Consider the following 72,089-nt stretch of genomic DNA (forward strand, 5'->3'; position numbering starts at 1 on the left):
TCTCTCTATCCTCCCAGGAAAGAAGAGTACGGGACACTGCTATGGACATCAAATCCTATAGCCTATTCCTATTTTATTAAAACTAAACTAACAAACAACTACAAATAACCACATTAACTACTACAAGACCACAAGCTTTGGTGAGACCCCAGACATCACGCCCACCGCAAGCATCGTCATCTCGAGCTCTGGTGGAACGAGCACCCAGCGTACATACGGACCACAACAGCTCGGCCGTATAACCATCGGCCGTGGCATCGCCCAACACTCTCGAAAGCCTTGCCCCGGATTACGTCCGATCTAAAGGCCCAAACCTCACTCGGGTCAACAAAAGCAACACCAACATCAACATCAGAAACAAGACAACTACAAAACACTGAAATGGACAACAACAAAGAAACGAAACAAAAAAAAAAACAGAACAAAAAATACGAAACGGATGAACAGTACACAATAGTCGGCATTGTTTCATGCAGAAACTGTTCACGCTGGGAGGAAAGCAGACGGTCAAACTTGGAAGACCCGGAGTCAGAGGTTCCACAGCAACCAAGTGTGGTGTCGGGAGAGGGCTCCTAGGTGGCACGTGAAGGCCACATGCCAACGCTGTCCGAAATTTCGTCCCGCGCGTGCGGACTACGCGCCACTTCAATGGACGCCAGATTTGGAGGTCTTGAAGATCGGTGGCTGGGCGTCATACTGGTGGGGCGCATGTAGAGATGTGGTGGCCGGAAAGACTCGAACGACGATCCTCCTTTATTCGGCCTAAAAACACAAAATAAAACAAAAACACTATACAGAAGTTAAATAGACAGAGAAAAGAAAGAGGGCATGGGGGAGGTGGCGAGGAGCCGAAGCTCCTACCCCCTTTCAATAGATCTGGGGGTTTGGACGAGCTAGGGGGTTTTTTGTCGGAAGGGAGAGGTTTTGCGTCTCACTACTTTCAACCTGTACATATCGATGTTCTAGTATAATAAGTTAATAACACATACTAATTTACTAAAGTATAATAACATGTAATTAGATACTAGAAAGTCTAGTATATAATTAAGTTAGAAATAAGTTAGACATTAGTATAATAACTTGTAATACTAATGTATAATAACATGTAATTAGACACTATACTATAAGTTTTGTATAGAAATAAATTAAACATTAGTATAGAAATAACTAATAAGTCTAGTATAATAAGTTAATAACACATAATACCAATTTACTAAAGTATAATAATATGTAGTTAGACACTAGAAATAAGTTATAAATAAGTTAGACACTAGTATAATATAATAACATGTAACACTATAGTATAAGTCTAATATAAAAATAAGTTAAATATTAGTATATAAGTAAATTAGCAGTGAACATTTTAATTTTAATTTTTTCAAAAATTTGAAATTTGAAAGCTCACAAAAAATACGAAACTAAATAAAAAAGAAGCCCAAAGCTGAAAGCCCAAATCTGACTCCGCTCCAACAAGTCAGAGTCAAATTTAAGGGAATCCGACTCCGACTAAGTCAGTGCTCACCCCTATTTCAAAGACGGTAAGGATCACAACCTGAACATTTACCATTAAAAATTGATTGAAAAAATGAATAATTGTGACCTTCCCCAGTCAGTTGATTGTTTATGCTGATGAACCCTAATTTAATTGAAATCAAAACTGAAATTTATTGTTGTCAAATAAATCTAGTAGGAAGGATGATTCTGGCTTTTTTAATCCTTGATTCATTCGAAGGCCCAGATTTCATGAATCTGACTGAATTGCTAAAAATTCTAGCAAACTTGGACCAAAAAACTATGTTTTCATGAAATTTATTTTGATATATTATTCATAATCCATGAAAATTTACATATCAAGTTTCTCCTCCTTCCGCATCAAATTCTCAGCCCAACTTCGTATGGCATTATACACTGAAATGGCAAAATTTATGACAAATTTCTTATTCAAAAGTTTGAATTGGGTCCAACATCTAAAACAATAAAACCAAACCTCTACAATTTTTCTCAAGAGAAGCTAAGGGCATAGTGCCAAAGGAGCTGGCTAGTAAGTAGGAGGTGGATTCTTAAAAGAAGAGCATGCCTGCTGATTATTTATGTTTGATCAACAAAATATGAAACCTGAGAATGCCACCCCAATGTACATAATGTCTCTTCCCCCATGTCTTGTTTCTTGGGCTCCCCATAAATGATCACTTTTCCAATTCAACATCACATGATGAGATTTTAGAAACAAACACAAAACTGCAAATGATATTTTTAACTGTTATTAATACAACCACTTTCCTCATTGTCCGAGTAACTCATGTTTATGTTGCATAAACATTTAGGAAGTGTCGACAGGTGTATTAGGATGTGCTCCCCACTCAGTCCAAGATCCATCATAGACTGCAACATCAGGCTTCCCGAGTCGGTGGAGACCCTGAAAAACATAAAGCATAAGAAGTTTTCCATCCTCAAGGTTTTTTTGTTGCCAATATAATGAATTCCCAACAGAAAACTAGGCCTGTAGGCATCCAATCATCTTAATCTATATATCCTCTTGGTTTGTTTCAACTAACTGAATGGAAACAAGACGAAATTATAACCTATATACCCAAATGCCCCAAAGGAAGGGACATCTTTTCCTCTCCTCCACAAGTCTAACAAAAACAAATTGCCAAAGTCCCCTCCAACTACACAAGAAGCAAATATAAGACATTATAAGTGAGTGAGAGAGAGAGAGAGAGAGAGAGAGAGACCAAGGCAAGGATGCATGCAGTTACTCCAGTGCCACATGAAGTTACCACAGGGCTTTCCAAAGAGATGCCTGCATTAGAATTTAGTTTATTAGTATTGTCATATAACAATCCAGCTGAACAAAAGTATGGCCAATTGACCTCTACTCTACCATGGAAACACAAACATAGCATTATTATAACTAATCATAAGCAAACTATAGAAAAAAGCTAGGTGGATATTCAAAGAAAAACATGGCCTTAAGTTATTCTTGGAATCACAAACCATATTAAACTCCATCATTCGATTCACCACTCTTAATATTGGATTTCAATGAAATTACCGATCAAAAAAAAAAAAATTATTGGATTTCAATGAAACACAACAAACATTTACTAAAATGTAGAATTTCTAATCTTCTAAATAAAGATTTTCCTAGTCACATATCTTTTTGTTATAGATATTGAATTACAATCTGAAGGCCTGATATGAAATGGAAGAGGTCAAGTACATTGTTGAAACAACTCAAGTGTTCTCTCTATTGGTTTGTGTATATACTTGTAGTCATCAGGCAATGACTCTCATGGCTAAAAAAGAACCGTGACTAAGGAATTATCATTGGAGCCTAGATAATTCACCACTTCCAATTCTAAATAAAGATTTTCCTAGTCACATATCTTTTTGTTATAGATATTGAATTACAATCTGAAGGCCTGATATGAAATGGAAGAGGTCAAGTACATTGTTGAAACAACTCAAGTGTTCTCTCTATTGGTTTGTGTATATACTTGTAGTCATCAGGCAATGACTCTCATGGCTAAAAAAGAACCGTGACTAAGGAATTATCATTGGAGCCTAGATAATTCACCACTTCCAAGACATTTCCAAGAAATTAAGAATACAAAGTGAGTGCCTTAGTATTCAGACCTATAATTTCTAAACTACCTTGGGTAGCAATCATATGGTGGAAAAGGAATGTAAAAATCTTCGGAAGAAGAATTACAACTTAAGGAATACTTCAAGAGACGTGAATGATGGGAAGTGCAGACTTGTTGGCCACAAAAATAAAAGCCTTCATAATCATAAACTAGCAAACACAAAAGAAAGATAACATAAGGGATAAACACATACTAAAATGATGAATTATATTGCGTATCATTTCGGGTAAGTGTAAAAGAGAGGACATTTTTACCGGACAAATGCATTACTCTTTCTTGGTTAAAAAATAGGGGTCTGCTAGCCAGCTTGACTATATGTCCCCATTAGAGTTGGAGAGGGAATGCACTGGGGGTGCTACCCGCCCTATACAGGTGGGGAGCACCCCTCCCCCAGCCCCGCCCTAAGTTCCAGACTGTCAGCCCCCACCTCACAGGTGGGCAGATTTTGCCATCCCACTGTCTGGCCTCAGCCATTCATAACTCCAAACCCCAAATCAAAAACCCATTCATAACTCTAAACCTACAAATCCAAAACCCAAGTCCATATAACCCAAAATATATACACAAATCCAACCAAAAAAATGTGAAGATCTAAAGAAAAATGCAAGAAAAAAAAAATTCATCTGACCCACAACTGGGTCTTTATACAGAGACCCACGGCCACACCCTGGGTATGGGTGTGACGTGAAGAAGAGGTGGAGAAAAAGAAGAGGAGATGAAGGAGGAGGAGCAGGAGGAGGAGAAGAGAAGAGAGAGAAGGAGAAGGGGGGTCGGCTGCTTAAACTTTATGAGGGATATGAGAATTATAGGGTTTTTTCAATATATACCCATGTGGGTAGTCCACCTGCTGCCCAACCACTAGGGCTTTAATCTTTACTATTTGCCCGCACTCGTATCCGGGGCAGACGGGTTGCCTGCCTGTCCCCTAGCAGGAGAGGTTGATGTGGCGGGCAGAGCGGGTCCAGTTGACCTGCTGCCCACCCCTAGAACACACCATTCCAGCATTGTAATGCCCTCCAGGAAAGGAATGGAACAGTGCTTTCAATAGCATTCCTCCAAAGCCACCATCTAGATTTTTCCCACTTTTGGGTGGAACCCTAGAAAATGGAATTACCTTTCTATCAACAAAATAAAACTCTTTGAACTTTTTAAATAAGGTATAATAGTAATCATCAATCTAATCAGATTCCTTTCCACTCCTTGAATACCTCAAAAGAAAACAAAGCAATGTAATAATCTTTTCCCTTCCTGTCCATTAACTATTCATTTTAAATTCCATATGTTTGCTTTCAATTATGAATTCCTAAAAACAACAATGTACGTAGCTGAAATACCCACAATGCTTTGCATGTGGCACTCTACAAGCACAGTCTCAAAGGCATATTCAGATACATTCATGTATGCTTGTGTCTGTTTTCAAGTGTGTGTGTTTGTGCGTGTGTAATATTTATGTATACAGGCATTCATACTGTGGTGAGTTTTACATGTGTCTCATGGCTAATCCCACAGTTTTTGTATTTATTCTGCATTTAGTTTACTCATACAGAGTATTAATATTTAAATCGAATTAGCTTTATTTTCTTTTAAGATAAGTAATTTAAACTTTATTAATCACCAAAAAGGGTGCTACCCAAATACACAGGGAATATGCAGAATTAGTTTTCAAGTCAAGTTCAGTCAGGTATTTAACACTTACAATGAGACATAAAACTGTCACGAGAATAGAAATGACCTAAAAATTTCTTTAAAAAAATATATCCTTACCTTCTTGATCAAATCGTCTCTTCAGCTCATCTGCAGGTAAGAGTGACTGTGAAGCGTCCAACAACTACAAAGAAACACCATGCACGTCCATCAAAATCAAATATCATGGAATAGATGTCAATTTCTTTTGGATCAAGTGAACCAAGCCATACAGGAAAAGGCATAACAACTTCTTCATAAAACCCTTATTTTTATGGGTCCAACATGTATCATTCCACACAGTCGATGTTACCCAGTCAGGCTTTATCAAGTAATTTTCTGGAACTCATGAAAAAACATTATGCCAGTTTCCATTAGCCACTGCTAATGTTTTAACAAAATCTGTATTGCCAATCCAGATCCCAATATCTACAATGTTGGAATTTGAGGGAAGGGAGAAATCCTTATATATTCTCTCGTGTAATGGTCTTGTTAGGTTTTTAAAAAATTTCTCAATTACTGCTCTCTGTGGCATGAACTGTTATGTGGAACTTTTGGAACTACATAACAGATTTTTTTCATATCTTGGATCAACGATTAGATATATATATATATAAATATATATATATTTGATAAGTTGTTATACACGCGCGCGCGCACACACACACATTAGATTCTCGCTTTGTCACTGATTGCATCTCATATTTTAAGCAGAGAGATAAAAATTATAAGTCACACAATCCCTAAAAGTTCATTTTTCAGTTTATTCTTTACATTTATATTCATACAGCATAGCCTTTTCAAATTCCTGAATCACCAAGATCGTCTTATTTCCCAAGAACTACAATAAATTCGAGTGAAATAACATGTAACATAGCTATTGAAATACTTTTAAAAACTGAGATGATAAAACTAAAAGAAATCTAAAATATCTACTTGATGTCAATAAACATAATGCAGTGAGACCTTTACAACTTATGCCTTTTTTCATCCAAAACAGTGATCACAAAAAGTTACATGTAAACCAGAAGTGGAACCACTTGACAGTTTGCAGACTACGTACTTAAACCTACCTAAATCCAACCCATTGTTTCTATTATAAGTCATGAAATTTATTTAGACTTAAAAAGGCAGGAAAATATTGAGAAAGAACCTAAACCATGACAATCATAATTTGTACAACATTTGAAATAAAGCTAAATGCAAATGCAATCTGGAAAAAAAAACAATCGGATTCAATGTAACAGTTGGGAAGGCTATGCGTGTTTCTTCACATCATCACAATACGATAGAAATCATCCAACAACTTGATCTTTCACCTGGGCAAAAGGAATGCACTTGCTGCCAGGTACATGACCACTTCTTATCCCCTTTCGAGGTTCCACTGCAGCTCCATCAAATCTGCAAGATTAAATCTCCATCAAATCCAATGATGTTGCACTAGAAATCATAGAAATTAAATTTCTACCTAAAAATGACTTAACCACTTAACACAGTGTTCAAGTCTAAAACTGTGACCAACAGCTCCTTTTTCTCTCGATTGGTCACGAGTCTTGCCATTGCGTTTTAAATTTCGAATCTGTGTTTTAAATTTAGCAGATGATTTCTAAATCGAGCCGAGTATTTTAAAATCTTCAAAATATTTTAAATGTCCAAAATTATTTTAAATGGGGTATTTTTAGTATTATTGAACCAAACCTATTTTTAAAGTAAGCTCTATATATATTTTGGAGCCCCAGAAATAATATAATTTTAGCAAATCATTTTATTTAAATGATTTTATTTCTTTAGGAATATTATTTAATATTCATTATTTTACTTTATGTTAAAAACTCTATTTATTTAGATGCTTTTATTTCTCTTACAAATATTTATTAAATTCATCATTTTATTTTATGAACAAGAATATTATTTTCAGATCAAGAATAAACAGTTTGGTTTTAATACTCAATATATTTACCTTCCATTTATTTTCTATCCTCTTTTATTCCTCTTAGTTTAATCCCCACTGTTAGATCTAGGTTAGGGACCCCTAGATGTAGGGCTAGGATTAAAACCCTAAATCCCTAATTTCCTCTCTTCTCTCTCTCACCCCCCTACACCGTCACACACCCCCCCCTCCTACCCACCTGCTCGACTCTTTCTTCTCCTCGCTACCACAAATAAGCTCATTGGCTTTTTACACACCATTATTAAGTCAGTCTTCACTCAGAAGGCGCTCAGAGTGCCACACCGGCTGAGTTTATCTCAATCCACTCCTTCCTTTTCTCTTCTCTGTGGATCTCTTCTCCCTTCTTTTGTTCTCTTCTTTGCCACCCTCTAGATTAGGGCTCCGCCGCCACCATCCACGGCGCGACACCGTGTGTCTCAAGTAATCCCTCTTTCTCTCTCATTTTTCATGCCGAGCAACCCACATCTAGCCCCAATGCCTCTGGCAGGCCCTCTACCTCTCTTCCTCTCTCTGTAGCTGCCCACCGCCACCATAGCTCTACCTAGATCTCAGCCCAGCTAGGGATGAGCCTCCACCATACCTGAATCACGAAGCCCTTCCACGCAACCTCCACCTTCCTTCCCCTCCACTCCCATAAGCCAACCTCTCTAGCTCTCTCCCACCACCGTCCATGGCCAAGCGGCCATCCCACAAACCTTCCCTCTGTAGTCCAATAGCCACTACAACCCACCCATAGCCGCCAAATCCTTGCTCCAGCCACCCAAACTGCCCTTGTTTTAAGGTCATGGCAGTGACCACCAAGCCTCAACCCAGCCCCTCCTAGCACGTATGTAGCCGCCACCACGAGATCCTGCCGGATAGCAAGCAATGCAACAATTTCAGCCCTTTGCCATGGTATAATATCTATCTCTTTCCCTCGATAATTTATTATATTTGTGAAGCTTATTTGATGTTGTGGAATGTACTGTGTGGTGCATTGTGAATTTTGAAATATGTTTTGTGAACTATGGACTATGAATGTGAAGTGATGGGATTAATATGAAGTGAAGGGATTAAATATGAAGTTTGTGGTGTGGTTGTGATTGTGAAGTGGTGGGATCACTGTGAACGGTGCTCTGTGGACTAGTTTGTGATGTGGCTGTGTAGTTTGAAGTGATGGGCATTATTGTGCAGTTGTGATGTAGTTGGTGAGATGGCAGCATGTTATGAAGTGTTGGGACTGAATGCGAAGCTGTGATGTGAAGTTGTGATGTGGTTGTGCTTTGTGAAGTGTTGGGGCGTTTGTGTAGTTGTGGTGTGTTCCGTGGTTGTGGATTGAAAATGTGAAGTTGGTGTTGTGGTTATGCGTCGTATGAAGTGACGAGATTAGATATGGATCACTATGCAATTTAGAAGGTGGTTGTGAACTATGTGACGTGATGGGATTGTGTAGTGGGCGATGTGGTTGTATGTTGTGTATGTCATGTGAAATGTCAGGATAAGCTATGTAGTTGGACGGGTTGTATGAAGTGTTATGTTGGTTGGGTTTGAGTTGGATGTTAGTATCGGTGTGTATGAAGCTTGTTTACACAAGCGGGCATTTTAGTGGACTATATGTTGATCTTAGGTGATAAAGAGGGTAAGGTATATGTGTAAATTTGTTAGACACATGTACCGGACAAATTTACCATATATAATGGATAGTTGTCCTAAGTATGAGTACATGATGTTTAAGCCTTAGAATTGGCTTAAAATTGTGTATTATGCTTGGTTTGGGTTATGATGAACTGCTAATTAGATTATGCATGAATGGAGGAAGAGATGTATGTGTTGACTAGGATTGAGATGTATAACTAGGTTGGTTCAAGTTATGCATCGGAATGGATGGCTTAGTAGGAAGAGTGCGATGAAAGTGATAGTGTGTCTTAACCTTAAAGGATACAAACTTTAAGTAGAATGCTACATGTTGGAAAGGTGACCTCACGTGGGTCCCAAGCTATGGGTTTTAGAATTTAGAAAAGTGATAAAGGAAAGCATAGAGGATGAACTTGTATAATAAAGTATGTCTAAGTGAAGGAAGTATAAGTAAATGGTAGTATTATGTAAGTTCTAAGTTTAAGTTACATATGCACTTGAAAAGGAAATGATGTTAGGTTATGTATGCATGTAGGTTGCCATCTGATTCACACATGAATGGACTGTATGAAATGAAAATAGCGTGGAATCCAAGTAAGTATTATGTTTATACTCTTATAGAGTTTTCTAAATGATATGAAATGAAATGAAAATGAGAAGTTTTTATGAAAAATATTCTTTTATGAAATGAAAGAGAATGAAAGGATGTTTTATGAAAGTATGCTAAGTATTAATGTTTAAATGTATATTAAAGGCCTTCTTTGGCAACCCCTATTTATGCACCCAAAGTAATAGTTTTATGCATATGAATGAATGCTATATGTAGTAGTTATTGTCTTTATTTTCCATGAAATGAAATGTTGAGATTTATGTTCGATGCTAAGATATAATGTTCAAACAAGGCTATGAAATGAAGTTTAAATGATGCTATGAAATTATGTTTAAAAGATGATATGAAATGATGTTTATGTTTATGCTAATGCTTTTAAATGATGTTTATGAAATGAAACGAACTGATGAATGAAAATAAATGAAAAGGAAAGGGCTGAAAGGAATAAATAAAAGGAAAGGAAAGGAAATGAATGAATGTTTTAATGTATGAAAATACGTAACGGCCATGACTGAATGAATGAAAAAATTATGGTACCAATGGACTAGGCAGATTGCAATGCCGGGTAAGTAGTACTGGTAGTGCTACTCTTGACTGAAAAGGATTCCCAACCTGTAGCCACGGGTGGAATCCGGGTCCAAAAGACTGCTAACCCCAACACACGGGGCGTAACAGTGTGTACCGGCCAGAGGAAAAGCGAAAAGAGTTAATTGAAAGTTATAAATGATTTAGTTTCTTTATGAATGAATGAACAAGGTGTAGGAAATGTTTTATGAGAAATGAAATTTTTTTCAAAGAAAAACCCCACCTTGTAATGTTTTCCAAGAAAGTGAATGTTTTATATAAAGTATATAGATGAATGTCAAATGCATGAATGAAAACCTATGTAAGTATATTTTTACAGTATTAAGTAATGCTTACTGAGTATTTGGCTCATTTTGTTTTTATGTATGTCCCTCCCTCACTTATGAACAAAATGAGTAAGAAGCGTCAGAACCGACATGGCCCAAGGGAAGAGTGATAGAAGCCTAGGCTTGTTTTTACGTAATGTATGAAAGTAAATTTTTGTAAAAGGACTTTTTAATTTAATTTAATGATTTCTGCTATGAACTCTCTTTTAATATACAAAGCATGTTTTAATTTTAAACAGAATCTTTTATATACTGAAAAGGAAAGAGAAAAAGTTTTGAAAGGTTCAGTAATTCCCGTCTCATTTTCTAAAACCATTTATCAAAGTCCAACCACAAGAACGGGCGTAACAAAACCATCCTTGGCCAATTGAACATTCAATCATATCTGGGTGCAGCTCCGTGAAGCAACTAGAATCAACTGAACTCCAGTCTCAACAGGGAGTTGTGCTTTACTATCAGCCACAAGCTTCATATTGGGCAAAGTGCTTGTACTGGAAATTATATTGAGACTTGCTCTATTTACCACTATATACTTCGGGAATCCCTCTTGAAACATTTTTCAAAGATAACAAGAGTCAATTTCTTTTGATAAGTAACAAGAGACTGGTTTCTTCCCACAAATCAGTCAAATAGGCAACATGTTTTTTAACATTTTTTTTTTTTTTTGGTTTAGAAGAGGGGTTGATAAATGTCATATCATCGTAAATGTGAAATACCTAAGTTCTATAGAAAAATAAAAAAGGAAAACAAACAGATAGATCCAAGCTTCAATCGTATTTTGTTTGTATAGTTTATGACCTATAATAATGCAATACTTTGCCGAGCTACCAAAACTGGCCCACCAAACATCTTCATGAAGCATTGCAAAGATATGAACACCATCCAAGGCGCGCACGGGAACCCTTAATGTGAAACAACTTATTTTCACATACATTGACTTAGTCAACATTTATAATCGCATTTGGCTTACAGATCTTGGGCATGCTTGAACTCACCTGGAAATTTAATTGTACTATTTTGTTTGTAATATAACTTGGTATGTTTGGCATAGCCAAGAGGTTCTTATCAACTTCTTACCAACCCTACTGTCATTTTATTGTTTAAGTTATGAGAACTTACTCCAAAGAAAGTAAGATGATAATGATAAGAAATTCATAAGAAAAAGGAAAGGAATAAATAAACTAATTGAACTGAGAACATTTGAGAAAAGGAAAAAAAACTAGTGTATAAGCTGATTACACATCCATCAGCCTATAATGTTTTCAAATATAGACATAATTTATTTATGTATTTATTTATTTTGAGAATTTATTGACGAATGCAGATTTTGTATTTGTCTTGTAACAACTTAAGCAAAGTCCAAACTGTAGAATTTCAATTGGATCCCCTTGGAATTATTACAAACTGTAAGAATTGTTTTCTTCCTAGGCAATGTTCGATCTCATTCACCACCTTCTCATACTCAATCCGGAGTATTACACTCTCCCCCTAAAACCCTTAACATCCTCACTAAGCCATTCTATTGAAGGTAACACGGCTTGAGTCTCACATTCCTGATAAATATTGGCTTTGATATAATTTGTAACGAACAAAGCTGGCTTATACTCCAAAACCACCAGTCAAAGTTACAATTGGAGTACTTTAATATCATTATAAACTGATAAGAATCTCAACCTCTCAACTAGTGTGGGATCCCATTTACCACCCTTTCATACTAAATTCAGGGTGTTACAAGCCTCTTCTACTGACTTCATCTTTGGAGGCATATAAATTGCTTGAAAGAAATCCAACTAGATCTAGAACTAGTTTTTGGAACACATTTAAGGTTGCTACTTATAGGCTGACCTTTTTCATAATGCAGAGCTTTTTTCAGTTGCTTATTAGTTGATGCTGTAAACAACGACAAAATGTTTACACAAATTATTGCACATGATAAAGAAGAAATACAGGATTAGTATTAGCTACCTGGCCTTTGATCGGGCATCTATGTGTTGGTGAGTTCTTTCCTCACTGTTCTTTCTAACCTGAAAAATACAAAAAAAGAAGAGTTAGGGGATGTTTGGAAACAATTTCCATCTAATCCCATCTCATCTCATCTAATCTCATTTCCTTCCCAAGCATCATTTAAACACAAACTCTTTCAAACTCATCATTACAAAGTTTTCAAATTAATCATTGCAACTTTCACAAATTTCTAAACAATAAACGACAAACAATTCAACTTTTTTAAATCCCAAAACAAAAATTATATTCTAACAATATTTTAACTTTATAATATTTTTATTCAACTTTTTATTTCTCTCTTTTCCCAAAACCCAATAAATACTTAACTCAAACTATCTCACTACTATTCACAAACCATCTTACTACAAAATTCTCATCTCATCTCATTCCCCAAGCATCTCCTAGAATCTGTATATATTAGAACCTATACATTTGTTTTATTCCCTGTCTTGATGACAGGTAGATTTGTGAAGTAACTATTTTCCGGCACTTCTCACCGATAATAATTCTTTCCTTTCATTTCTTTTATCCTGGATTTCAGGCGCATCTTGCCGGAATTCTCTTTCTATGCCATTATTTATTTTCTTTCTGTCATATTTCTGATGCTTCTTGTCAGAAATACTCTTTGTTCTTTCAGTTAGTTTTCTCTATTTATTTTTTTGATAAGTATGAAAAGATTTTATTAATCCACGTAATTAGGCAAGGCCCGAGTACACAGAGAGTATACAAAAAAAGCCTAATTACAAGCTAAGTGCTGCGAAAAACAACAAAAAGTCATTAAAAGATGCTCCATTCAATATAATATATGAAGCCCAAAGTAACAAGGTATGATAAAAAAAAGTCCCTAAACCCTTCCTGTGTAAGCTCCTTGTCCTCGAAACGACTATTCCTCTCATTCCATATGCACCACATTAGGCATAGAGGCACCATCTTCCAAATAGCCGCAATCTGCCTGTTGCCTTGGATTCCTCTCCACATTCACAATGAAGAAGAAGGTGATCCGCTGATTCATTGTCATGTTCGCACATGAAGCACCAATTTGTTAAGTAAAGGCCGTCGTCTTCTCAGCTTGTCAATAGTCAATATTTTCCCTTAAGATCCTAGCCAACCAAAGAAAGCCACTTTGAGGGGAGCATTACTCCTCCATATGCACTTCCAAGGGAATGCAATGGGGCAGTGGGTCGATAATACCTTATAGTAGGATCGGACTAAGAAGTTATTGTTCCCTGTAGATGTCCAAAGCAATCGATCCTCTCCATCTGCAAGGACGTTCAGCGCGTAGAACACGCTGTAAAAATCAGCAATATCTCCCATTTCCCAGTCCTGTGCCAAAATCTGACTTGTGTGCCCCTACCCATAGCAAACCTGCAATTAGCAAGTCTTCCTAACCATTACGAATAAATTTCCACACCCATGCCGTAGGCCCCTTTTACTTCATTAGAGCACCAACCTCCCCAAATGCTCCCATATTTAACATCAATAATTTTCCTCCAAAGGGCATCTCTTTCCCTATGATACCGCCATAACCATTTTTCTAGGAGAGCCTTATTGAAAGTTCTCAATTTAAAAACCCCCAATCCGCCATTGGACAAAGGTGTGCGTACTTTATCCCACTTGATCAAATGGAATTTTTTCACGTCCTCAAAACTGCCTCATAGGAAATCATGAAAAATCTTCTCCAGTCTATACGCCACACTTGCAGGCAGAGGAAATAAAGATAGAAAGTATGTGGGAAGATTGGATAGTGTGCTCTTAATTAATGTGATTCTACTGCCTTTGGATAAGTAAAGTCTCTTCCAGCCCGCTAGTTTACGCTCGACCTTCTCAACAATCCCATCCCACATTGTCTTGGATTTATGAGGGGGGCCCCAGAGGGAGTCCAAGATACTTCATTGGCAAGGATGACACCTTGCAGCCCAAAATGGCAGCCAAGTCGCTTAAGTTATTAACCAATTCAACTAGAACTATTTTAGATTTGGATAGATTCACCTTGAGACCGGAGACAACTTCAAAGTAGAGCAAAAGGGCTCTCAGGGAGCAAATCTGATTGGGATCCGGCTCACAAAAAATCAGTGTGTCGTCAACAAAAAGTAGATGAGAGGGATAGACTACCACGTGAGGAGCTACCTACAGAGAACCCCGAGATGAAACCCCTACCCGCCATCCGTTTTGCATTCTACTCAGAACATTCATTACTAAAATGAACATTCACTACATGATCAAAAACTTTCTCCATATCCAATTTGCATAAGATATCTGGAATGCCAGCTATGACTCTACTCTCCAAGCATTCATTAGCAATGAGGACCGAGTCTAGTATTTGTCTTCATTTTGCAAAACCGTTTCGAGACTTACAGATGAATCTTCCCCATGATTGCGCTCAACCGCTGGGCTAGCACTTTGAAGATGATTTTTTAAACCCCGCTCACCAAACTTATGAGACGAAAATCTTGCACCTCCACCGACCTTGCCCTTTTCGGAATAAGGGCGATAAATGAAGCATTGAGGCTTTTCTCAAATTTCATTAATGAGTGAAATTCGAGAAAGACCTTCAAGATGTCCTCCTTGACAATGTCCCAACTAGCCTGGAAGAAGGCCATTGTGAAACCATCTGGACCCAAGGCCTTATCTTTTTCCATCCCTTTTAACACTTTAAGCACCTCCTCCTCTTCAAACGCTCTCTCCAATTAAGCTGCACTTGGTGGTCATAATAGTGGACAATGTGATCCTTTATAGCTACTTTGTCTGAAAGAACCCTCCCTTCCGAATGAAGAACCTCGATGGCATTGGTTCTTCGATGGTAATTAGGTACTCGATGAAAAAACTTTGTGCTCTTATCCCCTTCCTTCAACCAAAGGACCCAAGATTTTTACCTCCAGGATATCTCCTCCATGAGTGGGATTTTTTCCAGCTCAGCTACTACAACCATTTTCCTTGCTTCTCATCATTCGAGAGGGTCCCAGTCACCTCTTTTTCCTCGAAACACTGCAGTTCCTGAAATATATTATTCCTTTGGTCATTTATGTTCACAAAAACTTCTGTATTCCATTTTCTTCGGTCATTTTTCAAGGCTTTAAATTTCCCGGCTAAAACAAAACTGGGAGTACCCGAGATCTGATGAGGACCACCACGATCTAATCTTATCTGTAAACCCATCTACCTTCAACCACATATTCTCGAATTTAAAGTATCTCTGCCCCTCATGGAGACCTCCGCAATCCAATAAGAGAGGGGAAGTGGTCCGAGCAGAACCTGGTGAGGAGTTTTTGGCATAGGTTGGGGAAGTGTGCCTCCCAGGAAGGAGAGACAATGAATCTGTCCAGCCTAGACCATGCCCTCCCATTAGACCAAGTGTAGTCGCCCCCAACTAGAGGTAGGTCAAACAAATCCAGCTTGAAAACTAAAGCTGAAAAGTCAGCCATAGCTGACCCTGAGCTAGAAGCCCCCGACCTTTTAGTTGAAAAACTGAGTGATGTTGAAATCACCTCCGATGCACCACGGGCCATCCCACCAGCTACACAAACCAACGATCTCATCCCAAAGAAGCTTTCTATTGTTGTCATCGTTAGGCCAATAAACTCCTATAAATCCCCACCCAAAACCATCATCCAAACTTGTGAAAGAACAAGCTATTGCAAACTCTCCAATGAACTCCACCAAATCAACTACTCTCTTGTCCCACATCACTATGATGCCCCCTGAAGCGCCCTTTGAAGCAAGGCTAGTCCATCCCGCATAAGGAAAATTCCATAAACTATTTATTACCTTCCTATCAACATACTTAGTCTCCTGCAAACAAATAATACCTGCCTTCCAATCTCGTATTAAGTTCTTCACTCTAAGGCATTTGTTCGAGTTATTCAAACCCCGAACATTCCATGAAAGGATCTTGGGCTTCATGGGACTCCTAGGTTCTCCCTATCATTATGCCTCCCCCTACTAGCGCTTCCCTTGCATCATAATTTATGGAACAAGATAGCCTCTTAAGCTCCCTTTCTTTTTTTGAGGCAGATCTAGCTATGAGGGGTTGTCCAGCTTCAATAGCTGTAAGTAGTGCTTTAAATTGGTCCTCAAATCCTTCGCAAGAGATCCCTATGCGGTGCTGGATTTCATCATCCTTCTTCAAACCCAATCTGACTGTGGATCAATCCACAAAAGCACTAGAAGCAAAGAACAAATAGGACTGGGATCATCCTCGAGGTCACCTAGATCAGAAAAGGGAACAATATCTCCGAACGCTTTACAAGCCAAGTATAAATCTGACCCAATTGATGCCTCGTCATCCGAGAGTGCCTCATCTTCAGAAATAGTCTCCTCTTCTACTTCCACCGTACATTGAACCCTAGAAGGGGTCTCGGTTGCTGCCATTGTGCTTGGCCCCTTGGATGAGGGTCCTAGGCCCTCGGTTGCTGCCACTGTTGGATGAGGGTCCTGGGTCCAAAGGGAGCCTCTAGAGGTTGTGAGAGTTGGGGTCCAACGGGGGCTTCAACATGAGACAGCCCAGGTGAGGCCTCCACCTCATCGCGGTTGTTTAACTCCCTCCAAGGCCGAGAGGTGGTCCAAGTTACGTACTGTGGGGTCGCCTGAGGATGACGGCCCACTCTGTGTCGACGAAAAGCTTCCGGTGGCCTGAGAACAGGCATCAGCTTCATTTTGGGCCAACCCTATGAGCGTCGTTGCCACCGTGTCCTTTAGGTGCGCTTCGTTAGGGCCGGTAGGGTTGTCGGGGGTTGGCGGAGTTTTCTGTGATGCCGGCAGGGCAGACGATGTGGTGGACAATGGGTTTGGGGCTCTCGAGCCGGAGGTGGATGAGACTCGGGCCTGAGATGAATCCTTAGCCTGCCACACCATGTTGGTGGGCCTAAGAGACTCTCCAATCTTATCGGTCCCAACCTGTGTGGCCCTTCCACATTCATTAATAGGCCCCTTTCTGCTCAAGCCCAATCCAGCGGGCTCTCCATAGCCCCTATCTAAAGTCCCCACAGCCCTTACCAAATTCACCGTGGGCTCTCCCTTCTTCACGGGTTCTTCATTCTGCACAGGCCCACTGCCCATGCCTATAACCGCTCGTAAGCCCAAGTCCAATTTCCTCATCAATGCAATGATCTCCTCAGATATACCTGACAAATGGCCTCTGACAGCCCACAACGCCCCTTCTAAATCCCCCATCGTTGTACCAGCGACAAAGGCTCCCCTACCACCCATGTCAAAGGTAGGCTTGCTGTTGTGATTTCCTTCACTGCCAAGCCGTGTACCCTTTACTTGAGCACTATCGGCCACCACAGCGGAGTCATTCCCTACCAGCAACCTCAGAACCAAGGCGTTGGTGGCGCCTTTGGAGGGTAGAAACCTCTCTGCCTCCATGTCCCTAGCTGTCTCCCTTCCCTTTCGGAAGCCGGCAACTTTTCCGAGGTGGTAAGAAAATTCTTCCAGCCACTGTTCTTCGAACCTTCAGGGACAATCACCTCTCCTCTCCTCTTGACATTCCCGACCTCTGCCAAGTGTAAGAAACAACCCCTGGAGTTAACGTGTCGTTGAATGGTGAGGACTCCATTCCCGATCCTCGTTCTCTATTTATTATTAGAGAGTTGAGAAAGATGAGCAGCATTACGGGTGCAAAGCATAAAATGTACATTAGATGCAGGATAAAAAGTGCATTCACCTCTTTAATTAAAATTTTAACAATGTCAACTCATAAAAACTGATATTCTAGGTACAACTTTCAGAAAAGAAAATGGGACATGCATCTTAATTTTATTGCTATAACAGCATGGACTAAAATCTTAACCTGCTCAAGGGTCCAGACAAGATGGGGCTGAAATTTTGTCTGAAATGTTGTTGGCCCAACCTGCAGAAGAATAATGCATGTCATTGAGATGACTAGAACCAAGATTGTGTTAGTAAAATTCAAAACAGTGTTATAGATAAAGAAAAGTGTAGAGAAGCAAAGAATTTGTTTTCTAAAAAGAAAATTATCATTCTGGCGAGAACATAGTACGATAAATCAATAAAATATGTTAATTGCAGCAAAGAATATTAAAACTTCATTAAGGCAAGGACAATTGTTACCCAGAAAAACTTTCTCCTGTTGCAACCACAATACTAAATTTACATTTATACAAAATTATGTAAATTGCATCAAGAGATATGCCACAAAACTACACAAACACTATATTTTCCATTTCCGGGTAAGATGTAAAATATAAAGAATTTCCCATGATCTGCTATCACAGATGAGTTCTGCTGAAAGTAAACACAAGAAAGAGATCTTCAGCTCTTCAGCATGACCAGATCAGAAGAAAACAAAGCGGCATTCAACGGCAACAAAATTTGTCCCATCTTCCGGCTGCTTCCAGCCGCTTATTATTTTAAAGTCCTAACCTTTCTACTTGCTCTGGTTTTGGTGATCGAATACTAAGTTCTTTTCCAAAAGCAAATCCCACTTTACGAAAAATTTATCACCACCAGTTCGATCTCAGTTCTCAAGAGCATGAACTTGAGAAACTACTAGATATATGTAGTCGCTTCTTACAACCCAATGTTATTATGAAACCCAAGGACATGTATAGAATTTTTTTTGCAATATTTAGTATTAAAAGAATTTATATGGAAAAAAAAAAGATTTGCAGGAAATAAAATAAGTATGATTAATATAAATCTAAAACAATATGCAATTTAATATTTAGTTACCACCCCATAAAGGATAAGAAGGAAAATCTGAAACTAGTTGAATGATTTATGAACTTACCACCTGTCCCTGATATACTTTCTCTATTGCCTCACTGGCAGCACTAGCTTTCAAAATAGCATCACTAGAAGCACTAGATTCAACATCGTAGCCCGATGCACGCCATCTTGGCAGGCCTCCATCTAAAACCCAAACTCTGTCATGCCCAAATACTCGGAACATCCTTATGATTTGAATAACAGAGAAAATATATTAGTCTATGATTAGTAACCACGACATGAAACATGATTCCGGTGAATTTGAACAGTTATTGTCAACACCACAACTCACCACCAGACACGAGCTGAACTAAAAATCCCCTTTCCATCATAAACAACCAATTCATCTTTGTTCTCAATGCCAAGAGCAGAAACAGCAGCGGCAAAGGCATCCTCAGACGGCAACATATGTGGCAACTGATACAAGTCATCAATTCCATATTATAACTTCCACAGGGGAGACTGAAATGCATACAAGTTAATAGAAAAGGTGATGTATAAATGGCACTATGGCAAACCCCAGCAAGAAAACTATCTGAGTTGAGTACCCCCTTTTTTTTATAAGTAATAAGAGATTTATTAATGCAAGTAGATAGGCATAGCCCAAGTACTCAGGAAGTATATAAGCGGAAACACCTAATTACAAGCTATGAACTAGGAACTAGCAGAGTCTAAAAAAGGAACATTTAAAGAATCCCCATTCAGTACAAGAGTTTTCGCCCAAAAGCAAAGAGTTTGAAAGAAAAACTCTCTAAATTCTCCCAACGAGCGTTCTTTGTCATCTAAACAGCGTTCATTCCTTTCTATCCATAAACACCACATTAGGCATAGAGGAATCATCTTCCAAATATCAGCAATGTGATGGCTGCCCATAGATCATTTCCAACAAGCCAATAGATCCACCACTCTCTTGCATCACCCAAGCTATACCCGATATGCTGAAAATCTCATCCCAAAGAGTCTTTGCCACCTCACAATGCAGAAACAAATGATCAACCAACTCCCCATCTTTCTTGCACAAATAACACCAGTCCAGGCATATTATACTGTGCTTCCTCAAATTATCCGTTGTCAGAATCTTCCCGAGTGACACCAACCGGCAGAAAAAAGCAACTTTAATCAGTACCTAGGATCTTCAAATACACTTCCAAGGGAATTGGTTGACACAATGGCACGTCAGCAATTTATAATAAGAACTAACAAAAAAAATTGAATTTCCAGCATGTTGCCACAACATTCTGTCCTCTCCTCCCTGCACCATTTTTATGGAGATCCAAGGTACTGACTCAGATAATTCAAGGGGAAATTTTGTCCTCTCCTCAAATTATTCGTTTCCTGCAAGTGCACCTCGGATAATTCAAGGGGAAATTCTTCCAGTCCGATGGCCCTAGAAATTGTTTGTGGTAGAAATAACAATGTATGGTGTAGCACACCATACACAATGGTTTCTCATAAACACCAAGGAAGAAGACAAAAGAATCTTGTCACTTTCCCTTCTCTAGATCACATTGCACCCACAGTCAATAGTTTCTCTCTCTCTCTACTTTGCCTCCCGATACTCATTCCCCCTAAATTTCCTTGACTCTCCTGAAATCCATTACAATACTGCACACAAGCATTCTTTTTTTTTCTCATCCTTGGACTTTCAAGTAGGAAATTTTTAGCAAATTTTCCTTGGACTATCCCGAGTCCCAAAATCCATTTCCTCTAGTTTTTCTCTCTAGAAAATCATTATCATTCCCCTGAATTGTCCACATCCTTTTCTCTTTCTTTTGCTCTCTCTATTTGGCTATTGTGAAAATGGTTATATTGGAGAAACTTTTGGTTCAAGCTACTGATTGTACAGTATATATACAAATTTATACACACAAATGCGCATACATAACAATTGTTTTGTGGTTCAAAATATGCTATGAGCCAAAATGGTCTAAAAGTGAAGCTAGCGAAGTCCGAAATGGTCCCGGTGGGTTTTGTGTGTAATATTCGAAGTTTAGTGAGTATATTGGGTTGCAAGAAATCTTCTTTACCCATGAAATATCTTGGGGACTGCTAGTAAGGCGAAGGCTATTGGGAAGGTGTGATCGAGAATATTGAGTGAAGGTTGGCAGGTTGAAACGAACCTACTCGTCAAAAGGGGGCAGAATTACATTAATCAATAGCACTCTCTCTAAACTTCCTACGTAATTTATATCATAATTTCCCTTACCTACTGGTGTGACAGATTGTACTAAGAATATTTTTGGTGCTTTCTTGTGGGAAGGATTTGGGGATGAGGTCAAGTTCCACCTTGTTTATTGGGATATGGTTCGCTTCCCAATTTCTGGTGGAGGGTTGGGGCTACATACGTTGTGGATATTTAACAGGGCTTTCCTTTGGAAGTGGTTATGGCGGTATCATTAGGAGGGGGATGTGATACCCTCATATGATATGGATATGAGTAGGTGGTGTATGGGATCCCACATTGCTTGGGAAAGAGAAGTTCTTGCTCTTTATAAGGTTCTAATGGGGCTCTAATTGTATCATTGACTAGTCATTTTGGAGCATAGGCCATGTGGTTTGGGCCTTCCATTGGGGCGTTACAAATGGTATCAGAACCTATCCCAACCAGAAATATGGGACTTGAGCCGTGCCACCTACAATGGACAGGCCCGACGAGGATGTCGAGAATTTAAGGGGGTAGATTGTGATACCCCATATGATATGGATAAGGGTAGGTGGTGTATGGGATCCCACATTGCTTGGGAAGGAGAAGTTCTTGCTCTTTATAAAGTTTCAATGGGGCTCCAATTATATCATTGACTAGTCCTTTTGGAGCATAGGCCATGTGATTTAGGCCTTCAATTGGGGCGTTACAAATGATATCAGAGCCTATCCCAACCAGAAATGTGGGACTTGAGCAGTGCCACCTACAATGGACAAGCCCGACGAGGACGTGGGAATTTAAGGGGGGTAGATTGTGATACCCCCATATGATATGGATATGAGTAGGTGGTGTATGAGATCTCACATTTCTTGGGAAGGAGAAGTTCTTGCTCTTTATAAAGTTCTAATAGGGCTCTAATTGTATCATTGACTAGTCCTTTTGGAGCATAGGCTATGTGGTTTGGGCTTTCCATTGGGGCGTTACAGGGGAGGCATTGTAGAGGGCTGTTATTGACTTCAAGTATTGGAACGCTTTGAAGGTTGGTGTTCTAATGAAGTTAGAGGCGCACATGTATGAGGTTGTGTAAAATATTAGAAATGGTTGGGGGGTTTTGCTAGACATTTCAAATTTGTGGTAGGCGAGGGCTCCAAGGTCAAGTTTCGGCATGACAATTGGCGTGGAGAAAGTGCTCTTAAGATTGTGTGCCCTTCATTTTATTAGACTGTGTGATCAGGAGGCTTCAATGATAGATCTTATGGATAGTTCTAGTGGCTCATTACAGTGGAATGCATGTTTCTTCAGAGCGGCTCAGGATTGAGAAATAGGTGCTATCATTGAATTTTTTTTTTCTCATATTGTATGCTACGAGCAGTGGTAGTGTTGAGGCGAATAGGATGCTCTTGACTCATTCTGGGGATAGGAAATTCATTGTTCGGTCCTCATACAAGGCTTTGGCGTGTTAGAACCACAACACTTATCCTTGGATGTACATTTGGAGTTGTAAGGTGCCTCTCAAAGTTGGTTTCTTTTGTTGGATTGCTTCCCTTGGAAAAATACTAACCATGGATAAATTGAAAAAGTAGGTCTTATTGTTATCTTTTTTTTTATATATAGGGGGTAGGGAGTTTGAACCTAGTTCTCCCATTTGGAGACTAGAATTTATGCCATCTGTTGTTTCCGTTGTTGGCAGAAGAGTCTGTGATCGGTGCTAAATGTGTAAATAAAAAAGTATTGAAATTGTGGATCATCTATTACTACATTATGAGGTGGCCAGGGTCCTATGGGATGACATTTTCAGTAGGACCAAACTTGCATGGATAATGCCCAAAAGGGTGGTGAATTTTCTTGCTAGTTGGAGAGGTCTTCAAGGTAACCTCCAAATTGCTGCAGCATGGAAAATGATTCTCCTATGACTTATGTGGTGCACTTGGCTAGGGAGGAATACTCGGAGTATTGAAGATCGGGAGCACTCTTTGGATGAACTCAGAAGATTCTTCTTCAATGCCTTATTTTTATGGGATAATGTTATTGAGTTCAATGGGGCTAGTTTTCATGAATTTCTTGTATCCACTTCAAGTTCCTAGCTTGTAACTAGGTGTTCTCTTTTGTATACTTCCAGTGTACTAGGGCTACATATATTTACTTGATTCAATAAAGTTTTATTTTACCTATAAAAAAAATCACCAAGGCCTAAATTATATTTTACAAATATTTTGTTATATTTTAAATAAAAATATAAGCTTTACTTTAATCAGGTAAACGCTTGTGCTTTGAGCCTTGCACCTAGGCTTTAGACAGCATTTGCACTGTCACCAACACTGAATACTGCAGCAAACCTAATTCCTTCTTTTAAAGCCTTTTCCTTTAAGGAATTCTCACAAAGGCCTTTAAGGAATTCTCACAAAGGCCTTTTATAGAGACTTCCATAGCTGTATTAAAAGCAACTCAGTGACTAGATGTCTAGAAGCACTAATCATAAAAATAGATAAATCAATAAGAAATACAGAAACCACAACCTCTATGGACGACTAATATATTCAAAGCACACCCTACAATCCTTTTTTTCTTTTTTCTTTTTTTTTTTTTTGGGGGGTGCCCGGGGAACTTTATTCGAAATATGCGCTAATACAGCACATAAACCTACATGCTCAGCACACAAGGAACATAAAAAATAAATACTCCGGGAAAAGTCAATAATATTATTTTCCCATTGGCATGCATACCATACTGCCTGAGCACAAATGGGTAAAGAGGCAATTCTCATATACGAAAAAGGTGGCAACAAGATTTCTAACCATCATGCATATATAATTCATGAAAGTTTGTTAACAGAAAAGCACGTATATCATTTAAGATGTCTATATATATATACATATATGCATATGTGTGTTTGAAAGTGCAAGCATATGTACGTTTTTTATAGGTGTATATGCAAGTATTGAAATCAGAGAAGCTATCTCACATTTGTAGTTCGGTCTGCTATTCCATCTACATCGAAGAAAAGGGCACCAGGAATGTGAGCAACCTGTTGGAGTGGGATTAATTCAGGGAAATGGATCAGAACTGAGGAAAAACTCCAACATAAAAGGAATTGGGAGTATATCTTGATGATACCATATAGTAATGTTTATTCGGATAATGGTGATGAAAATCCTTAAAAAGAAAATATAGAGTGCTTTCAAACACCAATACAATGAATACCTGATACTCTTGAATTGGATTCCTCTGCTCATCTGGCATGTACCACGATGCATCCAACACCTGAATAAAGACACGCATAAAAATTACAATCTTTTAGGATCTTGAGGGTGTAAGTGTAGCACTTGTCTTATATGTAGCAAAAAAAGTAATACTTGGCTTGTGTCAAGGGCTGATGTGCTATAAATGCAGAACTTATTGTTTGCAGAAAGTTTTAGCGCCTAAAGCTAAAAATATCTGAAAGGTTTTAGAGCCCATATTTGTTTGAGATAGCTAATACAGGCTTTGCACTTTGAGCCTTCCTCTTTTTTTTTTTTTTCTTTTTTTTTTTTGCACATTAATATTTTAGAAGCGAAATAACAATTAACTCAACAAATGTTTTAGTAAAGTATTTGCAGTATATAATAAGTAGGATATGAGAAATATCATACGAATATGCATTGGGAACATTGTCATTTTGCTGTCCATAATCAATCTTCTTTCCTCCTATTCTTCTTTCCTTATTTTATCTTTACTTCAGTTACTTAGGCTTGTATAGTTAGCATATTGACAGAATGTATAGTTTCCTTATAAGGCTAGATTGCTAGAATCACTCGGCAATTAGTTTCTTCCCATGTATAGTTATCTTGTAAAGTTTCTATATAATATACAGATCACTCAAAAGGCCATTTGATTCGGCCATTCATACAAAACTTTGATCTATTTTGACATGGTATCAAGAGCCAACTACTAAGCTCTTTGTTTCCTTCAATTTTTTTTCCTTCTTCTCGGTTTCGGAAACTTTCGGTTTCGGGTTTGGGTGTTCTGCCATCGCAGCAGCATCTCGTGGGATTTTTTTGGCTTCGTCTGGGTGTTCTTTTTTTTTTCGGCTTCGTCTGGGTTGTTTTTTGCTGAGTCCGACGTGCAGTTCTCATCTTCTTGGAATTGTGCTACTTGGTCTGGGTGCTTTCGGCACTTCTGTGGCTTCGTGACGGTTGCAACATCCTTCTGGCTGGTATTTCGGTATTTCTGCATCTCCATGCCTCTCACACCTTGTTTCTGGTGGGCATCTCAGCACTTATGTGCCTTCATGATTATCACAACTTGCCTCTGGTGGTAATTTCGGCATTTTTTCTTGGTGGTTATCGCAGACCTTCCTCGGCTTCTCTGTGTGTGGCTCTCGGTTTCTCTTGCTGAACAGTGACTCATTTGGCTCTCGGTTTATCACACGTGCCCCCTACTTCCTCTCACAGACCAGTCAAAGGTCCTTATCTCACTTTATTTTGGACTGCTTTGAATTTTTTTGTTGATTTACTCTATCTCGAAATTTATTTCTGATGGACTCGCCACATGTGTGTGTCAAGTTTACGGGCACAAATTACTCTACTTGGGCATTTCAGTTTGAACTTTTCCTTAAGGGAAAAGATCTTTGGGGGTCATATTGATGGCACAGATGTCGCACAAACATCCAATACTGATAAATCCAACGATCTCGGGGCTTCTCCTTCATGGGCTGTCCTTGATGCTCGGATTATGTCTTCTCTTCTTGGATCGGTAGAGCCACATATTGTTGCCAACTTGCGGGCTCATCGCTCTGCCCAATCTATGTGGAAATACTCGAAGAAGGTTTATCATCAAGATAATGATGCTCATCGCTTTCAGTTAGAACATGCAATTGCCATGTTTCAACACGGTAGTCTTTTCATCCAAGACTACTACTCGGCATTTCTGACTCTTTGGCATGAATATACTGATTTGGTTATAGCGGATGTTCCTGTTGCCGCTCTTTCGACTATTCAGACTCTTCACGAGACTAGCCAGCGTGATCAGTTTCTTATGAAACTACGCCCGAAATATGAATCTGTTCGCTCTTCTCTACTGAACAGATCTCCTGTTCCTTCTCTTAATATTTGTTTTAGTGACTTACTTCGCGAAGAACAATGTCTTAATACTCAAACTATTCTAGAGCAATCTCATGGCAGTTCCGGGACGACAACTGTGGCTTATGCTGCCCAAGGACGAAGGTCACTTATAAATTCTAAAAATTTGCAGTGTTTCTGCTGCAAGGAATATGGGCATATTGCTGTCAATTGTCCTATGAAATATTGTTCTTATTGCAAGAAGAATGGTCACATTATCAAAGAATGTCGTATCCGCCCCCCAGCATCGTCAGGCCCAAGCATTTCAGACTTCTCTTATTATTCCTCCCGCAGCAACTTCTGTAGCATGTGGCTCTTCCTCAAGTGCTTCCTCTGATCTTGCACCTCCTGAAGTAAATTATTACACACCAGAAATGGTGCAACAAATGCTAATTTCGGCACTATCTGCAATGGGGTTTCAAAGTAAAAATTCTACTAAACTCTGGTACGTAGACTCAGGAGCTTCTAATCACATGTCGAATACGCCCACCGCTCTGTGTCATGTTTGGCCCTATGCTGGTCAATCTGCTATTCAGACTGCCAATGGTAGTTCTTTGCCAATAGCTGGAATCGGAGATGCCTCTTCTAAATTTACTGATGTGTTACTTGCTCCTCAGCTTTCCACGAATCTTATTTCTGTTGGTCAATTAGTGGATAACAATTGTGCTGTTAATTTTTCTAGTGATGGTTATGTTGTGTAGGACCAGGTAACGGGAGAGCCGATCGCGAAAGGACCTAAAGTGGGGCGTTTGTTTCTATTATTTTTACCCGTTTCAACACTTTCTCCAGTTTCTTCTATTAAGTCTTTTGCTTGTAATAATGTTCATAATCTGAGTATGGTGTGGCATCGTCGTTTAGGCTATCCCAATACTTAGATCTTATCTCATGTATTGCACTCTGGTTTTCTTGGTAATAAAGAACGTTCTTCTTTATCTCTTAAGTGTGATTCTTGTAAACTTGGTAAAAGCAAAACTCTTCCATTTCCTGTGCATGCTAGTAGAGCTTCTCACTGCTTTGATCTTATCCATAGTGATGTTTGGGGACCTTCCCCAGTTAGTTCACATGAGAAATTTAAATACTATGTAACTTTCATTGATGATCATAGTAGATTTACTTGGGTTTATTTTTTTCGTTCTAAATCTAAGGTTTTTCATACTTTCACTGCGTATTTAGCATATGTTGACAATCAATTTTCTGCAACTATTAAGACATTATGCACGGATTCTGGTGGTGAATATTTGTCTACTGAGTTTCAGGCATTCTTGGCTTCTAAAGGTATTATTCATCAACGTTCATGTCCCGCTACTCCCCAACAGAATGTAGTAGCCGAATGCAAAAATCGCAATCTTCTTGACGTGGTACGTACTCTCTTGTTAGAATCCTTTGTTCCATCCATGTTCTGGGTCGAGGCTCTAAAAACCGCTACTCATTTGATTAATTGTTTACCTTCCCAAGTCTTATACATGGAGTCTCCCTATTTCCGCTTATTTGGTAAGCAACCTAGTTATGATAATCTCCGTACATTTGGTTGTGTATGCTTTGTTCATTTACCTCCTCACGGCAATATAAATTATCTGCTCAATCTGTTAGATGTGCATTCTTGGGATATAATGTATGTCAAAAGGGATTTGTTTGCAATGATCCTACTTTACATCGCACACGCATTTCTAGGAATATTATTTTCTTTGAAAATCAACATTTCTTTCTTGTGTCCTCTGTGCCCTCTCCTTCTACTGTGGTCCTCCCCTCCTTTGAGCAGCAATTCTCAAATCTTCATCAAGTCAGCTCTCGCTTTAAACTAGGTATTGTGTATACGAGACGCTGTCGCCCACAATCTCTTCCCGTGGCTCACCCGATATTTGATCCTAACATGCTCCAGAACCAGCCAGTTGCAGCACCTCCAGAGCCCCTGGTACGTCGCTCTCCTCGAGTGTCTGTACCTTCGGATAGGTATGGGCTTTCTTCTGGCCCCTCTATTTCAGCTCTTACTGCTGCATTGTCCAATTTTGATATTCCCACATGCTACTCACAAGCTACCAAGCATGACTATTGGCAACAAGCTATACAGGAAGAAATTGCCGCTCTAGAGGCCAATCATACCGGGGACATTGAGCCATGTCGTCCAACAATTGTTCCTCTGGGTTGCAAATGGGTTTACTAAGTCAAGGTTCGATCTGATGGAAGTTTAGATCGTTACAAAGCTCGGCTTGTTGCACTTGGGAATAATCAAGAATATAGTGTCAATTATGAAGAGACATTTGCTCTTGTGGCTAAGATGACTACTGTTCGTACAATTCTAGCTCTTGCTGCTTCCAATGATTGGCCACTACATCAGATGGATGTCAAGAATGATTTTCTTCACGGGGATCTTAAAGAGTGTATTTATATGAAGCCACCCCCGGGATTGTTTTCTTCTTCGACTTCGCATGTGTGTAAGCTTCGTCGCTCCCTTTATGATCTCAAACAAGCTCCAAGGGCCTGGTTTGATAAATTTCAAACCGCTTTATTACAATTCTCATTCAAGCAAAACAAGTATGACACTTCCTTGTTTCTTCGGAAATCAAACATGGGTATTGTTGTACTTTTGGTTTATGTTGATGATATTGTGATTACTAGTTCCGATTCTATTTTACTTGGCCAGCTCAAGACTCATCTCTCTGAGTCATTTCATATGAAAGATCTTGGATCTCTCACATATTTTCTTGGTCTTGAGGTACATCGTAGTTCATCTAGTATTTCACTCAATCAACATAAGTATGCTAGTGACCTGGTGGCTACAGCTGGCCTACAGGATACCACTTCTGTTGATACTCCCATGGAATTGAATGTCAAGCTTTGCAAAGAGGAGGGTGATTTACTTGCTGATCCCAGTTTATACCGGAAGTTGGTGGGAAGTCTTGTCTATCTCACCATTACTAGACCGGACATTCATTTGCAGTGCAACAAGTCAGCCAGTTTCTTCAGACCCCTCGTCATCTTCATTTGGCTACTATTCGTAGGATCATACGCTATGTTCAGGGCACTTTTGCCCGTGGCTTATTCTTTCCTGCAGGCAATTCTCCTTGCCTTACTACTTATAGCGACGCTGATTAGGCCGGTTGTGCTGATACACGTCGATCCATCACTGGTTGGTGTGTGTTCTTAAGTGATGCATTGATCTCCTGGAAGAGTAAGAAGCAAGACAGAGTCTCTAAGACGTCTACAGAATCTGAGTACCGGGCAATGTCTCTTGCTTGTTCCGAAATTATTTGGCTTCGAGGTTTGCTTGCTGAGTTAGATTTTTCTGAGACCAATCCTACACCTCTACATGCTAATAATACGAGTGCTATTCAAATCACGGCCAATCCTATCAATCATGAGCGCACGAAGCATATTGAAGTCGACTGTCACTCTATCCGTGAAGCATTTGAAGCTCATGTTATCACTCTTCCACATGTTTCCACTGAACTACAAATTGCTGCTATCTTCACCAAAGTTCTCTCTCGCCATCGACATTGCTTCTTAAGTAGCAAATTGATGCTTGTTGATCAACCCGCATCAATTTGAGGCGGGCTGTCAAGGGACAGCTTTTGTTGTCCATAATCAATCTTCTTTCCTCCTATTCTTCTTTCCTTATTTTATCTTTACTTTCGTTACTTAGGCTTGTACAGTTAGCATATTGACAGAATGTATAGTTTCCTTATAAAGCTAGATTGCTAGAATCACTCGGCAATTAGTTTCTTCCCATGTATAGTTCTCTTGTAAAGTTTCTATGTAATATACAAATCACTCAAAAGGTCATTTGATTCGGCCATTCATACAAAATTTTGATCTATTTTTACAAACATAACAAATTATTAACTAGAATTATCTCCCTATCTAAAAACTTGACTCCTTTATAGTAATTAAGGGTATTCTATATGAGCTATTCAACCTGACAGAAAAGTCACTTCAGTTGAGCTATAATTACCCACCTTCCCCCTACCCCTTGCACGCGAGCACACACACGCACACAAAAAGGGACAGGCTATGGGACAATGTTGGTGAATGTGTCATGTGCACTTAAGTGCAAAGCCCAAATGCTTCATAGAGCCTAGATGCAATGCTCAAGCACAACACTCAATGTGTTGCAAAATGGACATTTTAAAAATATAATGTGTAATAACAAAATACTTATAAAATACAAATAAAAAAATGTTTTTGAAAGCAAGATGGTGATATAGTAGTGTATAACTCAATTTGTGATAGTATGCAACATCACAATCAAATGATCAACCAATTAAAAAACTGCAAGTGATCTCATTACTTATCAAGAATTTCCCAACCAAAAAATAAAACAGTAATAGATCAGACATATCAAGCTATTACACAATCAGAGTTTCTGGATTTATTTGAATTCAATAATTTAGCATCTCAAATTCACAAGTCGTCTTATGAACATTACAAATTGAAAATCTTCTTGAACCAACTTCTACAGTATGGACATTTAAAACTGTAATGGTGGTGACGAAATCAAGACAAGCGTTTAGCATCTTCTAGGGACTTCAAGAAGAAAACTCAGACTTCCAGATGATGGTAACCTCTACCTTGTTAAAAACGAAGCTCCAACTAGTTCATTTCTACCTACCATAATATTATAAGTGATCTAGCAGGGAAAGGAGTTGAAACTATATCAATGGATGCTTGTATTCATTTGTTGATCCAACAATAATAAATGGAAATCTTTTCAATTAGCTCAATTCTGATTGAGAGAAAAAATAGCTCCTTCAAGGTATTCACATAAACATATCATGCACTTGATCAGACCAAGTACTTGGTTTGGAGGCAATGCCAATAAAATGAATTTTGATGGTTACCTATGTCCTATTATTAGTGTATACTTTAAATTTTATTTATTAAGGGATAAAAAGATGGGCTTATTAATGAAAGAGAGAGATTGTATACAAGCACACAAACATTAATGTTAGTGCGGATGCATAGTTACATACAAATAGATATGAAAAGGTGTATTCTGTTTTTTGATATCAAAATTATTTCATTGGCACCGGGTATCCAGGAAAGCTATCCCGACTAATTCGGGGTGCACAGGCCCTCGGCAAAGATTACCTGCAAGTGCACGTTGAATAATTTAATGGGAAGTTCCCTTAGTTTGATGGCCCCAAGAGTATCTATTCAGGTTTTCGAACCCAAGGCATACGATTTATACAGCTTGCTCCAGGACCACTAAACCACCCCTTGGGGTTATATATATATATAGTTATATAAAAGACCAAGCAAAAGATATTTCCACCCGAATAGAATACTATACTCAAGAAAAATAAGCAGATACCTTGAGATCAGGCTCCTTGAGATTAGCATGGAGCCAATCAGCGGAAACAACAGGCTCATTTGCAGATAATGTTCGAGTTGAAAAATTAGTTCTTCTGCCAACCATTGAGGAAGCCATAACGAAAGGAATCCGAAGTGGCGTTTTATAAGCTGTAAGGGTGGGAGTAGCTTGAAAGTGAAATGATCTATTCTGCAAGTAATATAAAGACCATTTCAACTCATATTACCATATGATATTACACGAAAGGGCATAATAAGAGTGGAGGGATACCTTCAGCTCATTAAGACCATTTTAAGACACAAACGCAAAGTTTTACCATCACACTAATAAACACATAATTGTCAAACAATTACATGATAAACGAATCTCTTGAAAATTTTCCAAATTTGGTTTAGACCTTCAAAATACATCAAAAACATGTAAAAACAGATCATACGCTATAGAATTTGCAGTGATATCACTTCATAAGTCTCGTAGAAATAAGCATTAAATGCCTCTATGCGTCTTAAAAAATAAAAATACTAATCGTCGGTGCCTCTTTATTGCAAAAAGTCTGTACATAAGATACATCGGCAAAGTTTCAAACAAGTCCATACCCGATGCTTCAAACATAACGATAACCATTAGAAAAAAAATAATAAACAAACACAAAGTCCAAAACAGCTTCCTTCCATTCTGCAATGCCACTAAGTTGATGCATATACTGAAGAATAGGGGCCCGATACAAAACGAAGAAAAACTGTGAAATTCGCAAATTTCCACTTTACTTTCTAGAAGCATATTCATCGGTAAAGCGCTGATATGTGGAAAAACCAACGTCCCAAAATGAGAGCCACCACAAAAATTCAAAATTCAATAAGAAAATTACAAAATATATACACCGACCAACGAAGAAAAACGCCCACAAGGCCAAAACCAATCAAAACAAGCATTAAATCAAAATATAGACAAATACAATCACAGATTCTCTTATCAGTAAAAATTCAAGAATTCGAACAAATAAACGAAACCCACAAATGTTTTAAAATTTAACACACACCCAGATTTGTATTTCTAAGAAAAAATTGGGACATACGGTGAAGTAAGAAGTCAAAAGTCGGGGCTTGTGAGTGACAGAGTAGGATGAGTGAATCAGGCAATGACCTAAACGAGTCCTCGTTAGAATAGCTGATGCCATTACTCAGAGACCATAAGAGTTGATGTCAGGCTATTTGGGGTTTTTGGGGATTAGATATACGTGAAAAGAAGCCGAAGTACTTGTACTGCCGCTTGAGCTAGATGAATAGTGGGGGTCTCCAAAGTCCAGAGTCCAGAGTCCAGAGCCTCGGCCCTCTACCGCTGCCGCACTTACTTACTTCAAATAATGTGTTTTTTTATCTGCCTATTTGGATTGCTATGTATCAATCACATCTCGTATCATTTTACTTTTTTAAATATTACTTAAATATAAATATTTTTTAATTTTTAATATTTTTATCTAATTATTATAATTTTTTTAAATTTTCAAAATTAAACATAAAAAAAAATTAAATTTTTTCAAATTTTAAAATAAAAATTATATTAAAAAATTATATTCTAACAATATTTTAACTTTATAAAATTTTTATTTAACTTTTTCTTTCTCATTTCTTAAAATTCAATAAAATATCTTAACAGAAATCGTTTCACTATTACTCACATATTTCTCATTTTATCACATCTCATTTTAACATTTAAACTAGGCCTAATTCTTCTTTAAAATAGGATAAAGGGAGGTTGTGATTTAAATAATAAGATTTAAAATAAGAAATAGTTTTTTTATTTTTTATTTCTTAATTTTTATTAAATATTAAAACTATTGTTTAAAAATAATTGTTATAGATATAAAGTGATCACACAAACTATTGTGAAAAGTTTTTCTTCTTCTTCCCCCGCACCCCACTCCCCCTCCCTCCCTTCTCTTATCCCTTCCCCACGTCGCAAACCAGCATCCTTGTGCTCAACAAATACTTGATGTTGTTCATCGAAGTTAGCCCTAGCAAACAACAGACGTCATCGCCGCCACTCCCATTTCTTGCCGGTAGGTACACCGTTTTTTTTCCACCATTTCTCCTATTAGCATATATAAAAATACACGTCAGATGGTGGCCCACTAGTTCAATATAAATACATATACTTGTACATAGAAAAAGATATAACAGAAAAATAAAGTTTAAAATATAATATTTTAATATTATTATTATTTTAGGATTTGAAAAAATTAAATTGAGATTTGAAAAAGTTGAACTGTTTATTATATTTTGTGCAGAGATTTGAAAAATGTGGAATAATAAAATGAGATGAGACGAAAATTTTATGTTTTATCTTATGCTCCAAACCAGCCAAAATCTTGTAATCCTCTTCATTTGTGATTCGCTCTCTTTCTTCTTTGAACTTTCCCTCTTTGTTTCGATTTCTTCAATGGCTAAGTATGGAAATACAGGTTTTATCATCTCCCTTCCTCCTCTCAGCGCTTTTTCTTTACAATTTCTTTCATTTTCTCGACAACTAAACAAAGAACAAGTTATAAATTCATTATTTTTTTTTTTTCATTTTCTCAACAACCAAACATAAAGAGAGATATATCGGTTTCCTTTCATTTTCTTATCAACCAAACAAAGAGAAAGAGAGACTTGCCGATAGAGGGCTATCAGCGACGTCATCTGTGCTATTTGTGACTGGCGAACAACGTTCTATTTGGGTGGCTCCAAGAAAGGAAAGGGCGAGGGGACTAGGGCATGGGGTAGTGAAAGAAGAAAAGAAAAAAAATTTAACTACCCCGTCAGTTAGTGAAATCTCTTTATGTCCCTAATATTTTTCTTATTTAAATTCTCACTCAATTATAGAAATTTCCCGATCTTATAACTTGAGCTTTTAATAATTTGTGATAAGTTTTTTCGTCCAACTCCGATCAGATTTTGCAACGACGTGCAAGTTACATTGATATCTATGGATTAATTAGAAATATACATGTGAGTGTCATATAAGATAACTCATTAAAAGCATTATAATCTAAATAAAATCGATTTTAAATAAATTCCAAAACTATTAAAAACCTCTAACCAATTTTAAAAATAACAAACAATTGAAACCAAATTAAAGATTTTGACTTAAAAATTCATGTCATGTTGTATAAATGGATAGATCAAATCAATTGATATGAATAAATTAGTAGATTTTCCTTTTGTTTTACAACCATACACATATAGAGATTTTTCATTGGATGCAAGCCTGACTCAAAGTAATAATAAATAATAAAATAGAAAAGATTACTTATAAATGAAAACTTTAAAAACTTTTAAACAGCTTTAAATAGAAAAACAAAAAACAAAAGTTATCCAGTAAAATATAATTATAAAAAATACTTTTAAAAAAAGTTATTAAAAGAAAAAGGATGTAACGTTCATCCTCATAGTGGGACTTTAATAAATAGTTTTAGAAAATGAGACAGGAATTACGGTCCCTTTTAAAAAAATTTCTCATTCCTTCACAGGATATAAAAGATTATATGTTTTAAAATTAAAACATGCTTTTTATATTAAAAGAGAATTTACAACGAAATTATAAAATTAAATTAAAAGATCATTTACAAAAAAAATTGACTTTCATATATTACGTAAAACATGCCTAACCTTTTGTCGCTCTTCTCTTGAGCCATATATGTCCTAACGCTTCTTACTCATTTTGTTCTTGAGAGGAGGAGTGACATACATAAAAATAAAATGAGTCGAATACTCAGTAAGTATTACTTCATATTATAAAAATATATTAACATAAGTTTTCATTCATGTATTCATCATTCCTCTACATGCTTTACATAAAGTATTCACTTCCTTTAAAAACATTACAAGGTTGAGTTTTTCTTTAAAAAGTTTTCATTTCTCATAAAACATTTCCCACACATTGCATATTCATTCATAAAGAAACTAAATAATTCATACATTCATTTACTTTTTTCACTTTTTCTCTAGTCGGTACACACAGTTATGTCCCGTGTGTTGGGATTAGCAGTTTTTTTATAAAAAGTGACGTGTATCAAGAGTTAAAATTTTGGAAAATAGACCTTCCCCATTTATATCATTTTTCAAAATTCCAAGATAACCTGTTTATCAAAATACAAGACGGTCTCATTAATTACAAGTTAAAAATATAATCATCTTCTGGGTAGACACATCTACCCTGTTCACAAAATATTTTGTCTCAAAATACATGCCCCCAACGGTTTTACAACCAACCAAAGTTTTCAACATCAAAATAAAGACCCAACATAGGCTAAGGGTAGGCTAGATGTCCGGCTCCCCCTCCCTAGCAATGTCTTGCTCCACAGTTTCTTCTTCGACATTTCTTGGACATTTAAAACATTAAAAAAAATGTGAGTTCGATATTCAGTAAGTAGTACACCAAGCAGTTAAAATAGCATACCTCGACTATTCTTTTCTTTTGAAAGGTCACACAAGCTTAAAACATTTAAATAAACATAAAACATTTACATAAACATTCAAATTCAGTTTCACTTTCCTCTGGTCAGTATACACTATTACGCCATGTGTATTAGGGTTAGCAGTCTTTTGGACTTGATTTTCGCCCGTGGCCACTGCTTAGAAAATCCCTTAGTCAGGATGGCACCGATTCGGCATTGCAATCTGCCCATTTCCTTTAAACACACTCCATTTGTTTTCTTGCTCTCTCTCTCTCTCATTTTCATGTCCTACCACTTCGGACAGCCGCCTTCACTCACCCATGCCAGAGAAACGGTAGAAGAAGTCGTCGATGAAGTCATTGGAGAAATGAATGGAGAAGGAGACTTCGTTGGTGGCGTCGACGTCATTGGCTTCAGCAAAGGAGCAGGCGCATTTTCTCCTTGTACCACGTCAGAGCTTGCGACACAGAACAAACATATAAAGTATAAGAAGTCTATGCATCTTTAGAAATCCAAGCATGAAGATAATCATGTGCTTGCGTGTTGTGTTTAGGTATGATTGTCTTGTGATAAATATGTGAAAGTTTTTTAGAGCAAGTTACTTCATTCCCCATAAAAGCGAATGCAACATGTTCTGTTTGGATTGCATGGGAAATGCTTTATGTTCTTACTGTTTGATCAATCACAAAGATCACCACGTTGTTCAGTTTTTTTATTCTTATTTTTTTTTTAATAAAGGAGGACTGAACCCCCGAACTTTATTGGAAAAGCCTTACTTATGGCGAACGAAAAGCCTTATACATGCACTCATAACCAACCACAACCAATAAAAAATACTCATATGTAGACCCTTATCCAACCAATCAAGTAGAAAAAAACTAGCAAGTGCCATGTACAAAAATTTGGCAAATCCAATCTATCCATCCGCATCATCCCTCTCACTAATCTAGGAAGTAAATCTAGGACCTCAAATCTCCTCATTAGGTCTTCCTCCCGGTATCGTATTAAAAAATCTACAACCAAATTCTCTTCTCTATATTGATGAACTATAGAGAAATTAATATCGTCAAGTAACTACAAAAGAGAGTCCCAATAATCCCATAGATACCAGACCAAGCTTTCCTAGCCGTAACCTAATCCACCACCACCACCTATGAATCACACTCAGTTTCAATATTCATGAACCCCAACTCCTGACACAACTTCAAACCAGCAAGAAGGGCTCTCAACTCAGCTAGATTGTTCATGCCCTGCCCCAAAAATGCAGCAAACACAGCAACGAATCTTCCATTAGAATCCCGAATTACACCCACTCCCCCACATCAGCCAAGATTTCCCCTACAACTCCCATCCACATTAAGTTTCACACGCCCCTCTGCTGGTCTCTTCCACCGCACTAAACACGAAGCATGCTCATCGACAGAATTTGACTAAATATCTAAAGCCTGAAGCACCACTCGGTCCGAAGTAGTAATAGGCGTAACTTTCTGCACTGCAATGCTCCTCAGACACACCTTCACAGCCAACCAAATACTAGCAACTGATTCTGACTGACCCTCCATCCGAGCCTTACACCTGTGGAACCACAACCTCTAGGTGATCACGCTATGCAGGAGACCAAGCAACTGCCCATGCAGAGAAGATTTCCTTGCATAGACAAACCAGTGCACCATCCGAGACCTCCATACCAGGACGCCACCTCCCCCTACGCAAAACATGATCAACATACTGCAGTTGACCCTTGCTGCAACAATCACACTTAGACGACATCGAGATGCCAACCGATTGTATTATGTCATCAACTAGGAGACAATTAAATATAGCATTCCAATTACAAATAGAGATCCTCTTCGGCAGTTTCCCATGCCAAAACCAGTCCATATCTAGCACAATGGGGGCCTTGACCCGAATGATATCCCAAGCGCTAGCTATTGAAAATTTTCCATCACTATTAGGCATCCATATTAATTCATCATTTCCTTCTTTACCTGCTACAACCGAGTTCATGATTTCGTCAGCTTTTGATCTCCCCACCAACTCAATTAAAACGTCTCTATCCCAAGCATTATCCAGCCATACATCTTTAATTCATAACAGGGGATTTAGAATGGAGTCCGAGTCCTGTGAAAGTGGCCCACTAGCTAACCAAATATCAGACCAAAAAGAACTTCTCCCTTCCTTCACCCTTAATTGCACCTGACTTAAGACCTCTAGAATAACTCCTAGAATTGACTTCCACAATCGAGACCCTGCATGCAAGGGGACAACCAAGGAAACATGGCCATTTCTCACATATTTTGCACAAAAAAATTTTGTCCACATCGAATCCATAGTCAACAATCTCCATGCAAATTTCATATGGAAAGAACGTTGCATTTCACCAAAATCTCAAACTCCTGAACCACCTTCACGCATAGGTTTGCACAAATGTGCCCAAGCCCGCCATTTCCTTTTTTGCTTCCCATTTGTTTCTCCCCAAAAGAAGGAAGACAGAGTACCATTAATTTTATCAATAACCTCCTTGGGCTCGAAAGCACATGTCTAATTAGAATAAGTCGACCACCCTGAGAAAGAAGTTTAAATTTCCAACCTGCCACTTTCTTTCTTATCTTAGTCACCAAAGGCTCCAAATCCTGAACTCTAAGATGCCCTACCACCAAAGGAGCCCCCAAATAAACCACTGGAAAACAGCGCTCAACAAAACCAGTCAACCTCCTCAACCTCTGTCTCCTACTCATAGAAATATGTTTAGAAAATAAAAAGTTAATTTTTCTTTACTAATCAATTGCCCCAACCATTTCTCATATTTTCCCAAACTTTGTATAAGGCACTGAATGGATCTCTTCTTGTCATTAACAAAAATTAATCAGTCATCTACATATAGTATATGAGATATCAAAGACTCCCCCGAAGGATGTTAGAAACTTCGAATCCTCCCTTCTCCAAAATTCTGCCTCAAAAGGCGAGAAAGAACCTCTTCCATTAGAATAAACAAGTAAGGCGATAGAGGATCTGTAACAGCCCGCTAGAATTTATTGGTAGAATTTCTATTGACTTTAGGAATCTCTTAAAAGTCTAATAAGTTTTTACGAATCGACTAATCGCATAAGTTTTAGTCTGTCAATATAGTCAATGTTATCACTCACTATGGTGCTAGAAATATAAGTTTTATTTATTTAAGGTGGTTAGAAGTGTCAGAATGCATTATGGTCCACACCATTAGACTCAGTGGATTATTTAGGATTTTATGGTGCAATAGCCTATTTTCATAATTCCGGACGAAACGTCTATTGAAAATTGTGAAATTATTTTTAGGGGCAGTTCGAGGTTGAATTTCAGTAAACGATTTTCACTGTAGGTTAATATGAATATTTATGAATTTTTAGTGTTAAGTTTATGATTCACTTTTTTGGAGTGAATAGTAACCTCATTAAGCGCACCAATTGCAGTGTTTCAAAATTACAGTGTGGAATGTCCAAATTAGATTAGAGAAATTTTATTTGGACACTTGGCAAGATCTTAGCCACATTTAGTGAATAATATTAGACACTTGGCACCATGAGGAACATTTGATGGATTTGAAGGAATCAAGCTGTGAAATCATGCCACTTAAGCAAAACCTTGTTTCATCTGCTCAACCAAATTGTGCCAGACCAAAGAGGTTTCCATCCTAGTGAAGCCCTAAATGGTAAGAATCCAATTGAAAGCCCAAAAGCTTGGTTGAAACCGAAACCCTAAACGGTTTCCCCAAAACCCTAAAGTTGGTCTCTAAACATTTTCTAATCCGATTTCTAGCATTGTGTTTAATCACTTGATTAAATCACTTCCACATGCTATTAATCCTTCAAATTTATGTTAGAATATCATTATCCAACCTTGTTAACCTTGGAAAATTGATTGGACCAAGTGATATTGGATTTGGGCTTGATAGCAACCCAAACCCTCTTTAAACCCCAAAATTTAGGCCCATTCGATTTAGGCCCATTAAGGCCCACGAATTTGGTCACCATAGGTTTGCTTCATGGCTAAGTTTTGTACCCCCACTTGGCTGGCCAGATCTTTACAAGAAGGGCCTAGAAGGTTCTTGAAATACATAGCTAAAGGGCCACCTCACTCATTCACTCTTACACTCCACTTTAAGAAAAGATCTTGGTCTGATTTTTGTGAGAAGAAAAGGCCAACACTCAACCATTCCTTCAGTCCTATCACTTTACATAGCTTGTGTAAGAAGCTCTTCAGTCCACTTCCCACGAAAAGCAGCTCTCCTTTACACTTTTCCTGCATAGAACACAAAAGACACTCTCGGACAGTTTTTCATACCTCTTTTGAACGCCTGTTTCGAAGCTTTCGTAAGTGTTTTCTCGCAAAGTTTCCTTCATGAAAGTTCTTTATTTTGGAGTCTAGTTTACGTGGATACCTTATTAGTTCAATTTGGAGATCATTTGATCGGTCAAAAGTTGTTTAGACCCCAGAAAGGTCATTCTGAGCGATAAACTGGAGAGTGTGTTATATTTTGGAGTTTTTGACCAAGCTAATGAATATATCTTGGTCCGAAATTTTTATGGAGTACTGTTAACATGTGTATATGATTATTTGTTGAGGATTTGTTGCATGATTAAAAGTTTTGGTGAAATATTTTCTTAGGTCTAGAAACTTAGAAACTGGAAGAGGAAAAACAGTTTCTGTTTTGAGAAAGTTTAAATCTTTTATGGTTTAATCTTATTCCAATGGCTTTGATATTTTTATTGGAAGATTCTAAGCCTCTTATATACATGTTAGAATGTTATTTTGAAGATATTTGATGTTAGTTTCGAAGATATGAAATTTTATGCAATGAGATATTCGGTTAGGCCAAAGTGATGATGCTCTTGGCTAAATTTATGTTTTGGTTGATGTTTACCCATGTGATCTTGAGTTTGAAGCTTGGATCTGTTTTAGGACACCTTTTTGAACCATGTGATGTTTTGGTTTGAAGATCACTTCTTTATAAGTCATGGATCAAGAGGTTGATCAAAACAAGTTAGAAACAAAATTCTGTTTTGAACTTAGAAGAGAAACCAAAAAGTTCAAGTATGGTTTTAGTGATGTTGATGACTTTTGTTCTTGATTCAAAACAAGATTATTCTTAAGAATATGTTATGAGTGTAGTAGAAGAAAAATTTTGGTTTAATCATGAGTTTTGAGATTTGAAAGAATTACAACAAAAAGTAAAGGAAATAGCCTTGTAAGTTTCGGCCATATAGAGTTTTGATGGTTATGTTTAGTTTTAAATTTTTCTGAATTGATATTTGAGCTTAGGACAAAATTTACATAAGGTATGTAAATTTTGGTGATTTTTGGAGTTAGGATGCAAAATCCTTAAGTTATGGGTAAAATGGTCATTTTCTCACATGTAGAGGGTAAAATGGTAATTTTACTCTAAGTTGATATTTTTTCATATTCCTAATTGTTAGTGATTAAGTTCTAATTTTTAGAAATCACTACTTTCAATTTCCCGTGATCGCACTTGAGTTTTGTCTCGAAGCACGAAGATCGAGGTAAGTTAGCTTTTAACTTACTATCAATTTAATGTGTATGTGTGATAAGTAAGGGAACTAAATTGTATGTATGCATGTTATCATATGTGCCATGCCAAGTCATTACATATTTATCTGTTACACAGAATTTATTCTGTCATGAATTATTCATCTGTTACACAAGATATTCTGTCACGTATTGCTATACATTCTATACATTGCAAGTATGTCATGTTAAGTTAAGTATGCCATCTGTTACATGTATTTCTTGTCATGTAATATTCATTGTCACATGTTACGCCACGTTAAGAAATGTTGTCTATTATATGGTATGCCATGTTACGAAATGTTGCATGTTACATGTATGACATGTTATGAAATGTTCTCTGTTACATTTATGTCTCGAAGTATGTCATGTCTGTCGTCCTACGTTCATGTCACGTTATGTTACGTCAAGATTTCTGTCTTTTATGTTATGTTCATGTTACGTCACGTTACGAAATGTCATGTCTGCCAGTTAAGTCATTCATGTCAATCACGACCCTAAGCGCTAGGATGGGGTAATATCCTAGTGGAACTCCTTTGTTCACGGTGGAGTGTCTAAATAGGTGTGAAATTCCCTGGGTTGACGAAGTATAGTCAACAGGTTGCGAATGGGGCCTAATTAGCTGGTCACCGGAGCGCGCCAGGCACTAACGCCGATGGTGCCACACATTATGTTATGTGTGTCCACAGCAAGTGTGGCACAAACAGATAAGTCATGGGGCCACAACAACTGTGGAGCATGAAGTATGGGCCACAACAACTGTGGAGCATACACTACGTGAGACACAGCAATTGTGACACGTAGAATACGTGGGGCCACAACAACTGTGGAGTACGTATTAACGCACTCACAGCTGGTATAGAAACCTGTGATGTGATGCGGTAATCGGCAGGGACACACGGCTCAAGGGGACCTGTGTAGCACCCATATGGTCACGTTAATGATTAAGTCTATTGGATAAGATTCCAAGTTCAAATCATGTTTCACATTATGTTATGTTCAAGTTTACGTTCACGTAATCATGGTAATCCCATGAGACAAGAATATGTTTCAAGTTCATGTTATGTTATGTTCACGTTTACGTTATGTTCCAGGTTCACATTTATGTTATGTCATGCTCAGGTTCATATTATGTTTCAAGTCCATGTTATGTTTCAAGTTCACGTTCATGCTATGTTTCAAGTCCATGTTATGTTTCAAGTCACGTTCATGCTAAGCTTCAGTTTCAGTTTAAGTTATGCCAGTTATGTTATGTTGTATGTCAAGTTATGCTATGATTACTTATGATTTGATTATGCATTCATGCTTTTACTGCCATGCATGCATAATTAACCTGTGTGGAAGTTTCCTGTTAACTTGCTGAGATTTGTAATCAAATCTCATTGTGGTAGTCCCAACTACCATTCCCCCCGAATGGTAGATTTTGTTACAGGATTTGAAGGAGAATCGAGAATCGACCAACTGGAAATGATCGACTAAGCGATGGTGTGACGTAGATGGTAGTACAGTAGTTACCTCAGGTTTCTACTTGTATTTGTGGTGTTCAATCTCCAACACTCTTTTGATCACAACCATTTTGGACTAGTGTTGTGATCTCAGTTGTTTAGTACGTCATTATGTATGAAGTATGTTGTAAGTATTTGAGATATTTCGGTTTGGTGCATAGTATTGCTAAAGAAAAAAATTATCCGCTGCGAATATTGCATAATGTTATATGCATGTTAGGAATATTGCATCTTATATGTCATGAACGGGGGCAGGTAACCTTGTGTTGCATGTCTCGACGCTTCAAATGTTCGTCAGATCCCAAGCGGAATTTGGGGGCGTCACAGGATCCCCTTGTCTGAGGCCCCTTGTTGACTTGAAAAAACCCTTATAAGAGTCATTCATCATTACCAAAAACCATGGCGAGCCCACACACCCCTGCACAAGTCTACAAAAATTAGCTGGGAAACCAAAAGCAAAAAAGACCTTCAACAAAAAGCCCCAATCAACTCTGTCATAAGCTTTTGCCATATAAATCTTCACCATAACATTCCCTCCTACAATTTTTTTATTAATAGAATTAACCATCTCTTGAGCCAACATAATATTCTCGAAAATACTTCGCCCCAGGATAAAGACCCCTTGCTCTTGAGAAATCAATAAAGGAAGAAACCTGGTCAATCTTTGAACCAAAATCTTAGAGAAAATTTGTATGCTACGGAACAAAGACTAATAGGACGGAATTTATTAAAACTTGTAGGATTTTGCACCTTCGGAATAAGGACAATATATGATGAAGAATAGAATCTAGGCAACTCAGACCTCTGAAAAAAATCTTTTGTCGCCTCCACCAAATCGCCCTTCACGATCTCCCAACAACTCAAATAGAACACATACCCAAAACCATCTAGTCCCGGACTACTATGGATAGGAATCGAACTCAAGGCACTTTTAACTTCGTCTTCCTCCAGAGGTCGACACAGAGAATTATTATCCTCAACTGATATACCACCCTCTAGGATAGAAGACAAATCAACATCATCACATACCCTATCACCTGCAAGAAACTCCTGAAAATACCAGACAACTCCCAGATGCACCGTTTCTGGGGAATCAAGAATCGACCCATCCGAGAGAGTCATGGAAGAAATATAGTTTCACATCCTTCTCTGATTAATAGTCGCATGAAAAAACTTAGAATTTTGGTTGCCCTCCAATAGCCATTTCTTTTTTGCTATATGAGCAAGACGCACCTCCTCTCTTTGTTCCCAAGTCTCAAGTTCCAGCTTAGTAAGCAAGAATTCCTTTTCCAAGTCAAATGAAAACTAGTTCTGCAACTGAGGCTCAATTGATTCCAACCTCACCTCAAGCTCCTTTATATGAGTCTTCACGTGACAAAAAACCTACCGGTTCCAAGCCCGTAAAGCTAGTTTCGTCTTTTTCAGTTTAGCGGCAAGCTTCAACAGACCCTGCTCATGTGTTGGCTTCATCCAAATATGCTCAACGCAAGACCTAAAAGACTCATGAGATGTCCACAAATCAGAACGGAGTTGGACCATACCTCTGCGCCTCACGCTGCCAATGCACTAGCAGCGGGCAATGATCCGAGTGCTTCCTCCCAAGACACACATATTTAACCTCCAAGAAGTTACTTAAAAAACCAGAGTTAACCAATGCTCTATCAAGCCTCACCCAACTCCGTGAATGACCACCATGCCCATTGCACCAGGTCATTCGCCTGCCAACAAAACCAAGCTCAAGAAGGCCACAGTGATCTATACAACTATTAAATTCCTCCATTGCTGACAAAGACAGTGGGTTGCCTCCAATTCTTTCCCCATCCTCCCAAATTATGTTAAAATCACTAGTTACCAACCACGACGAATCCCCCACTTGTACCTCTTCAAGAGCCTGCCACAAGTTCCTGCGATCCACTTGGCAACACTTCGTAAAAACAAATGTAGTTAAAAATTTGGCATCACCTGATTGAAACCAACCAATTATCATTTGTTCTGACATAGAGATGATGTCAAAAGACACAATATCCCTCCAAAGCAACCATAACTTACCACCCATGCATGCATTACAATAAAATCATGGAAAATCAAGAAAAGAGGCCAACTTAGGAATTTTATCATCCTTAGCAAAAAAGGTTCAGAGATAGCAACCATAGCTAAATTATTTTTCCTAATAATAGAACGTAACATTTTCCGAGATGTGCCTAACCCCTGTACATTCCAAACCAATATGGTGTCTGTCATAAATTAAGTTTGTTGGTGCGAGTATGAACCAGCTGTGAGAACCTCTTCCCCTGTGCTCCTTGTGTTTTTGAGATAGTCGATGGTGCACCCACTTCCGTATCAAACACATACAATTTATCTCGAGCAAGAGGCTGTAGGGGCCTCTCAAACTCCTATTCCAAATCATAACCACTGACCATACCAGATTGTTCATTAAACAACCTCTGCTGCACTCTACACTCCATTGCTGGTGTTTCATCAACTATCAAAACAATACCATCCACTGACTCATCCCTCAGCCCCTTTCCCGCTAGACAATGTGCATCAAGCGGAGCACATACAGACTGCATAGAAAGGCGAAACATTCTCAGGCCCCGTGCCTTCAATAATAGCCTTCTCAAATCCTTCATTCACTTTTCTCTCAAAATCCCATTAGAATCAGTTAACAAAATTCCTTGTTCAACAATCGCAACCCCGCCTCCGTTGGTTGAGCTGAAGCACCAACCACCAACTGCTTTCCATCCTTTTCTACAAGTCTCGAATCATTATTATCCATCACTGGATGTCCCTCTGCAACCACACCATTAAGACCACCAAGCCCTGACCTTGCGACTCCAGAACCTAACGCAATAAGCATTGCAGGAATAGACGATTTATTCCCCACCTCCTGATGCACTTGAAGACCATCATTCCCCTTAACCTCGCCTTCATTCTCCAGATCCTATTTGACCCCCTTTTTTTTTACTCCACAAAAATCACCTGCTTCCTCTCCCCTACTCTACACACCACCTCTATATGCCCTTGTCGACAGTATTTAGAACAATAAAAACCATTATTTTCATACTTGACTTCTTGCCAGATCGTAACATTATTCGAGAGAACTATAGGAAAACCTTGAATAGGTTCCTCCTTCAAATCAATCTCAGTACACATCCTTGCCCCTGTTTCTCTCGTGCAATTCAGAGTGGCATTATTCGATCCCAAATAGCGCCCAAATCGTGTAACAAAAATCTTCAAACAATCCAATCTGTATAGATGTAACGGCAACCTAGGAAGAAAAATCCATTGCGGCACAAGAGAGGATTCCTTCCGTAGATCAAAATCCTTCGTCCATCTAAACATCCTAAAACCACAACCAAGAATCGATCTGCCCTCCCGAGCCCAACCATGCATGAAATCCCGTTCAGACTACATGATAATAAGAACATGATGCTCATTCATGACACTTATCATAGGAATCTCATGCAGCCCCAAGTCTTGATCATAAACAACCTAATATCATCGATCGAGGGCCGGGAATGAACAAACTTCAATACAAAGGCAAAGCTGATCTCCTCAGCAGCCTTCGCCATCTCTTCTTCTGAAAACACAAAGCCTTTCTCGCCATTGATATCAACAGGATATCTCAACAGAATTTTGAATGAAAAGACCAACCCTTTCACCACAACTTGTACAGAGCGTACGTCAAGAAAACCCTTTTATACGGAGAACGTGTTTGAACAAAGACCAAACAAGTTTCTCTCTTTTCACTGCTTGGCTTTTCATCTCTCTTTTCTCTTTTTTCACTGCTTGACGTTTCAGATCACCTTCTCTTTTCACTTGGTGCAAGTCTCTCTTTGCACCATTTCATTCCCGAATTTTATGGTATGAATGCCAAGTCAGCAATTAAAAACTTGGCTTTTATATAATTAAATAGATATGGTGATTTTTTGGATGTTCAACTCTATACCAAAAGAAATATATGTGAGATGTTGATACTGTACAAGTAGTTTGGGCAGACTTCAAAGAACGTTTCTCACGGAGCGACAACCCTTAAATCTTTGAATTATAGAAGTTGGTTTGTCATTTAAGGCAAGAAGACTTTTCTCAAAAGGGTCCAAATAAAGGTAAGTTCAATTCTAAAAAAATTAGACCAATTTGTGGTCATTGTGGCATGATTGAGCACACTAAGGATAAGTGCAATAAATTACACGGATCAATATGCATGCAAGACAATTGGATAGGGTGAAGAGAAGGATGTGCTCTATTTCTTGCTGCAGCACAATACAAATCTTGCTTTTGGTGGTGTTTCTACTATGCCTTCCACTTCTGTCATTCTTTATTTTGTCGAATGTATCACCTATTTCTGCTGTAACTTTTGTCTCTAACATCTCTAGTTTGTGGCATTATAGATTGACTAATGCTAGATAAAATCTTATGGTGTACAAATCTCGCGCACTTTATTTTTAAAAAAAAATGGATCTATAATTAAAAAAAAAATAGTCTTTTTATGTGTGTTCCATATTTACCCATTTTTTTTAAATGAATACATGAGACTTACGCACTCTAAAACTGTAAATATCATTTCTCTTATAAACTAGGTTATATTTATTTTTCTAAACAATCTTTTTTGCATCACCAGTTTGCTGCTATACCACCATTTTCCTATACGAGATGTGATGTCTATTATTTTGCTAGAAAATCTAAGGAAAATGATACTCTTCTTGTTGGGATTTTTTTTTTTTTTTATTTAGTGATTAAGGAAGTGTCTTTTAATGATGTTGCAAATTTTTATTTTTTAAAAAAATATTTAAAAATGTTAAAAAATACATGTAAAAAAATTTGAAAAAAAATCTAAAATATACTAGCGGGAAGTCACCAGCAAGCCCCCAACGGTTACAATAAAGCCGCCAAAAATCTAATTTAGCTTTTTCTTGAAGAAAGTGATCTGTAACTACTTGTGCATTTGAAATAATATGTTGCGGATATGGATATAAAAACAGGCTAGAGAGAAGTCAGAGCTTCTCTATCTAGGAGGTGGAAAATGCTTCTACACTTATTGTTGCTCAGTTTAACGATCAATCCATCTCAACATCTTCACGATCAATCTTTGGCTATCATCTTCATGATCAATGCATCTCAACATCTTCTTAATCAACAACCTCTTCAACCACAGCTTCAATTTTGGATGGAAATGGAATCACTAATCTCACAAATGGAAGCTCTGTCATGGAATGATTTGAACCTTCAACTTGCTCCAGAAACAGCAAAGGCCAACTCAAAGAAAATCCTGATAGGAAGGTTAGTAGCAGATAGACCTTTGAGCAAATATGCAATCCATTCTAGTATTAAAGCCTCTTGGAACTTTATCAAAAATTTTCTCATTGAAGACATGGATATAAACAAATTTATATTCACATTTAGATCTCCTCAAGATAAGTTTAGAGTTCTTAATCAAGCCCCTTGGAACTTTAAAAGGCATTTACTTATTCAGATACCTTGGCCTCTGGGTGCAACTCTTCAAGAAATCAATTTAAACCATGCTATTTTTAATGTGCAAATCCATGGTTTACCTCTAAACCATATAACTCTCAACAATGCAATAGAAATTGGAAAATCAATTAGAACTTTGATTAAAGTGGAAGAAGACCCTCTCTATGGATTAGCCTTCAGAAAATTCATAAGAATCAAAGTTGAGCTAGACATTACAAATCCTCTTCAACAAGGGTTCATGATGGCAAGGCTCGAAAACCATGAAGTATGGGTGGCTTTCAAGTATGAAAAATTATCAGATTTTTGCTATGCATGTGGAAGACTTGGTGATTCCCAAATTTTTTGTGGTTTCCGAAGTTCACCCCCAACAAGGCTTAAATAACGCCCTTGGATCAGAGCTAAATTTAACAACGGTCCCAATAATGCTCATGCATTTCATCAAACAGACAGTGGGCAACATGAAGAAACATAACACTTAGACAACCTTAATCCTTCGGCATCATCCACAGACAGTTACAACAAAGGAAAGCAGACAGTTACAACAAAGGAAAGCAAGCAATTTTTGCGAATAAACAGTATGAACTCACTCTGGAAGGCCAAAATAGACTTACCAGTGGGCATTTTGAGAAACTCTCTGTAAAAAAAAAAGGGATTTGAGGCAATTTCTTCCTTCTCCATCGAGCTTCCAAAAGGCAGATGAAATTTTCAAGAGAACAACGTCAGGAAATTCTCAAATACTGTACAGCTACAGTGATCAAAGTCCATTAATTCTCTCACCAACAGAAGTAAATGTGTTCACTATTGAGCCAACCACAAAATCCTGCAACTTCAATTCAAACCTCAGCAAAATATCCATTTTGTCTTCATGTTCAGAGGCGCAGGTAGCATGCGAATTTATCCCTCAGACGCAAGAATCTCAGACCATCATTTCAGCCATCGAGAAAGCTCTCACCATGGAACTCTCATTGGAATCAAATCTTCTCGGCTATGTAGTGTTATAAATCCCAGAACAAAAAAGACGGGCCTGGGCTTGGGATAGGACTTGGTCTTCATTAGGCCCATCTTATTAAACACACACATATTGAAACAAGGCCACTTTTTATGGGCCCTCAAGATATCTCTACACGGCCTGTTTCAGTGTCTTCACCTCAGATTGCTCAAAAGACCGTCCAACCTTTTAAACCCACAACATGTTTCAGCCCATTATTGGTCAAGGCGTCGAAAGTCCTAGGTGACTCTTCCGAGATTTCAGCTCCAAGTCCAGATATTGAAAGTGTTACGAAACCACCTCAACCTCAAATGAATTTTCAACCTCAGATCGATTTTCAACTAATTGAAGACTTAAATCCCCAGTGTGAAATTAGTCCCATGCAGGTGGAAATGGCAACAAAAATATCTATTGATCCCATTCAAGCTTCATAGTATATTGATAAAGATCTCAGTCCAAGAGAGATTACTGAAGTAATCCTACCCTAAAAAAGGCATCAGAATGTTGAGCTTGATGAAGCTCCCAAGAGAAAATCTCAACGTCTCATTAAAGTTGAGAAAAAAAAACCCAATTGAGTGTACAACTCTAGAGCTTCAAACAGATAAATCTTCTATAGCCATAGCTCTTCTGGTAATGCATTCAGGTTCTTTGGGGAAGGAGAAAAAATTAAAAGGGAAAGCAAAATACAATCCTTACAGCAGGCCACCCTCTCATTCCCAAGGAAAATCCAAAACAGCTAGCGAGACAAGTTTAAAAATGCCTCCACAAGCTAAGTGAAGACAATGGCTTGGAATTGCAGGGGACTAGCCCACCCCAAAGTAATTAGAAACATAATGGCTAATATTAGGAAATATAACTCTGATGTAGTTTCTTTGTCGGAAACCTTGGTGACGAATAATCCCACCATATCTATTGTTAATAGTATATGTTTCCATTATTTTGTTTACAGTCCTTATGTTTGTAAAAAAGGGGGCTTTATACTTTTGAAGCGACCGGGTGTAGAAATCGAACCTGTACATATAAATAGTAATGCAATCTCAATTTTAGTTTACTCTGATTCTTTACATCAACCATGGTTAATTACGTATGTGTATGCACCAGCTCAATGGAATAACAAAGCTAACTTATGGAGCCACTTAGATTCATTATATCAAGCTTTTCCGGGGCCTTGGGCTTGTATCGGAGATTTTAACGATCTCATTAATTAATCTGAAAAATATCGAGGGAGGCCCGTCTCTTACAACCTAAATAAGGGCCTCAAAGCTCTCATGGATAGAAATGGCCTGATCGACATTGGTTATTTGGGCTCAAAGTTCACATGGACTAATAACAGATAGGAAAATGCACTCATAAGAGAAAGATTAGACCGTGCCATTGAAAATAAAAAATGGAGACTACTTTTTTCATATGCCACATTACAATATTTAGCATCATCAGCATCAGATCATCATCCAATCTTATTGCATACTACGACCAATATACGCCAAGCCCCTTCTTTCAAGTTTGAAGAATTCTGGACTCGTGAGCCTTTAAGCCACCAAATAATAAGTGAAGCGTGGAGTATACCTCATCTGGGCAATCCATCCTACATCCTATGCAAGAAAATTAAGTCCACCAAAAAAGCACTCAAGTTTGGAACAAAAGTCACTTCAGGCAAATCAACCACAATATACTTCAGATTGAAAGTGAACTTCTTGAGGTACAAGGCAATCTTATGACTCTCTCAAACCAAGAAAAAGAAAGAGTTTTGCAACACAGACTTCACAAGCAAAGAGAATATGAAGAAATCTTATGGAAACAAAAATCCAGACTCACTTGGCTTACTTCAACGAATCTCAACACCAAATTTTATCACTTGACAACAATTATCCGAAGAAGAAGGAATGCTATTGAATCAATCAAACTCGGACCATGTATTTGGACTATGGACACTCTTGAGATAGAATCTACTTTTATTAATCATTTTAGCTCTATATATTCCTCTTCAAATCCAATCGTTCCGAATCATTTGGATAATCTCTTTGATAAGCAAATCTCGGATATAGAGAATGAATCTCTAATTGCCATACCAGAAGAAAAGAAAATATTAGAAGTTCTAAAACAGATTCTCAATAAGAAAGCTCTAGGGCCTGATAGAATGATGGCCCTCTTTTATAAGCATTACTGGAATATTGTTAAGAATGATGACATACTAGCAATGTAGAATTTCTTTATATGTGGTCAACTTCTAAAGCAGATTAATCATATCAACATTGCTCTTATCCCAAAGACGTCAATCCCAAATAGTCCAAGCCAATATCATCCCATTAGCCTTACAAATGTCAGCTACAAGATTATAACCAAAATCATGGCCAACCGCCTCAAAAGCTTACTCCCAAAAATCATCTCTCCACTCCAAATAGTTTTTGTCCCAGGTAGAAATATTAAAGAAAATACTATCATAGCTCATGAGCTTTTTCACCATCTCAAAAGGAAAACAGGGAAAAAAAATTTGATGGCAATTAAGCTCGGCATGGAAAAGTGATTAGGTGGAATGCAAATTTCTCTTTGTAGTGATGAAAAATCTAGGTTTCACTAAAAAATGGATAAATTTGATAAATTAGTGCATATCAACAGTGTCATTCTCCATCCTCATCAATGGTTCACTAAGAGGTTTTTTCAAATCTCAGAGAGATATCAGGCAAGGTGATCCAATATCGTCCTTTCTTTTTATATTGGTCACAGAAGCACTATCTAGAATCTTATTAAAGGCCGAAGCTCAACAGAAATTGGAAGGGGTACAAATTAACAAAAATAGTCTAATAGTGTCACATTTATTGTTTGCAGATGATACAATTATCTTTGCAAAGGCAACAGAAAAAAAGACCCAAAACATTTTAGAGTGTCTAGCAAAATATCAAAGTTGGTCTAGACAGAAAATAAATCTGAGCAAATTTTCAATGTTTATTACCAGGAATACAAGCCAAACAACAAAAACTTCTATTTCTCAATGGCTACCTTATAAAACAGCATCAGCTAGAATAAAATATCTGGGATTACCAACCTCGTTCAACAGAAGCAAAAAAGAAAATTACAGTGTAATGCTGTCCAAAGTGGAGAAAAAATTAGAAGGTTGGAAATCAAAACTACTAGCCCAGGCAGACAAAACCATGTTAATCAAATCTATAGTAAGCACGATACCTTCATATCATATGAGCTCATTTCAATTGTCAAAATCAGTATGCAAAACACTTGATATAGCCTTCAAAAACTTTTGATGGGGATTCTCAAAAGAAAAAAATTCACCATATTGTCCTAAAGTCATGGAAGTCTATCTGTCTACTGAAAAAAGAAGGTGGCCTGGGTATCAGATTAATGGAGAAGATGAATCAAGCAATGCTAGCAAAAATAGGGTGGAAATTAGGTGGACCTAATAATGGTTTGTGGCACTTAATCCTAACTGCTAAATACCTAAAGAACACAATTTTCTAGAAGGCAACACAGATGGCAACTGATTCATGCATGTGGAAGTGAATACTCAAAATAAAATACTTGCTCAACAAAGGTCGTTGTTACCAAATCTACAGTGGAGAATCAGTAAATATCTGATCAGACCCGTGGATTCCTTCACTGAATAACTTCAAACCACAACAAATACAAGGTATGACTCTAGATTATCCAACTCTTATAGTTTCTGATCTCATAATCAATAATTCTAGGAATTGGGATGTTCCAAAAATGCAAAATCTCTTTGCTCAGGAAAGTGTATCAGAAAGAATTCCTCTCTCAGCAAGATCACTTGCGTAAGATAAAGTTGTTTGGGCACTGAGTCACAATAGAAAATACTGAGTCAAAACAGCTTATCAGGCAACATTGCAAACCCAAGTATTAGACCATCATGACTTCTCAATATTACTCTTCAAGCCAATGTGGAGTCTTAAAATTCATGATCGCAAAAAATTACTGATCTGGAAACTAGTTTGGAATATTCTTCCTACTAAATCACGAATTGGTGAATTCATTCTATCAAGAATCTAAAGAATGTCCACTCTGCAATCAGGAGAAAGAGTCTCTAATGCATCTATTTATAGAATGTCCTATCATCACAATTTTGTGGCAACAGAGCAGTTGACCCCTAAATCTTGCAAGTTTACCTATTGATTCTATATCAGACTGGATTAGAATGATCATCTATCCAGAAAAAGAATTGGGATTTCTAAAAGAGGAAAGACACCACTTCCAACTATTTGCAGTCATAATGCTTGATTTTATTTGGAAAAAGAGAAATGACATAGTCCATAATCACACCTCTTTATCACTTGAAGAGGCAAATATCCAACTTAAACATATCTATGAAGATCATAAAGAAACTTGGAAAGAAAGACTGAGTCAACACAGCAAAGAAGAAGAATGGAAACCACCTCCTCCAAATTATCAAAGCTTCTCATTCGATGCAGCAGTACGAGACCAATTCTCAGTAATCTCAGCAATATGAAGAAACCACAGTGGAGACATTCTAGGGATAATAACGAAAAAGGTACAGACCATTATTCCTTTAATGGCAGAAGCGATGGCAGCACTGCTAGCATCCAACATGGCTTCCTCTCAAAATCTTGCGATAATAGAAGCGAATGCCCAATCGGTAATTACTTCTATTGAAAGACCAGATTCCACTCATTTATGGAACATCTGAACTATTATTGGGGACATTCATTACATCTCCCAACATCATTAAGACTAGAAATTTGCTAAAATTTATAGATCTCAAAATCGATGTGCGCACTTAGTGGCACAATGGGCAACTATCAATCATGTTTTTGGAAGCTTATCATGAGATAATATTCTTAGTTACTTTTTGTATATTGATAGTAGAATGATCCATCTTAAACTTTTGTAACCTTTTTATTTATAATATGCTTGATTAGAAAAAAAAAAATAATATATTGCAATCTGTGGGTCCCTTCTCTACTCCAACTTTAGATGGATTTCGATATTTCCTTACCAATGTTAATAACTAGATATACTTACTGAACACCAACTCAAAAACTTCTTTCAAGATGCTCTTAGTTTGCCCTTGTTGAAGCACAATTTAACTTCCAAGTTAAAACCCTACGTACGGAGTGGTAATGAAACTGAATGAGATTTGTCTTCCATTTATGCTTATAAGGAAATCATTCATCACTTCATTTTGGAGAGACTGCTAGTGCTTCTGAGAAAATTTATCACTTCATTTTGAAGAGATTGTGTACTTACAACTGCTTATTTTATGAGTAATGTTAGATACAAACACCAAATAGTCAAATTCCACGCAAACCTTTTCTAAAAATGTAAATCTCACTAAAAAAAAAAAAAAGTTCTTTTACACCTTTTTAATGTGAGATCCATTATTTTACATCTCTTCGATATTACATGAGGCTTCTTCTCTTGAGCAAAAACATAATATGATATGAGGCTTGCGATAAAATCTGCAGTTTGATTTTACTAATATCGAGGGTGAGCTTCTACAGTGATATTTACATATCAGTATTCGAGATTCATAAATTATACAATGTGATTGTATTCAAATTTTAAACTGTTTAAAATTTAATAAAAATACAGTCTTATCAAAATGAATAATGAGCATGAATATGAAATTGTCATCTAAAAACTCAAAATGTATGGTAAAACCGTAATTAGATAGAAAAGTTATATATGCTAAAATCGTAATTAATTAGGTTTTCGAAATATTTTTTAAACCTTATAATTTATAGAAAGTTTAGTTTTACCATAACTTTTCTATCTAATTACGGTTTCACCATAAACTTTTCATTATTGCATTTCAGCCCCTAAACTTTACTAAAACTTCAATTTATCCCCTATTTTTATTATTTTCCTCACAAATAATTTTCTTTAGATTTCTTACCTATCCTTATACTTATTTCCATTAGAAGTTAAATTAAACACCTTAAAAGTTTTTAAAGATTTTTTAAATACTTTGTGAGCGAGATTTGTTTTTTTTATGTTTTTTAAAAGAGTAATGGTAGATACAGTCTTAAGATGTGTAAGTTTTATTCACTCATTTTGAAAAATATTGGAGTCTACAATTTAAAATAATTTTTTTCTCATATGAATCTCAGATTTAATTACTTTTTTTTTTTTTTAAAAAAATGTATGAAATTTATATATTTTAAAATTGTAAATATAATTTCTCTTTTAAGAATTTTAAGGGGTTTTTACATTTGTTGTCCGGAAATGAGAACATGGACTCAAAAATCATCTTCGACTTTGGAGGGGTTTTGGGTCGCCAAGCATAAATGATTGCTCATGGAACTACTAATGTTTGATAGGCAGGATATCAATTAGTTAACTGTGTCTAAATACGAAATCTATATAAAAAATTAATTTTTTAATAATTGATCAAATTCTTTTTTTAAAAGAATTGCATGATATTTGCTCAGTACACGACTGTAGCTAGTATTATTTATATATTTTTAAAGTTGCCTTTCAATTTTTTTATCATATTTTTTTTATTTGCCTCATTCCTTGTTTAGATACACAGATGAGATGAGATGAGATATTTTAAATAATAATGAAATTTTTGAATTAAGATGAGATGAAATAATTTGTAAAAAAATGTATGTTTAGATAGTAACATGAGATGAGATAATTTTTAATTTTTAGAATTTGAAAAAGGTGTGGGTACTACTGTTTTATAGAGTATTCGAATTGTGCACTGTTTATGTCAATTTTCACTATTTATGTACTGTTCGTGCACTGTTCATATATTGTTTACGTCAATTTTGGCACTATTCATATCAATTTTTACTGTTTTATACTGTCTATTTATTATTTATTTAAATGGATGTTTTTAAAACTTAAGAGATGAAATATTATGTTTAGATAACTAATATTATTGTACGGTATAACTCCAGATGAGATGTTTTTATCTATATTAGCTAACCAAACCAGGCTTAATTACCTAGAAGTTTTGGCATTTCTCTGGAGAAATAATGGATTTCTTTGGTAGCACATATAATTCTATTTGGAATAGATTTTATAAATTCTTGTTTTTATAATATAATTATATCTAATTAATGCATTTAATATAATTATATCTAATTTATTTATTTAAATACCTAAATTATAAATAGATATATTTAAAGTGAACTTTTCTTATAGTTTATATAATAAAACAATTATTCAAGCGGCCTCTTTACATAAACCCATAAAAGCACGTCCGCTCAAAGCCCTAGGAATCCCAGACGAAAAGAAACGAAAAGAACTCTCAGACCCATCGTCGTGCTCTTAATCTGGTCCCCACTGAATCTGTAACCATTCATCAGTCCAGGTACATTCCCTCTGTATTTACGATCTTCTCCATATTCTCTAGAAACAATGTTTTTCATTTGCTTGGTCGTGGATTCAGTGTTTAAGGTGCTGCTGGTTGATCAAAATCTAACGTTCCTTTAGGATTTATACGTGTTCGTTGCCCTTTTCTTCTAGTTAAACGGTCACAGTCTAGTTGAAGGTTTAAAGGTTTACTTCTTGACCTTACGTGGTTTTTCTACAGATTGTTTTTACGGAATATGTTTGTTTTCTATTGAAATTTCCTTTTAATTATCGTTTTAAAATTATTTTGGTTTCTAGTTTTGAGAGATTATTGTTTTCTACGAGCACGTAACAATTCTGAATTTGTATATATGTGATTGTGTTGAGGTATATATCTAGTTTGTTTTTAGAAAATATCTAATTTCATTTAATTATTACAATTTTTTTAACTTTAAATAGAAAATAAAATAAACAATTCAATTTTTTCAAATTTCAAAATAAAAATAAAGAAATTTTATTTACAGTCCCTACTTAGAGACTGTATGTGCAGACCTTTTATTAAATAGAAAAAATTATTATTTTAGGAGGGATAATTTTGTAATTTTAAAAAATTTTAAAGATAAAATTATCTAGACTTGTATTATAATCTCTAAATAAAGATTATACCTAATATTGTTCATAAAAATAATATTAAAAAATATATTTAAATAATATTTTATTTAATTTTAATTTTAATTTATTTTATTTGTCTCATCAACGTAAGCTAGATGTTACTTCTTTGCATGTGTAAAAAGCTTTTGTTTTTATATATAATCTAGTGCGTCGCGAAATCCTAGGAAGTAATTTTGTCATTCTCTAGGTGACTGGTTGTGAACTTATTGCTCGGGTTCAACTGACGTCGAGTTTTTTGGTATTTTATTTTATTATTTTTTTTTTCTAATCGAGTTTTGGTCTTTATTCGATCCAAAGTTATGGGTCATTTCATTCAAGAATAACACATTGTCCAACAACTGTCGAGGTTTGTTTCACGCAGCATATATAATGTCCTTACGTACGATGCCTGCCAACGTGATTTTGCTGTTATTGAATGATGGAATTCCATTTCATTTTCTTTAAAATATTAATTTTGACTAAAGATGTATAGGAGTGAGAACCACTTTTTTGTGTTCCAAAATCTACAGGTCTGTGATGGCTGCAAAACGTATTAGTAAGGAGCTAAGGGATCTGCAGAAGGACCCTCCTGTTTCTTGCAGTGCTGGTTTGTGCCCAAGTTTCTCATTGTTTTTTTAATCCACTTCTATGTTTGTTGGCATTTACCATATAAGCGCTATATGCTTGAATCTTGATGAGGTATTTTTAATGATAAATTGTAAAAGAGGCGCACTTATAAAAAAAAAATTTGATTTATGTAGGAGAAGCCATTTTGTTTGTCTGCAAATGCATTTCTGAAGATACATAATAATGCAGTGTTTAGTATGGTAACAGTATATAGTTCTGAAATTTTAACATAATCATATATCTTTTCATAATGCCCTCAGAAAATTACCTCATAGGATTACTTTGATTGTCCAAGATACAAGTAGCTCGGGCCCACAACTCTCTCTGAACACCGAAGGCCTTTTTATCTGATAGCTGGAAGTCGAAGCTCCCAGCATTGTCAGACTTAAAACCCATAATGCTTGCACAAATATTGGGAAATATAAAAAAAAAAAAAAAAACTGATTTCATGTCATATGGAATGTTTCTCGTCTATTTAAATAGTTTTTTTATTTTTTAAGTAAAGTCTATTTAAATAGTATTTCATAATGTTCAAGTTTGATATCTTTACAGGCCCTGTTGGACGAGACATGTTTCATTGGCAAGCAACAATAATTGGCCCAGAGGGTAGCCTTTATGCTGGGGGTATGTTCTCGGTAAACATACACTTCCCACCAGATTACCCATTTAAGCCACCAAAGGTAAAGAATTACTGATCCTTTATGAATGTAGAGTTTTGAGGTGTTTCCATACGTATCACTACACTTGTCTTCCGGCCCGTGTGTGCGTGCCTTCTGATTTTATATGTTACTTTCCTTTGCAAGATTTAGTGGATCATATTAATTTGTAAGGGGATATATGTAAATTGAATTTAGAATATTATATATACTTTAATATAAGTGCAAGTGTTCTTTCGATTGTCATGACACCTAGGTTAGTGAATTGACCAATATGCCATTATACAATGTTAATGATCCCAGCTGATTCGTAGTTTCTTGCTTTAAATGTAGTTGTTTCTCTCTCTAGTTTTCCCAATTTTATTCAGAAATTGGCTGGAAATAAAAAACAAAAAAAAAACTTTTGAGAAAAAGAAAAGTAAAGAAACAAGACATTATATGCATATGCATTATATGTGTGTGTGTGTCTTGATTTTTTCAACAGTTGGCGTTTGATTATCTGTGAGCACTTGTGAATAGTAAAATCTCTTCATGCTTTGAGCGTATAGATATCTTAAGGGACATTTCACGAAACAACCTTAATGCTTTGGCAGGTATCCTTCAAAACAAAGGTTTTCCACCCTAACATCAACAGCAATGGAAGTATATGCCTTGATATTCTTAAAGAGCAGTGGAGCCCAGCTCTTACAGTTTCTAAGGTATTATTTTTCTGATATCTTTAGTTTCTTACCTATGCAATTCATCATGGTTATTGGGTTTGGTAATCCAGACTCTAGATGTTGTGGTTTTGGGCTTGACATTGTAAAAAGCCACTTCTAATATATCTAAATTACATAGAGAAAACTATCTTGCGCTCTATCAAACTACCATTGTTTTTTCAATTTGTACCCTCAACTACCTATAAAAAGAATTTATACCCTAAACTACAAAAGCTGCCAAACTACACCTTAAAGCTCCAAATTTTAGCAATTTGCACACTTAGTTAAGATATGAAAATTCAGATCGATGAAAGTAGGATATGTGACAATGTTTAAGGTCAATATTAATCCTTTAGTTAAGTTGCTATACTTTGACAGTTTAGGGTGTAAAAATTGACGATTTTAGTATTGTATATATACAAATTGAAAAAACAGTGATAGTTTGAGAGTGCAAAATATAATTTTCCCATTAGTTAGTGCTGACTAAAGAAATAAATTGTTTGTCTAATACAAGTACTGGTGACAGGTGCTATTGTCAATATGCTCATTGCTTACAGATCCAAACCCAGATGATCCTCTTGTCCCTGAGATTGCTCACATGTACAAGACCGACAGATCCAAGTATGAGGCTACTGCTCGAATTTGGACTGAGAAATATGCCAGCTCTTAATTTTCTTGAAATCAAGATGAATATATACAGTAATTTTGATTTGTCCATCTATTATCTTAATGAATCTTTATCCTTTTATATGAATACAAGGGTCTCTTAGAATTTGAGTTTTGTTTGTACATTCTTATTTCTGTTGTTGCATTCTTATAATCTGTTTTTGATTGATAAACAAAGTTTTATTGATCATAAGACTAGGCAAAAGCCCAAGTATACAAAACGTATTGGAAAATAATTTTCTAAGTTTATCCATTGATCCTTTCGATATTTGAAACTTCTTTCACTCATTTCCTTCCGAATACAACACCGTAGGCATATTAAGACCAGTTGTCATATTGCTGCAATATGACAACTACCCTGAATACCTTTCCAAGAAGTTAGGAGATCGATCATCTTCTTGGCATCATCCAAGTTAGTCTCACCTGAGTAAAGAATTCATCCTAAAAGGTTATAGCAATCTCACAAGAAGTAGTAGATGATCGATGGTCCATGGACTCCGCACTCTTTTTGCATGACAATGCTAATCTATGACAATGACTCAGCATTTCCTTAAACGAGTAATGTTAGATACAGTTATGAACTTTACAAGTGTCACACACTCCTTTAGAAAAAGAGTGAGATTCACTATTAAAAATTTGATTTTTTTTATGTGGATCCCATATTTACTCACTTTTTCAAAAGGAGTACGCGACGCTTGCACATTCTATGACTGCAAATATCATTTCTCTTTTTGGAGTGACATCAAGAAATCTTGTCTTCAACTCTCATACCCCTATACGAGTAGAGTATACTAGGTTATAGAACTCCGAAAATGTGTCAATTTTCCAATCTTGTGCATTTCTAAAGATTCTTAGATTCCATTGGAGAATACAATTGGATAGAACCAAGAGGTCCACAATCAAGGCTTCTTTCATTCTTACTATACTACATAATTCTGGATAAGTTTTCTTGAGAGACCTATCACCACATCATATGTCATGCCAATATTTGATTTTGGATATGTGACCCACCTCGAAGTGAATATTTCTAAAATATGTATCTCAACCTCTTTTTATGTAGTTCCAAAGCTCCACCTCATATGTCTCACTCACCTCATTTGAGCACCATCCTCTCCATACTTCACCCTAATTCAATTTTATGAGGTTTCTCTGCAAGCCCCCCTGGTGGTATCTCCAAAACCATTTTTCTAACAAAAATTTATTAAAATTTTGCAAATTCCTGATACCAAATCCTCCTGAAATAGGAGAGCATATAGTGACCCATATTTATCCCCCATAAGAAATTCCGCTGTAGTTTCTCCATGCAATGAGCAACCTTGGTGGGGAGTGGGAAATAATGATAGGAAGTAGGTCAGCAAGTTGGAAATAACACTTTTAATTAAAGTGACCCTGCCACTTTGGGATAACTAGATTATCTTCCAACTAGCCAATTTTCGCTCTATTTTCTCTAACAACATCCCAAATTGATTTCCATTTGATGGAGCACCAAAGGGTGGCCAAAACATTTCGACAAATAAAATATCTTGCATTCCAAAATGGAAGTCATACTTTCCACTTTAGGAACATCCCCCATTAGAACAACTCCTAATTTGACATAGTTCACTTTTAATTTCAAAACGGCTTCGAAGCATAGTAGAAGAACCCTCAAGGGTTGAATATGATCATTTCTAGCCAAACAAAACATTAGAGTGATTAGTGAACCTATATTTGTCTCCCCCACCAAGAATCCAAAACAAAAACCGCCCTCCATGCGACTTGAAATCATCTTGCTAAAGGCTTCTATTACAAAACTAAATGGTAGTGGGTATAGAGAATTACCTTATCTCAAGCCTCGTGAGCTTTTAAAGAACCCCATTGGAGTGCAATTCACCAAGATAAAGAAGCAAATGGTTAAAATACAATGGTTGATCTAGGAACACCATTTCGTAACAAAAAGCTACATCCCTCAAGCAAATAAAGCAAGAATTTATAATTGACTCTGTCATAGGCCTTTTTCATATTGAATTTGATAAAGAAAGATGGAAAAGAGGATGACTTTATGCAATTGTTCCATATTTATGCCATGGTCTATGACTATATACCATAACAATAAGACAAGAAGAAGAAAGGATTATGGCCTTTCCCCTCTTTCTTTCTAAGCAAGATACATTTATTGGATATTCAATCCAAGGTGTAAGGGGGTAAAATACACAAGGCCCAAAATGGCTTTCAAGACCTAGCCCATCAAAGGGGGGCCATCACTAAAAGACAAAATGAGTGAGAGAGAGAGGGGACAAGAAGGGACTCAGGGGTGAAGGTGTCTGGAAGCATGAATGTGTCAAGAGAAAGTGGGAAAGAGAGAGGGGGTCAGACACACAAAGCAGACATCCCTCTTCACCATCGTGGTGCAAGCATGAAGAGAGCCGAATAAAAGGGGCAGGGGTGCCTACGGACTCTTCGACTTCTTCTGACTTTTGGGACTTCTTCTTTAACCTAAAAGTTCCAGAGAGAACATCTTCTCCAGCAAATAGATCTATAGCTCACATTGTACAGTGAGAAATAAGAGGCTATGAGAGACTGTAAATAAGCTTATTACAGTGGAATCTCCCCTCCCCAAACCCCTGTAGACGTAAGCCTAATGCCGAACCATGAAAGTCTATGTGTTCATCTCTTCTTATTTTCTCTGCATTTAAATACTATTCATTGTCATGGATGTACGCACTGACACCATACAACCATACTAGACCATTGCCAGGGGCTCCACACCACCGATTGAGGCCCAGTTCGGAAGACTTGAGCTGCTAGAACCTGTCTCAAAGGCGTGTGAAACACGACGTTAACGGTGGTGCTGTTTGTGGGATTGTTATAGATCTTGTACTTCGTATGCCTGCGACAACCTATTTCGGATAGCTAAGAAGAGACAGAGGAAGTCTTGGAGGCAAGGCTGAAAACCATGGAGGAATGAGTGACGAAGCTAACAGACGAGGTGTAAACGCTTCGCAAATAAAATAAGGAGCTCAGAAAGCCTCAATGAGTGCAGGACAAGAAAGCATAGCCCAACGATAATGAGCATAGGAAAAACAGTGTAAAAACGTGGGATCGAGATTTTTTTGCACTGGAAGTGGAAGAAGGTGGCCGCCGATGTAATCTGCCTGCCCGTTGGTGGTCACCGACCACCACGGTAGGCTGATGGTGGCCCACGACTGCGAACCAAGACTCTTGGCGTGCTCACAGAATCACACTGCGAACTACTTGGACTCATCGACAACCACCCCATGAGCCATCGGTGTCATCTGAGCCTCCTCGGAGACGACCCACGAGCATTGCCCGATGACGGAGACCTTGCCGCATGAGGCATGACCATGTGCACAGGGCTGGATGACTATGTGAACGGGGTTGCATGACCACGTGCACAGGACTGCACGTGGCAGAGATCTCCTCGACCCAGTCCTGTCACTGCACGACAAAGCCACCAGAGTTGTCTGCCCCTTAGGTGTGGTTCCCGACCACCTCAGCAATGGACGGTAACAGTGGGCCATGCGCAATACACTAAGCATGCCTTAAAGCACATGGCAGGCTCACGACATTTGCCGTGAGCCCCATGTCCTTGCTGGCGGTCACCACCTGAATTGCCGACATCTTCTGCCACCCTCGAGGTAGTCCTTAACCACCACAGTGGGCAGAGGTGGCCCACGACCACGTTGGCCCCATGCGCGAAACTGCTCATGGATGGTATTCTTGTCGGCCATGTATTGCAGCCAAGCACTCCACTGCCTCCTCGCCCATCGCCATGCAGCAGCAGGCAGGACTCAACGACCTCCTCTCCTCGGCCATGTGCACCACGGCCAGTGGATGTTCTCCTTGACCATGTGCATCACGGAGAGCGGCCACGTATATTGGACTCCACGGTAGTGCGTTTGTCGCCAACAACTCATCGGCCAAAGACGTCCAGATGCCACAGCTAGAGCACTTGTCACCAACAACTCGTCAACTGCCTACTCCTCATCTGCTCGGACTAATCTCATCTATACGGGTTGCCAAAAAAAAAAAGAAGAGAAGAAGAGAGAAATGACAAATAGCAATAAGGAGCAGGGACGTAGAGCAGCGGACAATTTCGGTCAAACAGCGGGCGGACAGTAGCGGGCAAAAAAAAAGGGAGGGGGAAATGGAACTAGAAATAAAAATGAGGAGCAATGAAGAGAAGAAATGACGAAACAATTGCGGGCAATTCTGGTCAAGCAGCAGGCAAACAACAATGGGCAAAAATCAGTTGTAGCAGCTAAATACTCCGGTTTATCTCCTTCACAATTTATGTGGATTTTATTTTCACTAACATGATTGGTCCCTGTAGCAACTTACCTCCCCGCTGGATAACAAATGGAAATGTAGGCTTAAACGTTGCCTTATCCCTTCTGCAGTGGAGTGCGGGTCAGCCTTTGGCTACCTGAAGGCGGAATCTCCACCAACAGAATCTACATCAGCAAAATCTACATCAGCGAAATCTCCATCAGTAACTTACATCCCTGTGAGGCAAAAATGGAAAGGCAAGTCTCAAAGGTTGCCTTATCCCTCTCATAGAGGAGTGCGGGTCGGCCCTTGGCCACCCGAAGACAGAATCTCTACCAACAAACTCTACATCAGCAAGATCTCCATCAACAACTTACCTCCCAGTGAAGCAAAAAGGAAAAGGTAGGCCTAAAATGTTGCCTTATCCCTTTAGTAGAGGAGTGCGGGTCGGTCCTTGGCCACCTGAAGACAAAAATTTACCTTCCTTGTTAAGTGTCAATAGGCGAGAACGGGTCTAGTAACAGACTGTCCGAACGAGTTACCCCCCTGCGGGATACCATAAGGAAATGTAGGCCTAAAGGTTGCCTTGTCCCTCCCGCAACGGAGAGCAGGAACAACCCCACGGCTCCTCGAATGAATTACCCCGTCCTTCGCTACGACAAAGTGTGGTATCAACAGCAGCCTGATCCAAACCTACCATTCCCTATGATGTTAACGAGCGGGAGCGGGTCCACAACAAACTGCTAGAACAACCTCCCCACGAAGGATGATAGGTGAGTGGGCGGCTTAACGTCCTCGTCCGGGAGAGCGGGACTAACCTCCATGGTAACCCAAATAGCTTACCCCTACCCCCATCAAGGCGAATGAGCGGATCAGCCACATCGCTGTCTGAATTACCTCCCTGCTGGTCAATAGAGGGAAATGTAGGCCTAAATGTTGCTTTATCCTTTCTACGATAGAGTGCGGGTTAGTCTTCAACTATCTGAAGGAAAAAGCTCTTACCTTCCTTATAAACGTCAACGGGCGGAAGCGGGTTTAGTAACAGCCTCGAACGACTTACCCTGGTCCTTGCTGTGACGAAATGTGGGATCAACGCCAGCCTGACCTAAACTTACCCTTTCCTACGGTGTCAACGGCGTGAGCGGGTCCAAAACAGACTACCCAAACAACATACCAACCGCGGGGAACAAAGGGATGAGATGAGCCAAAAGTCGTATTGTTCCTCTCGCGAAGGAGAGCAGGTTTAGCCCCGAGGTTGCCCGAATACTTACCCCGACCCCCACTATGGCGAAGGAGCAAACCAGCCACATCGCTGTAGTAATTACCTCTCCGAGGGAGAAATAGGCAGTTTGGCACGAGGCATTCCGACCTCTCCCTGAAGGAGAGCGGGCCGAGTCTATGGACCGCTTGAATAATGAAGAGAAGACACGGACATCACCAACGAAATCTCCATCAACGACATCTCCACCAACGAAAACTCCATCAACAAAATCTCCACCAACGGAATCTCCAGCAACAGAACGTCATCTCTAACAACAAAATGCAAAACTGATAGCACTTCAAACCCTCACCACACCCTGGCAGGACAACTTAGGTTTGCGAATTTCGCACTTGTGATTAGAAAATATTTGCGTGAACAGGTTTTATTTTTGCAGCATCTTCTACTGACTTTCTCGTGAGGGTCATCAGGCGGGTCTAGCCTTAAGGCGGCCAGGCCTGCCTCACAGCGAAGAGCCAATCCAATTTTTTAACTGCCCAACATTACTTTTGGGAAAGCATCTTCACCAGCAGACGCCGGGTGTTCACGCTCGTGACATAACCATAACCAGCAGGTTACCTTCGGGAATGAATCTTTGGAGTTAACGTGCCTCTGAGCTCCACAACGACTTGAAGTGGACCCAGAGGGTCGACGAGCTCCCTGACCACTTCACACGGGTTATAACAAACATACTCTAACACTAACCGCAATTCACATTAGAAAAGGAAAAGTCACCAACGTCATCGAAAACAAAGACACCGGAAGTCTTTCGACAAGACTTAGGGTGAGTCTAGTCTTACAAACTGCTTGCCCATTTTTACCATTTTTTATAAAAGTCAGTAGGTTGGAAAGGTTAGGGACTGCCCGACCTCCCAGGTGCTCAAATAGGCAAGAAAGGTCAAGGACCGCCTAGCCTCCCAGGCGTTCGAATAGGCGGGCAAGTTGCTTGACTGCCTGACCAACTTTCGTACGCATCTTATGCTGTCGAGCCTACCCCCCCGCTTATCTAGCCGATTTACGAGCTCGCACCCTACGTGTTTCACACTGTCGAGCCCATCTCCCTCCATAGCCGAGCTACATGCTCGCATCCTATGAGGTCGAGCCTACCTCCCCCTTATCTCGCCAAGACGGGCTTTACACTCGCACTCCACGTGGTCGAGCCTATCTCCTGCCTAATCCCACGCTCATAAATCTTTGCTGCTTAATGCAAGAGGAACTAATGACCAGGGCCAGCTCCCATAATTTATTTCTCTATGAATGGAGGTGGATTAGGTCAATTACATGTTTTACCTTTGAATATTCTCAAGGCCTTCTTACATTGTCCTTAAGAATCGCGAGCAACTATGAGGGGAGTAAAATACACCAGACCCAAAATGGCTTTCAAGACCTGGCCCATAAAAGGAGGCCATCACTAGAAGACAAAATGAGTGAGAGGGAGAGGGGAAAAGAATGGACTAAGGGGTGAGGGTGTAAGGAGACATGGAGGTATCAAAAGAAAGTGGGAAATTGAGAGGGGGTCAGACACGCAAAGCAAACATCACTCATCACCACTGAGGTGCATGCGTGAAGAGGGTCAGATAAAAGGGGCAGGGTGCCTACGACTTTAGGGACTTCTTCTGGGTTGGGACTTTAGACTCTTCAGCTTCTTCCGACTTTTGGGACTTCTTTTTCAACCTGAAAGCTCCAGAAAGAACATATTCTCCAGCAAATAGATCTACAACTCAAATTGTAGAGTGATAAATGAGAGGCTATGAGAGACTGTAAATCTGTGTGTTCAAATCTTCTTATTTTGTCTGCATTTAAATACTGTTCGTCGCCAAGGATGTACGCATTTGCACCGTACAGCCGCATCGGACTAGTACTGGGGGCTCCACACATAGCCAATCGAGGCTCAGTTTGCAAAATCTGAACTACTGGAACCTGATCCAAAAATGTGCAAAATAACAAGAAATGAATGGAGTAGATGGGGACCCTTAAAATTATCCAAAAACAACCAGAATATAATACAAGGTAAATAAATTAAATAATCCTACATGTACGTACAAATTAGGCATTGTTCTTCACGTGCAGACAAGGCTAATGTAAAATAATAAACTTCCACATTGAACATGTAATACCTAGTAAATTAATCACTAAATTAATAAATACAAGTTATGAAATAAGTGCCCTAATTAAAATTTAGATCTACATCTTAAAAAAATTATTTCGAAATTAATAAAATATATAGATATATAATAATATATCCAGTTACACTATAAATTTTAATTGCTGAAATTTAGTGTCTTTTATATATATATATATATATATATATATATATATATATATATATATATATATATATATATAACTCCACGTCGAAGCCCAGGCTCGAGAAAAATAGAAAGGTGAAAAAAGAAGAGGCTACTATTAAAAGTACAACGTACTTCAATGATGTTAAAATTTATCGATAAATGTAAGTGAAAATTATGTCAATCTTATAAACAAACTTGTGAATTATTTATTCATTATTGGTTATTATATTATAGATCTAACTAAGCATTTACTTATTGATTTTGTTGTGAATTCATAACTAATTGTTGAAATAATAATTGTTTCTTTGATGTTTAATTATTTATTACTTGTCATTCTGGCATCTGTTTGCTAACTATACATTTAACTAGACATGATTAAAAATGGCAAACTTGTGTCCTTCTTCCATCACTCATTTAAGTTGTGCATGCTCATTTAAATGACATTGCTTTAAGCATGTCCCCATAACAAGCTTCATGCTTGCACAAATAACATTGTTTCAATCATGTCCCTATAACGAGCTAGTGGAATTATGGAGACAATGTTAGTCAATTTTTATAATTAAAAGGCTCAACTAAAGATATTTCAGTCCTGAGACTGATAACAGATCTGATTATGGGACAACACAATACATCCAATGATGGTGTATATAGTCCTTGGAGGATGCATACCTTGTGGTAGGAGACTAGGGATGTAACTGGTCTAGTTTGGTTTAATTTTGAACAAATTTTGAAACCAAACCGGTATACACTAATTTTGAAATTTTAAAAACCGATATAGTCCAATTCATCACTAAAATTGAAACTTTTGGTCTTCTTGGTTTCGGTCCGGTTCGGTCCGATTTACTGTTTACACATGTGACACTATATAAGTTTAGTATTATAATTTTCTCAATAATAAACTTAATTGTTAGAATTTAGTATTTATTATTAACAATTACTAATTCATTAATGTTCAATTATACTAATATAGTATAAGCAGTGTCTAACTTATTAATGAAATTAATAAGCTTGAATAATAAGATTAAAATAGTATAATTAGTGTCTAATTTACATAAAATGTTATATTAATTTTATGTTATAAAATTAATAGACTTGAATAATAAGATTAGAATTTCATGTTATATTAATTAACAATTTAGCCTATAATATATATATATATATATATATATATATATATCAATCCGGTTCGGTTTAAATCAATTTTTAAATTATGAAAACCGATACCACACTGGTTTCAGATGTTAAGAACTGGTACCGCACCAAATTGGTTACAAACCATATTGAACCCACTAGTTCGATCCGGTCCGGTTCTACCAATTTTCTAGTTTTTTTCTTTTTTTTTTGCATCCCTACAGGAGACCAACAAGTCCTATGAGGACAACCCTAGATGATGAAGGGGAGTAAAGGGCGCACAACCCACTTGGGGGGTAAAACCATATGTGCAGGTTACAAGATATTGTGAATAGTGATAAATCTGAAAATTTTGGGATAATGCAGTATAAAGATGAAAATTTTGGTATTTCTTCATATGATCATGGCTCAATTATATTCAATTTCTGGTTAATAAATTGTTGGAATTAGTGGTATTAATTTATTTGGATCAAGCTCAGTTCTACATATTAAATGTCTATATGTCTCATGAGGAGGGGGACATGAGTGAGATTTTTCCATAGGAAGGGTAGGATTAGTATCACGGCTGTCCAGAATAGGAAATCTTGCCATGTGTAGATATGTGCCATAGTATAAAATTTCACTCATGAGGAGGGGTGCATGAATGAAATTTTTCTGGGGGCGAGAGAATAAACTATACAAGAGCAGGTGTAAAATTATCACACACAAGCATCCCTAGCCATTTTACTTTTTAAGCCAAACACCCTGTGCATGTGGTGTGTTTGGGCTTTAGAAGTTTCACGATTTCAAGCTTCAACACAGCACAATTCAGATGAGGACCCTCTACAGAGTCACTGGAACCCAAGAGAGTGAGAAAGGGAGTCATGTAAAGTTCACAACGATAAGCCTCCAAATTTCATAGGTGTGAGATGGCTTATTGTCTCTCATCAGTGGCTAACCAGGAGTACAGCTACCATATTTTTTTTTTTACTTCTTGTTTTTACCTACTCCATGGCAAACATACAATACAAGATTATTACCAATCAAGTTTGTTGTTGACGGAATCCGATTAGAAATCGTTGAATGCCAGCAAAATCGGATACCATATCCACATTGCAGAAGCTGCCTCTGAGATCATTTTCCAAGTACTTTATCAGACACTTGCACTGCTGCTCACCATTTGTCTACGGAAAGAATGGGAAAGAAAGAAACAACAGACAAATTAACCAGTTAAATCAAGAATAGCAACGCATAACCCAGAAGAAACATTGTAATATTTTCCTCCCAGTTGAACTTAATGACCTCCAAACTAATAACAAGTTTGTGTTAATGCTGAGGAATCACTTTAGCTCATACATTCCTGTAAATTGAAAAACAAAGTCAAAATTGCTACAAGAACCGTATTCTTTCTTCATGGAAATCTTTAGATTATTTGTTTAACTGGTGACTAGTATGTAGCATAAGTCAGAAAAAAATGTATATAAATCAAATCCAATGTGCAAGTATATGGAAATCTAAGGGAAACAAACATCAATCTTACTGAATGAAAGGAAGAGATCAATACATAAGACACTCAACTTTGTACTCAAGTTTCTACCTGTAAAGAGATAATGTGATGTTTAGCTAATTTCATAACAAGAAGCAAGCCTTTATCACACACGACCACAGTTTTTCCCTTTATATATGGTCTCATGGGATTAGGGATTACCCATTACTCGATGGGTCCCCAAATAAATCATCAGTTTTTCACCGATGGAACATGGCTCCTAAGGAGTAGAGCATACCCCCAAGACCAAGGCTCTTATCACTTGAGCTAACCCTGAGGGGTTTCCATCAATCAACATATAAAAATTCTTTTGATCAGTAGTTGCTGACAAAAAAAGTCTTACCCTAGCACGCAGGAAATATACAAGAGCACCATCAAGCTAGCAAAAGGAAGAAGTGCGAGAAATTCTAGGAAAGAAGAAATTGAAAAAGCAACACTATATTGGGCCATTATCCAATGATAAAAGGGTATAAGTAAGCAAGACTTGAGCTGAGAGAGAAAAAAGAAAAGAAAAGAATGAATGAAAGACATGAGCTCTGATGACACCGACATTTTACAATCACCGACGCAATGTTTGTTTCTTTCACTCCACAAACACCATAATTAGCATGATGGGATAATTCTACACAAAGTGTATTGTACATTGATTGTTACCAAATTACCATTTCCCACATGTTATGAGTTCCAGCACCTGAGAAGGCATTACCCAATCTATTTTGTAGATTTTGAAGCCTCAATTATTACCAAAAATAAAAAATAAAACAATTTGGTATCACGATCATCTGACTTCTGCAATTTGAATCCTAGGTATTAGAAGATCCATACCTCGAAAATGAAAAATCCACCGGGTTTCAACATTGAAGCAGCCCCATTGCAAAGATGAAAAATATAATCCATGCCAGTGAGACCACCATCTAATGCAAGCTTCGGTTCATGTCTACAAACTTCAGCTTGTAGCCCAGAAATATTGTCACTTGGTATGTACGGTGGATTACTTACAATACCTGCAATGTTTCCTTCCACATCCTTCAATGGTTCGAACCATGATCCTTGCCTTAATTCAATTATATCCTGAGTGGTTTGTTCAAAGTAGAGCATTATTCTTTGGGAAAGAGAAGGAGAAAGGATGAGCTAATAAAATTATGAAACTTTAATTTGTAACCAACATACTTCCAACTTCTTGTGATAAAATAAAATTTATTTCATCAAGAGGCTTTCTTCCATGTATAAAAAGCATCTATACCGACAATACATTCTTCACAAACCAAAGCAACTATCTCTTTAATCTCAATATTTGTTGTAATCTAATTTATAATTCGAGATATATTTTAATTGTCTCAAGTCTCAACACAATGCCTTTCAAGAAAATGGA

The 72,089-nt window shown here is 37.6% G+C and overlaps 3 protein-coding genes across 7 annotated transcripts in view; 1 reads left to right on the forward strand and 2 right to left on the reverse strand.

The window, feature by feature from the left end:
• Positions 1-1,914: 1,914 nt before the first annotated feature.
• On the reverse strand, positions 1,915-33,065 carry LOC109000385 (thiosulfate/3-mercaptopyruvate sulfurtransferase 1, mitochondrial-like). 2 transcript variants are annotated; one of them, XM_018977236.2, is made up of 12 exons: positions 32,772-33,065; positions 31,697-31,885; positions 24,494-24,553; positions 24,255-24,317; positions 19,442-19,566; positions 19,172-19,334; positions 18,212-18,271; positions 12,385-12,443; positions 6,653-6,734; positions 5,415-5,478; positions 2,736-2,803; positions 1,915-2,416 (listed from the first exon to the last, which is right to left on the reverse strand). In XM_018977236.2, the coding sequence occupies exons 1-12, from the start codon at positions 32,871-32,873 to the stop codon at positions 2,321-2,323; spliced, it is 1,131 nt and encodes a 376-aa protein (XP_018832781.1). In that variant the 5' UTR covers positions 32,874-33,065; the 3' UTR covers positions 1,915-2,320. The 2 variants fall into 2 exon arrangements, with proteins under 2 accessions (XP_018832781.1, XP_018832782.1); XM_018977237.2 differs by having other exon boundaries at positions 32,840-33,006.
• Positions 33,066-56,849: 23,784 nt separating this feature from the next.
• Positions 56,850-60,334, forward strand: LOC109021345 (ubiquitin-conjugating enzyme E2 11-like). 2 transcript variants are annotated; one of them, XM_035687267.1, is made up of 5 exons: positions 56,850-56,967; positions 58,130-58,206; positions 58,779-58,906; positions 59,476-59,580; positions 60,107-60,334. In XM_035687267.1, exons 2-5 carry the CDS (start codon positions 58,137-58,139, stop codon positions 60,248-60,250), a joined length of 447 nt encoding a protein of 148 aa, XP_035543160.1. In that variant the 5' UTR covers positions 56,850-56,967; positions 58,130-58,136; the 3' UTR covers positions 60,251-60,334. The 2 variants fall into 2 exon arrangements, with proteins under 2 accessions (XP_035543160.1, XP_035543161.1); XM_035687268.1 differs by lacking the exon at positions 56,850-56,967 and adding an exon at positions 57,065-57,147.
• Positions 60,335-70,063: 9,729 nt separating this feature from the next.
• Positions 70,064-72,089, reverse strand: part of LOC109006427 (release factor glutamine methyltransferase) — a 5,052-nt gene continuing 3,026 nt past the window's right edge. For 2 of the 3 annotated variants that reach the window (XM_018985695.2, XM_018985696.2), the window contains exons 3-4: positions 71,543-71,788; positions 70,064-70,355 (exon numbers count right to left, since the gene is read on the reverse strand). In XM_018985695.2, the coding sequence (XP_018841240.2) occupies positions 70,215-70,355; positions 71,543-71,788 (387 nt within the window). In that variant the 3' untranslated portion in view covers positions 70,064-70,214. The other variant, XM_018985697.2, reaches the window with a different exon arrangement.

This window comes from Juglans regia, chromosome 2 (genome assembly GCF_001411555.2).
Source record: "Juglans regia cultivar Chandler chromosome 2, Walnut 2.0, whole genome shotgun sequence".
Classification (NCBI taxonomy): domain Eukaryota; kingdom Viridiplantae; phylum Streptophyta; class Magnoliopsida; order Fagales; family Juglandaceae; genus Juglans; species Juglans regia.

Excerpts from the sequence above, each read along its gene's own strand:
- LOC109000385 (XM_018977236.2), bottom strand. The coding sequence starts at position 32,873 with ATGGCATCAGCTATTCTAACGAGGACTCGTTTAGGTCATTGCCTGATT. Across the intron at positions 31,886-32,771 it reads TTTTGACTTCTTACTTCACC|AATAGATCATTTCACTTTCA; the intron begins GTATGTCCCAAT and ends TATTACTTGCAG. Across the intron at positions 19,335-19,441 it reads AGTTCAGCTCGTGTCTGGTG|GATGTTCCGAGTATTTGGGC; the intron begins GTGAGTTGTGGT and ends TCAAATCATAAG.
- LOC109021345 (XM_035687267.1), top strand. The coding sequence starts at position 58,137 with ATGGCTGCAAAACGTATTAGTAAGGAGCTAAGGGATCTGCAGAAGGAC. Across the intron at positions 58,207-58,778 it reads TCCTGTTTCTTGCAGTGCTG|GCCCTGTTGGACGAGACATG; the intron begins GTTTGTGCCCAA and ends ATATCTTTACAG. Across the intron at positions 59,581-60,106 it reads CAGCTCTTACAGTTTCTAAG|GTGCTATTGTCAATATGCTC; the intron begins GTATTATTTTTC and ends TACTGGTGACAG.